This window comes from Zosterops lateralis, assembly GCF_965231275.1.
Source record: "Zosterops lateralis genome assembly, chromosome: 1".
NCBI classification, from domain to species: domain Eukaryota; kingdom Metazoa; phylum Chordata; class Aves; order Passeriformes; family Zosteropidae; genus Zosterops; species Zosterops lateralis.
The window spans coordinates 123,030,565-123,091,512 of NC_139762.1; the positions used below are offsets into that span (position 1 = coordinate 123,030,565).

Consider the following 60,948-nt stretch of genomic DNA (forward strand, 5'->3'; position numbering starts at 1 on the left):
CATGAAAAAGCCAAAAAATTCAAAAGAATAGTTAAAAATGGTGTTCAAAATGTTGAAGGTCCTCAGCCATCTCAATTCAGAACTCAATTCAGAATTTAATACTGTTTCCACAGTATTAAAATCACAGAAATAGAATATGCTGAGTTGGAAGTGACCTATCAGGATCATTGACACCAGCTCCTGGCCCTGCACAGAACATCCCTAAGAGTCAGACCATGTGCCTGACAGCACTGTCCAAACTCTTCATGAGCTCTGTCAGACTTGGTGCTGTGACACTTCCCTGGGGAGCCTGTTCCAGTAGCCAAACCCCTCTGCACTGGATGGGTTGTAATATTCAACCTAAACCTCCCCTGACACAACTTCAGGCCATACCCTTGGGTCCTGTTCCTGGTCAAGAGAGCAAAATGATCAGTGCCTGCCCCTCCACTTCTGCACACAAGGAATCTCACTCACTGCAGTGAGGTCTCTCCTCATACTTCTTCAGGCTGAACAGACCAAGTGACCCCAGCTACTCCTCATATGGCTTCCCCTCGTGGCCCTTCACCATCCTCATTGCCCTCCTTTGGACATTCTCTAATAGTTTAATATTGGTTTTATATTATGGTACCCAAAACTGCCCCCAGCACCGGAGGTGAGGCCACCCCAGTGCAGAGCAGAGGGGACAATCCCCTCCCTTGCCCAGCTGGTGATGCTGTGCCTGATGTCCCCCAGGACAAGGTTTGCCCTCCTGGCTGCCAGGGCACTGCTGACTCAGACTCAACTTGCCATCAACCAGGATCCCCAGGTCCCTTTCCATGGCACTGCTCTCCAGCCTCTCATTTCCCAGTCTATACACACATTCAAGGCTGCCCGGTCCTAGATGCAGAATCCAGCATTTGCTTTTGTTAAACTTCATATGACTGGTGATTGTCCATTTCTTTAAATTTTTGTGGTCTCACTGCTGGGCCTCTCTGCTCTCAAGTGTGTTGACAGCTCCTTCTAATTTGGTGCTGTCAGCAAACTTAGTATTCCTTTAAGTCCTGGCTCCATGTCATTTATGAAGACATGGAAAAGCACAGGGCCTAAGATGGAGCCCTGTGGAACCCCACTAGAGACAGGTCCTCAGTCTGTTGTTATCCCACTCACAGTAACCCTTTGTGCCTGAGCCAGTTGCTCAACCATCACATATTGTGTTTATCCAGCTGTGGGATGGACATTTTGTTCAGTAAGACGCTGTAAGAGACAGCACCAAAAGCTTTGCTGAAGTCCAAAAATATTACAACTGCTGGCTTTCCTTGATCAACTGAGTGGGTTACCCTGTTACAGAAGGAAGTTCAACAAGCAGGGCTTTCCCCTCAGAAAGTTGTGCTGGCTGAGAACAATGACTGTTGTCTTTCAAGTGTTTTTCAATACCTCCCAGAATAATTTCTTTCACGATTTTACCAGGCACTGAAGTGAGACTGACAGGCCTGTAGTTTCTGGGGTCCTCCTTGCCCTTCTTGAAAATCAGAACATTACCCAGCTTCCAGTATTGATAAAGGGCTGTTTTATCACCTTACTAATTTTCATAATGACTTAATTTGCAGTTACTTTGATATAAATTATGGTGCTTTTTAACATCAAATACTTTGACATCAAATCACAAGTTCTTACTGTATTTGGGTTATTTTATATTAACATGCATATTAATATTATATTATGTATGTATATTCTTGTGTATCCATTTAGGAGAAATAGAGTTAACTGCAAGTCTTGTGATAGAAAGGTATTACAGTTTTTAGTAAAACAGATATATTAGCATCACTTATTTGAAAGCATTGTTTCTCTCCAGGATATTCCAAGAAATCTTGTATAATTCCTTTAGGTCGTTAGGTAATGTAAGTCTATGTTATCTTTGGATGGGATTCAGCAATTCTGAAGTGGAGTCATGCATGATCTAACATCAAGAAAATGTGGACATATTATCCATTGCTCAGAAATGTGTAGCTTACAGTATCTAAATAAGAGCACATGCCTCTTACAGAAAGTCGATCAAAACACTGATTTTAGAAAGAATTCAGAATTTCAGGTTGCACTAATAGGGCAAAGGGCACAGCTGGACAAATGCACCAACCACTCAAATATTTATATTTTACTAGCTCTTTTCATTCTCTTATCTCCCTCTTTTCCACATTTTTTCCTCCCCAAATCTCCTAAATCCCTCCCTTTTCATCTTTGGTTCCTACCTGGAATCCCGTGACTATTGTCTCAACCCAAGATGCTCTTCCTCTGCATCCCATCACGTGTCCCATCACAAGGCACTGACCCCTCTTAGTCTGAAAGGTGGAGACTTACTCCCAGTGAGTCATGGTGATGGATTTTATGCCTGGATACTTGGGCTGGGGCTCTCCTGGGGCAGCCATCAGCTTCATGAGATATTACTCTGCAAATTACTGGAGAATAAAAACAAATATTCACTTCTAGCTAATTGTCCATTTCCTACAGAGCACTATAAGTCATAAAATGATCCTGCCAGTGATGCAATACTATATTTCATATTTCTTTCTCATCTTCCAAAATTTCAGGATAATGGGAGCTATGTCATTTTGCTAGTTTTAGACACTTAGAAAAGTTACCCGCGTCCCTTTATCTCTACAGCTGAAAGCAGTTTAAAGTGTTTTGTTACTTTCCAAAATTAAATGCATCCCTAGAGAAGAAACTGCAATTTATAGTCTCTCTAAAGATGAAGAAGATGGATTGGAAGAAACTTTCCATGACTGAGAACCATTCCCATTTATTTAATGACATAATGCATTGATGGTTAAGCACCAAAGGAAAGTTGATGGCAAATTATTTTTTCACAAATTTAATACCCCTTAAGCAACATGTACTTAAACAACAACAAAACATAAAAAAAATTTTTTAGCAATATACTCTCAAACTTACTATAGCTCAATATAGCTTTCAAACTTAACATTAATGTGTCAGGGAAAAAAAAAAAAAAAAAAAAAAAAAAAAAATAAAAAAAAAAAAAAAAAAAAAAAACACACAAATTCCAGTATAAAGTAACCATTTTACTTCTTACAAAACTACTAAAATTATTATAAGGTCAAAGTCTGACAGAAGACATAGTATAGATTGTTTTCATAAGGAACATTTAAATTGAGAGTCAAAAGAGCATGAAAATTAGGAAATTAGTAATTTTTCTATCTTTATACTAGATTTTCTCAAGTAAAGTCTTCAGGAGACTGGAGAATCTTACTAAATATTAAATCTGTTCAGGTTGAACGTCAAACTGCTTTCAACTACTAAATATTTTTGGGGGCTAAATTTTGAAATACATTAGATCTGGAAATCATTTAAATAGCAATTTGAGACGCTGAATTTTATATATAGGAGCAAGAAAAAAAGTAGATTTGAGAGAAAAGGTCTTAATACTCTGGAAAAAAAGGCAGTTTTTTCCATAATGACCTTTTTAAACATAATCTTTATAGTCTTCAATTTTCTTTGTATCTCTGTGGTTTTCCCCAGTCTCTCTGGAAGACTCCCTGAGACCTCTGCAAGATGCCAGTAGCTCTGACAGTAATTCCTAAATGTGAAGACACTGGTGTTCAGCATTCCATGAAGAATGAAGTAGACAATGACACATTGTTTCTGCAATATTGTAACTTAGCAAAGTTACTTATAGACTAGGAATCCGATTTTAAACTTTTTTTCTTCTTCTTTATCTTCATCCATAACCGCACTTGGTTGTATGTAATAGTGAAGAGAATTTTCACAGAATTATTTATGTTGGAAAAGATAATCAAGATAACCTTTAACTGCCTTTACCACAAACAAGTTCATTGCTCCTTTCAGTCAACACAAAACAACCAATTTGAGTTCAATTTTTCCAAGGTGCCATCATTATCAGTTGCAGAGGTTTCCTTAGTTTTTTGTCATATGCATAGGCCTCTAACAGCTGCTTTAATATCTGGTTCATTTAGTGTCACAACAGACATACTATGAATATTACATTTCTCAATCTTTGAGAAAGTTACAAAAGTATAATCTCATATACTTTCCTATAACAGTGAAGGGGGGTACAAGTTTGCACTTTTCAACAAAATTGCTGATATTAAAAAGAGCTTAAAATGTCAATATGGGCTTAGACCATCCCAAGTACTTTTGGGTTATGTGCAAATAGGCACTTTCTTGTTTCTGACAATATCTTGGGTATATTCTAATTTTTCCATTTTAACACTCCTTCTTTGAATACTCAAGGCTGTAGAATATTGCATCAATCCATTAGATTCTGCATTAAAAAAAAAAACAGTTACTGAAAAAAAATTGTCAGCCCCTGAGAGCACGAACTGGAGTGTGGGTGAATTCCAACAGCTACGCCCTGTGCAAACAGCATTTTCACAGCAAGTCAACTACATTGCTCTTGATAAATCTCTTTGCAAAAATTATAATCAAATAGCAGCCAAGGTTTGGAGAGTCCAGCTAAATGTTTCTTACTTCCTGTTACAGACACACAAGTATATGGACCAGAAGCATACTAGTAAAATTAGTATATGAGGATATGTTTCACCACAAAAGAATTAGTCTTTCTTGTTAATTAATAAATAAAGACAATCAATACCATGGCATAATAGCTTTAAAACATAAATTTTTATTTAGCACATTTGCAAGCTAACTGCTAAGGATGTTTTAGCATCACTTTTCCATATTAATGAAGTTTGGCTGTATTTTCTATAATTTTCACATGGGATATATTAGAAAATATCACATGAATTTAGACAAAGAAAGATAAAACTAAATTTTATCAACAGATTAAGGATTATTAAACATGGTGCAAGATATATAACTGGTGAGTATATTTTGCAGATATATGCATCAATAATTGACTAGGAATAACTCAAAATTCTGCTGTATTGATGTTATTTTTCCATGATCTCCTCTGAGCTGGAGGATTCTCTTTTGTAAATGGTATAAAAATATATTCTACTGACTCTTGAAGTTGAAGCAACCCTTTGTAGTTACAGATTATAGACATCTGCATTGGATGATCTCATGATGACTGATGTGATTATGGCAACACAACTTTCATGGATTCCAAATTTGACCTTTGCTTCTTTTTGTTACAGATTCTATTTTCTAAATTGGAAATTGGCTTGGGGTTTGTTTTGGAGTTTTTTTGTTTTCTTTTTTTTGTTTTCTCTCACAGTCGTGCTAGCCAAGAACTTAACTTTGTTCAGTAAGTTTTCATGTGGGTTGACAAATTTACTTTGCTTGGCAGATTTAAATGACTTGGATAAAAAATAGTTCTTTGTGTTTCAGACCTAGGACAAGTCATAACCTGATCTTTTATAAAACCCCCAGCATTCTTGCATTGTTAGGCCAGTTGTATTCTTTCTCTATCTTGCTTTTATACAGTCTTTAAAAAGGTTCCATATATGTATGCTATTCTAGCTTTTCAACTTACCGAAAAAAAAAAAAAAAAAAAAAAAAAAAAAAAAAAAAAAAAAAAAGGAAGAAGGAATCAAACCCAAAGTGTATACAAAATGTTTTGCCATGTTCATAATAGGCATTTCTAAAGGAGTCAAAACTCAAAGTATCACAGAATCACAGAATGGCTGGGGTTGAAAGAGAATTCTGGAGGTCATCTGGTTACAGTCCCTGCCAAAGCACAGTCATCTGAAGCAAGATTGCATCCAGACAGGTTTCACTAACTCCAGAGAAGACCCCACAGCCTCCTTCCTCATTCTCTTTGCTGCTGCCTCTCACTGTGTTCTCTAAAGGACAAGTTGGTGTGATGAACACACCCTCTCTGCAGGGGGGGCAGAGCACCACGGTTCAAGCACCAGTAACCAATGGGCCTGGACTGGAACCAGCCCCACTGGGCAGGCTGTGAGTCCTGTGCTGGGCTGCATCTTCTCAGGAACAAAGGAGTCCAGGCCATGTCTCATCAGGAGCTCGAGCTGGAGCAGGACAGAACTAAAACTACCACAGCCATTCAGCTGCACCTACACCAAGGGAGGGGGCTGCCTGTGAGTCAAGGACTTCACACTAAAAACGTGGTTTAAACAAACACCCACAGTCACTGTGCTCTCCTGCACCACTACTGGTTGCACAGCAGCCATCTCAACCTTCAATGAGCAGAGCCACTACTCAAGGTTACTCCTCAAAGTCCCAGCATCTGATACCTAAAACAAGGTAAGTAATACTTCACATTATGCCTGAAATATATTGTATGCTACAGTCATTTACATATATACAGCTGGAGCTCAATTGTTAAGTGTGGCAAGCATTGTTTGACTACTGTCTAAACTATTGTCTAAATCAATGTCTAATCACCATCTAAACTATCATTTCAATGAGCATTTAAATAATTCTCAATTTTACATCACAGTTTAATGAACATTAAACTATTTACCACCATTTTTTCATTCAATCATCAATTAATTACCTTTTAAATATCATTAGATCATAAATAAAAATCCTTTAGTTATCCCCATACTTATGACTTCTCTTGAGACTTTATTTGCAATAGTTAGACTTTTTATTTTTTAAACAGAAGGATAATGCAGCTTTTCATACTTTATTAGATGTCCCAGGCAAAAAAAAAAAATCTTTAGCCATAAAATTCATACCCTGCATTACATAGATATATGTGTGTGTGAGCATGAATTTATAGTGCATGTTACACCCAGACAACAAGGTCTGGTTTTCACAATTATTTTGCTTCTTCTCCTGAGGCTTAGATATGAAGGTTGCCAATAAAATACAGATTCAAATGCATATAAAAGCTTCAGAATATTAAAGCACTGGATCTAAACAGTTCCAAGACAGATAAGGCATCCACTGCAGAAAATATTCATGCAAAGTTTTCAGACAATACATATATTGTAAATCAAACAAGGGAGTCAAGAAACAGAGCTGCCCAGTCCATTCTAGGAGAAAAAAACATGCCTTTGTTTTCCCATGGCATTGTTAGACTCAAAGAATGCTGAATAAGTGATGAACTTAGCTTTTGTGTGATTAAGTGCGCAAGCTGTATTTCTGAATTGTAACAGTCAACTGGATGATTTTCAGTAACCTTTGTAATTAAACATTAATTCTTCCATGATGTTCTTTTATATAATGTAGATTTGAACAACCACATCCAGCAGCTCTCTATTCTAGAACCAGTGAGAGGTCTCAAATGTTGTGCTGCTTCAAATCAACATAATTTGAGGTATCAGGCATCAACAAAATTATGCTTATTAAATATGACATGATAAATTAATGCAGAATAGCCTAAAAATGACTAGTCATCTGAATCTCTTTATTAGATGTTATTGACATAATCCAAAAAGGCTAGGACTTCCCTATAAAATCAGTATAAACCCTCTCCTCAAAAGACTTTTTCTCCGAATAGTAAATAAATAGAGAAATGGTAGAAGAGAAATCCAGCAACACAGGAGTAATAACTTTTCTAGGGAATGCTCCCTACACAAATATGCTTTACAAATTTTTCACCTATACAAGCACACAAATACTGCATAACATCAATTCTATCAAGACTTCATTTACTTGCTATGTTTTAGTTTCCTCATCCAAAGTTATTCTGTGGCAAAGGAAAAAGACTATAAAGCTCCCTTGGTAGCTGGCAGGGAAAAAACATCTCCTGAAGGGGAAGAATGGCTACATTTAAATAGCTGAAGACATGCTGATTCCAAGGCCTGTTTTTCACATGCAGGATTAGGACAGAGATTCTTTCACTGTCACCCTCTTACATAAATATTTCCTTCCCTGAGGCTCTATTCAATTTAGAACTGGAATAATGAAAAGTCAATAGTGGCCTGACAGGGACAGGCATACATGGATAAATTTTGGCTCTGTCATTATTTTCTATTTGGTGAAGCTTTGAGAAAACATTAGGAAAAGCTTTAAATTCACATACAAACATCATACCTACCCATAATGGCAAGCTGAAGCAGACTTTTTCAGCAGATTCCAAACCTTGCTCAAATTTTAATGTGCTCCATTTCTTCATTTGTGAAGCAGAAATGAAAGATTCATTTCCTTTCTTCTATCCCTTTGTGAATTAATGATTCAGATTATAAGATATCTGAGATATAAACCTCATACACACCACATACACACTAATCCCTTTGCAGAGCTGCATGAGGTGAGGACCCATGCCACGCTTTTTAGTGATGCCAATGCTGTCAGCACCAGTTAACTGCTCTCCAGGCTGTAAGGCAGAATTACTCTAGGGCTTAAGTAAGCAGGCACAAACTGTAGACTGCACAGGGCTTAGGCAAAAGGCAAGGATTTCTGTGCTCTGTCAGGGGTTTTTCTCAGTATATCCAAATCCTAATTTTAGGTAGACAAGGAATTTTAAGGACAGTCAAAAAGAGTAAGTATTCTCTGGAGAGCCACTCCAGCTTGGACTTCAGCAAAATTTAAGTACTGAGAATCAAGGCAAGGCAGAATCTAGGTGACATGGGTGTCATTTTTTATCATTATGTGTATGTACAACATCCAAAACATTGTGGGGTCCAGACTTCCTTTGAGAACTTCATTGCACACCAGGGACTGAAAGTACTAGTTTGGTTTCTAGAGATTCACTAGTCACATTGCCTACTCAGAGTTCTAGACAGCCTCACAGTTTGCCCAGCAGAGTTCCTTCTCAATGAAGATGCAGCAATAATGACGAATCTATGAATAAACAAGCTGATAGACAAGTGTATTAACTTTATCTTTTTTAAGATAAAAACTACAATTAATCAGCAATCTTAGTGAAAATTCTCATAGCTGCAAAATTAACAAAAGGACATTATCTGTGCAGAACAATCACAGATAACCAGCATCAAACACTTTAGGCACAAAAATGTTGCTGTAGCTGTTTGTAAAAGGATTTTCTCTAATGTCTCACTGCCTGATAATTATCTTTGACATTTCATAATTAAGTATCACCAAGTCCATGCTACAAAGGTATGTTACATTTTGGATGTAGTTTTCACTCAGAAAATGTTTTCTATAATCATTAAATGGAAGATCATAATCCAAAGTCTCTTAGAGACATTTGAAAGGAAATAACTGTAAAAATGTCCATCTAAGGACAACTTTCAGCTGCAAAGCCCTGCAATACAGAGCAATATCCTGAATCCCCAAAAACTCATATTCTAGAGTAAACTAAAAAAATGAACAATATTATTGATTTATCCAGTAGCTGTATTAAGAAACCAAAGGCAGGGAATTTTTATGGGCAGGAAGGAAGGGAAAAGCAAGAAAAAACAAGCTTCTGCTCTTTCCTGCCACCATTCTACCAAAATCTCAGAACCAGGAGTACTTCCTGCTTCCCACTGATTTTTAACCTGTTGACTGTGTAATCTTGTCCCTTCTTCATCTATCAAAAACAGTGTCCTTGGTCTTTTCCCACTTCTTTTAAGGTGGCCTTCAAAGTAGATTTCTTAGCTCCTGTCTTTGCCTTCTCAGAGTTCTGTCATTACTCGTCTTCTGTTGTCCTTTCAGATTTTATTTTAGCCATGATCTGTCTTCAAAACATTCCTACAATATGCTTTTTTTGCTATGCAACCAAAAAAGTCATTTGTTTTCTTATTAATTACCACAATAGCTTTTTTTTTTTGGCTTTGCCACTTGCCCTGGCTGTAAAAGGTAATAACACAGTTACAATGATGAATTTTCTATACCATAACTTTGATTGCAGAACGCATTTCTGTGCATTCCTACATCTGTGGTTCCACATGCAAAGGATGATGAAAATTGTTGTTAGTCATAAAACTGAAGTGAATAAAACTGTAACTTTGGGCATCAGGATCAGAGGTCAGATTAGAAATATATAAATATATATATATATATTTGGCCTACAAATTGAAAGCTACAAGTCTGTGCTAATCAGTTGCTCATCCACTTAATTAATCTTTTATTGCCTTGAGACAGCTGGCATACACTGTCCAACAGCACTTCTCAGATGCAGCATCCTCTCCTACTCCACTGTCATGCAATTTGATATTACCTCTGGAAGATATTGCCTGTGCATCCAAGGCTCATTTCATACAATTTTATCTGTCTGAGTGTTCATAGCTCTAGAAGTATAATGAAATTCCACACATTATAAAATGTCAACATTGTACTGATAGTACCATTTCATTCCCCTGTTTATCACAATAATAATATCTGGGCTCATTAAAACACCTACTTCATCTCTTACAAATTGTTCCTTGGCAATCCTCTCTTTCTTGACTGGAAAAAAATGTCCTTGCAGAAGAATTTTGTGACAGTTGTGCCTTCCATGCAGTTCTTGCTGAAACGTTTTATTTTTCCAGCATCTGTTTTTCACCCTCATAACACAAAATGATGTCCCACTAACCTATTGTTAAGAAAGTAATCTCCAAAAGACTATTGTTTTTTCTGTTTCATGTCTGACACAGTTTGTCCTAGGAACATAAACAGACTCAAAGAAATGCACAAGCATAACAGAAGAGTGACTTGAAAGTGAGATTCTTATATAGGCATCAAGCTTATGAGTGGGCAGGCACAAGTAGCAGTTACAGAATTTTCTAACATGCACTCAGAAATGAAAGAACAAAATTGAAGCAAAACAAATTACAATTCAATTAGTTTTATAAAATTATGTTTTGGAAAATAATTTCACCAGCATTGATACAATATCACTAAAGTACTTGGTTTGGGAAATAATTATTTTTAGCAGAAAGCCCCAACACACCAACTGCTTTAGCAAAACCACCAAACAGCTTTTGGCACAGAAATTATTAATGAATTTTCTTCTTTTTAGTCAGTAGGGAAGAAAAAAAAATTGCAAAATATACATACCTGTACAACTTAGAAAAGATTACTCAGGAAACAGGCAGCTGTCTTAACTGATAAAATATATTCCTAACAAATATATTTTCCTAATGATGACTATCAACTTGAACTCCAAATGTCAAATTCTGTCCTGATTGCACTAAAGTCAGGAAGAATTAATTACACTTGTACAAGAAAAGGCAGGAGGAGGGGCCTAATCAAAAGTTTCACAAAATGGTACCCAAAGAAACAACCGAGAACTGTAAATGCCTTGAAAACCAGAACTGGATATGTTTAAATGCCACCTACTCACCAGCATTTAAAAAAAACTACAAGCAACCCACAAGCTTCTTTTATTTAGAAAACTAAGATTAGTTACCGTCCAAAATTGTTGAGTTTTTATTTAATTCTGAACTGAATGTTTTTGCCCAAGAATACTAAGCAGAATGGGATATAGAAAGGGAAATGGGAAGCAAACCTAATACACATAATGAAAGCAGGCAGTCTTCAGTTTTAGAAATCACTATAGACAAAGTTTTAGGGGTGCTGAGACATTACTGAGAAATGGGTTGTGCTAGATCTGGAATTAGGAAAATATGTATTTTTTCTGATCAGATGGACAGGATTCTCATGTTTTTTGGCTGGTTTTCATTGTTTCAGTAGTGAATAATAATCAAATAAATACAGAAACGCTATGACACATTTTTGCTGTCAAATTTTCTGCATCTGCAAAGATACTGAATTTTGGCAGCTCTCATGGTCTTTGCTTCTCTCTTTCTTGTTATACACTGCAAATTTTGGTAGCAATCTTTTTCTTATATTTCTTCTTTTCAATTAAAGATCTGTGTTGCAAGAGGCTCTCTGCTAAATAGCAAATGAAAAGAAGGCAATCTTTCGGACAAACCTCTTTTTAAATGCTTTTACATGACAATAAGCACCTGGACTCACTAACTTATCTTAAATGGGTTCCTCCACTAAAACAAACAGGTGTAAGAGAAGAAATCTGAAATCAGGATTAAAACTTTACAGAATTTAAAATTTGTACTAATGACAGTCAAATAAATAGGCTGGTATAAGAAACCTGCAGATAGGAATTAGGTTGAAGATCCAGTAGGATGCAAAGACAGAGTTAGAAGAGGGCATGAACAACAAATGTCAGGATTGTCTCATTTTTGGTTTTGTACTGTTGACAAACAGTAATAGAAGCAAAAGGTAAAGTCCTTTATCTCACTTTAATATCATAGAATCATAGAATTGTTCAGGTTGGAATGGACCTTTAGACCTTTATAGATCACCTAATCCAAACCCCCTGCCATGGGCAGAGACAACTTCCCAGCAAGTCACTAGTTACCCATTCACATAAGTAAAAATACTGAAGACCTATGTAGGTATCAGAATTGTCAAGAGAGTATTTAAAAAAAAAAAAAAATAACAGATTTCATATACTACTTTGAAAAATGTGAGAAAACAGAGGCTGACAAGTCAAGAACTCAGAAAACATTGTGGCTAATGCCAAAATTGAGATTGCTTAATGTCTTAATTTCTCCCCTTACGGCATATGCATTATAGCAACATGATACTGTTGTGAGTTATTTTTCCCATTTGGAAAGATGCTTTATATTACAATTCTAGTAATGAATTTTTAAGCATAGAAAATGCTATGACGGGACTATTCTGACCAACTTTAGAAAGCATAAGCAATCAATGAAACTGACAGTGGAAAATGAGAAAACCTAAGCAGGTTTTAATTTAAAGCATTAAGAAAGTCAGACTCCTTAGCAATAAGACAATGCTGGAAGCCCCAAGAGAAAAGAAAGGAGAACACATCTGTTCCTACTGACGTCAAGGAGGCTAAGGTCCAGGCTCTGCCCCTGTGCACACACAACAACCATTACTTTCAGCTGAAATAACTTCCAGCTTAGGGTTCAGCTGAGTCCTGTGCATCAAAGTCAAAAGTTCATAGTATTGTTGTGCCATAAATTATTATCAGTGCATTTCACCCATGCCTAACAATGTCATACAAACTGAATCTTTGATAGTCCCTGCCTTGAAAATTTGAGTATCCCAGTCTAAGAAAATAAGCAACTAGCATTAAGAGGAGGATACTGAGAAACTCTGGCAGAGACTGACTGTATCCATAGTTTAGTTACTCTAAACTATGTACAACCAGATCGTATTACTTCAAATTTCTTATTGCTGAAGATTAGAAAATAATATACTGAACGCTTTTTAATTCATATTCTTTTGTTAGTTGTTAAGTGATCAACCAGAATTTACTTTAAAAATCATTCCCTTCCAAATGGTTTGGAAATTATTGCAGAAATACATCACTACTTTAAAAATGCTTTCTTGATAATGGTTCAGTTAAAAAGAAGTCTATTTGAGTATTGTTGACATTGCAGTTCATCTTGCAATGTTTTTCTTCATCATAGTACTTTTGAGTCACTGTTTCTGGCAAAATATTACACCTCAACCAATTGAACAAAATGTGTTAACATACCTAATTTACTTAACAGCTTGTAGAGCTATAATGGGAAGGAAGGAAGGAAAAGGAAGGAAGGAAGGAAGGAAGGAAGGAAGGAAGGAAGGAAGGAAGGAAGGAAGGAAGGAAGGAAGGAAGGAAGGAAGGAAGGAAGGAAGGAAGGAAAAAACAGTTAATCTATTTGCTTTTAAAAAATATCCACAGAAACAATATTTCCAATATCAAGGTTTTTAAATATTGTGCTTTCTCAGTAAAAACCCTATAGCAATTTTTATTTCATGCATAATTTTATTTGTGGGAACTGAAATTACTTCAAATAAACAGTTCCAGATGGATCAGCTGGATATTAACTTATTAAGAGGTGTAACCAAGGATTCTTATGGTGCATCTTAATACTCCTACATTGTATTTCAACATGAATAAGACTGTTTTGATATCCAGTAGGAATATTACTGTACTTTACTATATTCTCCATGGGAACCACAAAATAATGCTCAGTATCTTAAACTGCACTGTTGTTGACATGACAAATGTTTTTTCAGTCTTTTTTTTAATGTTTATGCAAAATTTTTGGCCACATCTGTTAAAAAATGGTAAAAAACTTTAAGAATTGTTTATCCATTGTCTTGTTTTCATTTAAAGGCAGTCTGAAGATAGCCAGAAAAACCCTGTTATTAAAGTAGACATTAGTACTCAGTTTAATATTAAAAAGAAAACAAAAGCTTATGGCAAACTGACAAATAAACTGGTTATAACAGAATTATCTAATGCTCTTCAGGAAACAGCACATTGGCTTGCACTGCAGATTCCCAAAGAATCTGAATTTTGGAAGACATGGAAATAACTTACCATAAATAATTGCCACATAAGCAAGTCTGTAAGAAGTAGGCTATTTAGGCAGGAAAAAAAATGGATGGGAGATTGGAGTTCTTTTTTATGATCAGTACAACCAATTTTCTCTAGTTTTAGAAGTATAAACTTTAAAGAAGCCTGTGTGTAGTGGTCCTTGTTTCTTCTTATGTTCTTGTACTCCTGGCTGTGGTGTTGCATGCTATCACCGAGGTCATGTAACTGTAAATTCCTAGGTCTCTTTTCATTTCATAAATACTGGTACTGCCTGACAATCTCCAGGAATGAGGCAGCACCTCTGACTTTGCAAATTTAGATGGAGCTTTACTCATCTGACTTGAATACACTCTTGATTTTAATTTCCCTATGAAAATAGTAACATCCATTTGTATAAATAATTTATTCCCCTTCATTGTTTTTCTTTTGCTTCACCTTTTACTCCAGTCAGAAATTATCAGGAAAGTCAGTGTTCAGTTTGAGGAAGAGAACCCTGATTTTTTCACCCCCTCCTCACAAAAAAAAAAAAAAAAAAAAGAGCTCAACTTCTTAATTCCAGGATTTCTCTATATTTTTACAAGTGGTACACCTTTTGCTGTTAATTATCCATTTTAACAATCTAATTTAATTTGAATGTTGGCAAATCTCACCTCTAAGACACAACTTTCTCCTACTACTACTTCTGTTATCCTGTTTGAAGTAATTCTTCTTTGCAAATAATGTCTTCCTTATACAATGTTTTCACATACCAAAGACCAGACTTTCCTCATATTCAGATACTTAAGAGATCTCACTATTTCATTTTATTTTCCCTACAGCATACTTTTAAAAGCTGAAATGCTTAGATTTCAATCAATTTATATTGACATTCATTTTAAACTGACTGAACCCATGATTGGTAAATCAAAGATTATATCCTTTGAGTAAAACAGGCTTTTTGAATGTTGCTAAATGATGATTTATCTACTAAAATAAAATCCTATAGCTGTCTCACTCATTGCCATGTTTTTGCAATCATGTATATTGAATAATATTAATTAAAACTCTTGGGTCAAAAGCATTTGCTCTCTTGACTCTGGAATTTACTACCACCAAAGCAATAATAAAAATTAAATAATAATAATTCCCGCTTTTGCACAGATGTAGGATTTTCTAGTATGCTAATCATTTAGTGAATTGTGTTATGAGTTGCTGAACCATATAGCCCAATAGAAGAGAGGCTGCCATAGCAACATTTTTCTAGGCCTAGTCAGTAGCAAGTCTGAACACATATCCCTACCAGGCATACACACACAGAAAGTATGTACACACAAATATATATATATAAATAAATAAGCACAAGGCAAACCACACAGATCAACACAGACAGAAACACTCAATCAAGCACAGACAGCATGAACGGTTAAACCCTGTCCTCCTCTCTGGCACGAGTCCCTGTAACCTGAGGTGGGACTCCTGCTGCTGGCACTGACACCCATGCAGAGACACACAGATAGCACAGGGAGACCTCTCACACGGTAAGATATAGAAATAGAGTCTAGTCTAGGAGACTAGTCTGGGAGATACTGTGCTGATCAGGTGCAAGGCACAGCCAGACAAGCAGGCTGATCAGCAGTTTGTTTACACCAGACTAGCCCTGTTTACTGCCTCATCCTACTATTTTCTCACACTTGTTCATTCCCATATCTCCTTGATCCCTTCCTTTTCCTGTCTTTGGTTCTTGCCCTAAACATCCCATAAGTCTTAACCCCCAAATGCTATATTATCCATCGCATAATGTGTTGTGCAGCCCTAGGCAGTAACACCCACACAGGAATTTTTAGTTGACTGCTGGGTGTGTCCCCCACCTCCATGGGAACTGAGGCTTCCCTGGGAAGGGCTGGGCATGGGCTCCCTTTGCCTGACCTGGCTCCCCCACCTGCCCAAGCACCCCTAAACTCTTCTGTGCATATGGAGATGAGCCTTCAATCACCTAAGCTAACACACTGTCAACTAAGATTAAATATCACTGCTGAGATGCTGCCGGCGCTGCACATTCAAGTCTGCAATGCCAATCAACAAAAGAGGTTCAAGGCAGGGAGTAAACAGGAGCAGCCAAAAATAGAGCAACTGCAGAACTGCACAGGTGAAAAGCCGTACGGTAACCACCATAAAAATAACACACAACGAATTTCCAATAGGAAACTTAGGTTCAGAGTCTTTATATCTCATCTGAGAGAATAAGAACTTTACCTTGATGCGATTTCTCTTTGCTGTTTTCCTCTACCACTGCAGACAATCCTCCTACCTATACCCAGGCCACTGAAGCTGCTCTTCACGTTTCAGACCTTACCACAATGGAAATCATCAACATTTCCAGCACAACTCTACTCCAAAACCTTGCTGAGGCACCACTTGACCACTGGGTCAACTGAGCAGGTGCAGCACCTTGGAAACTCCTGGTTTTTTCTGGGATCTCACCCCGCATGGCTTCTCCCAACCAGACACAACCCTGCCTTGCTCCTTGTAAGAGCTGTCAGACTACAATGATTTATAGTGACACGCATTATCAACCCAAACTAGACTGCTTGATGTCATTTATGTACCCAGAGAGTTGTGCTTGTCGTGCACACGGGATGGGTCATGCATTGTAAACTGTGACAGGATTCCAGCCTGTCGGTCACTCAGTATGTGCACAGCACTCTGCAAGTAACAAAAATAGACCTGCTGCCTTCTGCTGGGGCTCAGAAATATCAAGGCGCCCTTGGTAAGGGGGAAGCACGCCCAGGTGACCTTGAGCATGGCACAGTGCCTCTCTTCTCCCCTTCCAGCAACAGAACAGACGCAGCTCTCCTGCATCCCAGGGAGCGCTGCGTTTTTTAGGGACACAAGCTCAGGAGCGCTTGAGCGCCCTAAGGCCGGGAGGTGAGAGCGGGAACAGGGAGCCCGCACACGGGCACGAAGCATGACAGCGCCTTTTCCTTCCAAGGGCGAGACCCGCAGGGCTCTCCCCGGGGCCGCTCTCCCCTGGCTCCGGCCTGGCAGCGCTCAGCGCGGTACGGCCCGGCGGGCGGGCGGTGCCGGGCCGGGATCAGAGCGGGGCTCCAGCCGCATCCCCGGCCCGGGAGTCCCGGGAGGGCCCGGCCGGCGCGGGGCGGAGCAGCCCATCCCGCCGCCGTGCCTGGGGAGGGTCCCCGGCACCGCCACCACACCCGGGAGCCGGGCCCGCCCCTCGCAGGCTCCCGGGCGGCCGGGCACGGGTGTTCCCTAGGGAGGGGCGGCCGCTCCGGTGCGGGTGGAGCGGCGGAGCCCCGAGGGGCCCGGGGTGCCGGGCGGCGGGGCCGTCCCCCCCCCGCCAGGGGAGCGGAGTGCGGCGGCCCGCGGAGGGGGCGGGGAGGATGACTTCATGCCGCCGGAGCGCCGTGAATTCAGGAGCAGCAGCTGCCGCCGCCGCCGGCGGGATGTGGGGGTGAAGTGACAGCGGGAGCTGAGGAGGGAACAGCGCCGGGCACCCGCCGAGCCGGGGGGCTCTGGGCCGCCACCAGCAGCCGCTGCGGGAGAGAGAGAGAGAGAGGGAGGGCAGGAGGGAGGAAGATGCGCTGAGCCGGTCGCTGAAAGGTGAGCGGGAGCTGCGGGAGCTGCGGGGGCGGGCGGCGGAGGCTGCGGCGCTGCCCGGCCGGGGGAATTGGAGCTGCCACTGCCAGCCCCGGCACGGGCAGCTCTGCAGCGGCGCTGGGGCTCGGGGCTTCCCTCTCCTTCCCTCTCCTCCCTTCTGCCGCGGTTCCCTCCAAAAGCGCGGCGGTGTAGCGTTCTGTCTCCCGTGGCCGGGCTGTGCGGGGCTCGGTGCCCGCTCCCCCCGGGCCGGGCCGGGCCGGGCCGCGCTCGGTGCCGTGTGGGGCGCCCGGCCTGGGGCGTGGGGCGGGGCCGGGGCCGGGGGCGGCGGGGCCCCGACAGGTGCGGAGCTGCCCCCGGCTCTCCCCGGGCCGGGGAAGACATCTTAAGGCAGAAGGGCTTCGGGCGAACAGCAGCAAAAAAAGATGTCATCTCACACGCATTCCTGGATTTGCAAGTCGCCTCACAGAAAACTAGAGTGTAGAAGTTGGGGAACCTGCCCTTACGCCATAATGGATTCTCTCGTCTTCCTAGGAGACTTGTGTGGTTTTTTTCCCCTTATTCATTTTTATCACCTAGCCCAAGGTTCGCGGCAAACAAAATAGCAAAATTCAAATGCATTTGTGCGTTAATGGAAGAATTAGTGCGTTGCTATTCCATCGTATCACCTGTAGAAGTGGAGAAAACAAGAATGTGTGCATATTGTAGCTTGTCTGTTATCACTGCACATTGTGGTACGTACATAGGTCTGAATATCGAATGAATGGTGGTTTGGAATTTAGAAGAAGGGAAAAAAATCTGCCTGACCTATTTCTGTGCCTGATACACTGGTGGTTTTTGTTGGGTTGTTGTGTTGTTGTTGGTTGTTTGTTTTGGGTTGGTTTTTTGATGCCTGGTTTGTTTTTATTTTTTAACTTTGTTCTGCTTTAAAAAAGAAAACTTGCCCTAAAGCAGGTATGGCAATGCAGGAGGCTGGCGTGCAGAGGCAGCTCATTAGAATAAACACTGTCTGCCTGTGTAGTGGTTAATGGCTCTTGTGGTTTGGAAATGGAAGCAATGTCTGTGTCTCTGAGAAGTAAAGAATTGGGAAATAATCTGTTTTTAATGAAAAAGGAAGCAGGATACTGGAAGCTAAAGGTTATTTTAGTCAATGTCTATTTACCTATATGTTCATCTTCAAGGGTGCTGCTACCCAGTCATTCACAGAGAAGCTCAGAGAGTTGTGGGATTCTTGGTTGTGGCTGAAGCCTCTGGACATGGCTCTAGAGTGACACAAGTAATGCTTAGCGAGGTAACGGGAAGTTGCTTTATTTGTTGTCATTATTTCTGGGAAGATATTTAAATACCGTCAGTACTGTTGCTGGGTATGCAGAAGGCAAGTGACAGCTACAGAGACAGAAAAAGTGTATAAAAAAACAACTGAGGTTTCACAAGGCTGAAACAAAGAGCGAGTGATGAATTTTGGAATCAGAAGTCAGTCCAATGACAAATCTTTTCTCCAAAGCACAGTCATTAACTATGATCCTGGACAAGCCTGTTGCTTTAAGCATGTCATGGCACACACAATGTATTTCAAACTAGAAAAAAAAAATCATTTTGTCAAACCTGTGTGTTATGGTCTGCAACACTGTGTCTTCCATATATCATATATTTTGTTCCTGTAAAAACTTTGAAGCATTGGTTGGGGCATTTCTATTGGTTTTTCCTTTCTAGAATTAAGCATGGCTGACAGTTTCAGAGTTGCAGTGCTTGCAATGTTTGGCTGATTTCTTTTCTAGTTGCATTTGGTTGGAAAAAGAAACCATGTAGCTGAGTTCGGATGCTTCACATATTAGCCCACCCATTCTATATAAAGTCAGTTTCTTCATGGAAGTGAAGAAGTAATGTCCTCAGAGTGAGTTGTTGCAAGCAAGTTGTTGCAAGTTGTTGCAGTGAGTATGACTACTCACTGATGTTGACGCAGTGTTATCACAGCAAATTTAGCCCTTCATGCTTCCAGGCAAGCCTAATATTTCAAGACTCTTAATTAACTTTTTTTAAAAACTATATTGTAGCAGTGATGAAGTAGTCGTTGACCAAGAACCCCACTGCAAACTTGAGTTGCTTTTGTTTTAATTTTGTGTACTCTAAAGGCAAATGGTAATGATGCACATGTGTCCATATGAAAAAAAGTATAATCTAATTATCAATGTGAGTTTAGTTCAATCGTGTGACTGGTGTAAATCCACTTCCTACAGATTTCTTTCTCAGAACTCTTCTTGTTCCTTCTGTTATTGCAACTTCCGTACTTCTGCCAACCAAAGGAAATCTTTATTGTGGTTGATCTGGGGGAACAGCACCATTGACTGGAAGAACAGCCTCGTTGGCCAGCTGGTTGGTGCCAGACAGACTGGGTAGCAGCTGAGATTTAGTTGTCTTTTCCTCAGAGGTTCTGCTATTTTGGTATATTTCATCTGGGTTTGTTCTTCAGATTTGTAAGAGCTTAATTATCTTTGAGGTTTCTAGGCTGCTGCCAGCCTTTGAACCAGCAGGTTCATTTACCCAATTTTATTAGTGGGGACCAGATGGGTATGTTTGCAAAAGGTTTGTTTCCTTTAGTAGAACAAACTGGAAAACCCAGTGGCCTTGAATGCACTTGAAGTTGCATAGGTTTGATTTTACTTGTGGTCCTTTCCAAGGGCTGAGATGAAACACTTCAATTAAATATATTTTCTATTATTATGAGAATTTTAAAAATTATGTTACCAAGTGCTGTTTGAACAAACTGAAATAACCATGTCTCAGAGCAAGCAGCCCATTTTTCACTTATATTGTTACTAGGCTTTCAGTTGGATTATTTTTTCCTATTTAAGAATTCTATTTAAAAAGGCTTGAGCAGGGTAAAAAGGGACAGATATTACACAATAAACTCAAAGCTATGTACTTTAGCATGTGCAAACAATCAAGAATATTTCAACAGTAATTATACCATTTTTATTTTGAAGAAGAAATGCATTCACACTTTCCATATGCATGTTCTTTATGTGCAATAGCTTGTGTTTCTGGGAGAGAAAAAAATTATTTCTGAAAAATAATGCCAGGCACAAAGTGAAACTTTGTCTCCTACTATGCAAGTGGATTTCATGTTGGACTAACTGTCAATAAACGATCTTGATGTGAGTGCCCAGTTAACTGCGAAGGTGGCAATCTTTAAGGAGAACTAAGAGTTTTATCTATTTATAAAATATTAGTGGTGGCAACAAGACAGGCATTGATAATATTCTTGCTTTAATTTGACACAGTCACGTAAATCAGCACTTCACAACCTGTATAATGAGCGCCTGAGCTAAATATGAAATATGGAGATAGAAGTGCAGAGTTCATGTATGTTTCTTGTAAAAGAAAGCTGTTGAAGCATTTCCCTTGAAGGGGACTGCATGTAAACCAGCACAAGCATGGATCAATTTATATGTATTGCTTTCATGATGCATTGAGAGACTAGCTTTGAGAAAGCCTCTGTATTGTCTACTCTTAGAAAATTACTTTATTAAGACAACATTATAAAAGAAAGGATCTGACTGTACAAGAACTGTATATATCCCAGTCTTAAAATATGATCATAAATGAGGAGAAAGTAACACAAAATTGACTCTTATAGAACAGTTGGTGCAAATGTCCCAGCCAAATGCCAGATCAAAAAATTTCTTTTCTTTTTCCTTTAATTCTTATGGTAGAACCAATAAGGTATGATAGTGGGTTTTGTCTTCCCTAAAATACCGAAGACGTTGCATTTCTGAGCTGGTCGTATTTCTGTGATTGTTAAGTGATTCCAGGGTATCTCTGCTCTTCTTCCCTGGCTGAACCAAGTATAAAACACAAACTGTGAGGAAGAGCTGCAGTAGAAGAATTTCCATGTCAGCTGGGATGTAGTTCTCTCTAGCAGAGTTTGGTTTGTTTTCTAACCTTTATTAAAATTACTTTAAAAATTGGCTACATTGCTGTTCTTTGGCTTTACAGGACTCATGGGGAATTTAACCTGCCTTTATGGCAACTGTCTGGTCTCTGCACAATTCAGTATTCCTGTCTGCACTCATGTCCCAATGATTCATCAGATGTGATAGGCAAATAGGTCTAATGCCAACATACAGTCTTAGTTTCTCTTACTGTGACTGCTTCTTTTTGTCACATTTTTGTTCTAGCAACAATTCCAAAAAGATTCAAAGGTGTATCCAAGTTATCTTGGCAGCTGTTAGCTAGCCCATGAAATGTGCTGCAGCTTTAATGAGATCATATAGATCTTAAAATATACATATAATTATATATATTATATAATATATATATTTGCTAACTATTCACTCATTTGCCTTCTACCTCCTACAGTATTTCCACTTACACATATGGTGAGCACATAACTTTGGTGAAACGATCTCACCACCTGTTGTTTTAAAATAGCACAGATGCTTATTAATGGTTCTTCCATGATACTGTTTATAGTACATGTGAAACCTCACTTAAAATACTGTGGATCATGTTGGTAAAGGATATTATTACTTCAGCAGCAGCCTTAAATTGATTCCTGTTCAGCATCTTGACTTAACTTCTCGGTCAATAGTAGGTAGGAGAGAGGTAAACCCCACAGAAGAGTAAAAGCTGTGATGCTTATCAAGTAAACTGTCAGTGAATCCTTCACACAGTGTTTTGTGGAAATACCTGCTGTCTTTTGGATAACTAGTCAACCCCAAGAGCTGCAAAAATCACGAGCACACAGATTATCTACGCTCGTAAGTCTTGGGCTCAGCTGAAGTGAATTCCTTCAGGCCAAGCTCAACAGCACTTTCACACTTCAAAACAAAGGAAAGTAAATAATTGCAGAACTTCAATTTTTGACCAAGACTGTTGCCTAATAGATATGTATGTTTTTGTCATAGAAAAGTAATTAGACTAAATTAAGTCTAGGTACATAAATGTTCCATCAATTCCTGTTTTCTTTGTTCAATCTCCTGAGTCACTTGGATTCTTAGTTTTACTTTCAAAGAATTTCTAGAGTTCTGCCTAATATTTCTGATCTGCAGCTTTCTACATTTGTCTTGGAATTATTTTTTTTTTTTTTTTTTGGTCTAACACAGTCAAAGTGGAAGTTAAAAATGTATTTCTCCTTTGAAATCATCTATCCACAAGTAGACTAAGAAAAATTCTTGGTGTTAAGGGTCAGTTTGCTGAGATCTAAATTTGAAAGTGCAGTCAGGCTAAACAGATTCAGTTACTTTCAAATTTTCTGAGGTGCTCACTTGAGGCACAGAAAGTTCTTGATATCTCTATGATGGTAGTGAATTCCAAGACAACACAGAAAAAAACACGTAATAAAAAAAAAGGAACAAAAGATGTTTCATTCAAATTTAGCAAAAGTTCCTCATAACTAATAATATGAGTAGCTCTGGATTTTTTGTGATTTCTTTTTTACTGATATGTATATATATATATATATATATATATATGAAAACATTTCTTCCTGTGGTACATGACAGATGGCATTGATTGATTTGATTTAGTATTGCTAATAAAGTAAAGAAATAATTGCTCACACTAGAACAGTGACTGTCAGATGCCAGTTCCAATTCTATAGGATGGGCAAAAACATCTTGTTCGGTAAAAAATCTCTGTGGCGTATTACAGTGTAGCTTATAAGAATGTAAGTCTGCTATTAAAATAAGATGGCTGGCAAGATTCCAATAAAGGATGCTTAGAGAAGTAATGACTAAATTAGGTGGAGTAATCATCTTTTGATGCAGTCTCCCAGTGTTTGGTGCTCAGCATTGATTAGGAGTTCTGCGGGCATGAAGCAATGTTTGCACTATTACGTTTAATTGCAGGAGACATCATGTCCTCGCTGCGTGTGTTTGGTTGATCTGATTTCTGTTTGCAGGCTCCACAGTCTCCTTTGGCATGATTCAGGGCATGTGGAGTGTAAGGAAGAAAGTCTCTTTGTTTTCCCTTAAAATTTGTTGCCTAATGGTTTAATTAAGCGCCTTTTTAATTAACATGATGTTAGTAATGTTAAACAATTGTTTCCTTTTTAGTTTCTCACGAGTCAAGATTTTCTGTCACATTCTTTTTCCTCAAGAACAGAATTGTCATCCTGAATGTACTCTTTCTGTACATATGGACTGTATTTCATGTTTGATTTATTTTTTGACACTTCCTGAAAATTTATTTCTGATGTGCAGGGTTTAGAAATTCTATTTAGTAGTACAATAATTTCAAAATTATGTCCCATTTCTTTCCCATTTTTTTCACGATGCATATTTTTTCCAGTTACTAATTATGTTTCAATTGATCTGATCTCTTGTGTCCCTATGAGGTTCCTTTTCATTGTAGGATCAATACAGTGATATGTTTGCATGACATTAAGGTACTGGTGCCATTAACAGGAGACATAAAAGTTGATAGCTGGATATCAAAAATGCATTTTAAATGTAGGAAAGAACAAACTGTAACGTGTAGCCTTACAGAGAAATTCAGCCATAAACCCTTCCTTCGTTTTGTGTTACTCTTGTTTTAAAATAGTTGGATAATGGCAGCTTTACTGAGTTGGGCTGATGTTTTTGAGCTCAGGCATGGGAAATGGTAAATAAGTGAATAGGATTTATTAATGCAAATAAGAATTGGAGCATGTGAAAATAATTCAAACTCTAAAAGGCAGGCATAATGTGAAACACTTTATATAAAAAAAACTCCAAAACCAAACCACACAAAACCAAAAATAGACTGCTGCATTTTAAGTAACTGTTATTTGTAAGGTCTCATGGAGTCAAAGCGTGATAAGAGATGTGAATGGAGTCTGCATAAATATAGAAGCTGTATGACTTGAGAAAGAGACATAACTTATCAAAATGATTACAGCATGCCTTTAAAGCCTAAGGGAACTACAGCTTTTTGTCAGTGAAATAAGCCCATCTTATCATATTTTTGTTTACATACAAGCTGATACTATTTACAAACACCAAAACCTTTTCCAAGCAAAATATTTGCCCTGAATAGGGAGTTCTCGTAAGTTATTCTGAATAGCTTTAGGCTTTATTAAATACTTTATTATTATTTCTTTTTCCCTTTTCGTATGTTTTTATTTGCCTGCAGGGACTACAGGTGTTGATTTATTGAATGGGCAGCTATAATATCATATGATAATAAGAATTGTATCGGTGCTAGTGTTACTCAATCTAAGTGACAATATGCAGAAACAATGCTACCACTGCTACATGTCCTTTTCAAGTCTAATTTTTCTGTCTGTACCTAATGTGGTACTTGGGCCTGACTGGTACAATGGCAATATTTTCTTCAGTTTTACAAAAGCAAAATCCCTTCTACATGGTGAAAAACAGGTGCAAAGCCTTCAGTCATCCCCAGCTTGTGCACAAAGCATCTCCAGAACAGATAAAGTTTGAATGGGTATTTATAGAAGATGAACATGATATCCTGCACCCGGAGGAGCACAGATACTGTATAAGAAATTTAAGCATGTAATATCACTTCCTTACTGATACTTTAGTATTCATTACATGTTCATGTAACAGTAGGCTTTTAATATTAGCTAATAATGGGGAATGACTTCATTAGCATTTAAGGAAGGAATTGAAAGTGTTTTGTATGGTATAATTCATTAGCTGATTGTCACTGTAGAAGAGACTTTTGAACTGTACACTCTGCACACTTAAGGAATTGCTGTACAGACCAAAGAACAAGAAGAAACATTTTTGTTACCCTCTTTTTCTCAGATACTGGAGAAGTGTATTATTTATGTGGCCCCTTTCATCATGGAAGATCCCAAAATGCTTTTCGGCACTTCCATTTTCATTGACAATATTTGGAAGTGAGGGATGAAAGCTGTTATTTAAACATTGTTTTCCCACAGTTCTCTAGCCAATAAGGCTGCAGATCAGAGAGTTACTTATGCAAGTCTCCAGAAAAAGGTACTGATTTCTGATGACTGCTGCAGCACACTGAACTGTGCTGTTTCCTTCCAGGCAGAAAATTCTCTTTCCTTTCACTTTTGTGCCTCACAGAAGCATTTTTTGAAGACCATTCATCCGTTACAGACTGCTGCTCTGCTTGTTAAGCAGTGTTTCTAGTGGGATAGCACAATATGCAAATACATTTTGTGTAAGTTTTCTAGGTCTTCCAAGTCCGCTCTGCGTTTCTGTTCCTCCATCCCCCTATTACTCTTGGTCTGGCTAAGGCAGGTACTGGTACTCATTTTGCAAATATATTGTTCTACTGAATTTTTTAGTGTAAATTTTTTTAGTTTAAAGTTGTGTCTCTCTTGGTAGCAGCGTATTTCTTAACTACTGTCTTGAACATTTAATTGGAGACTAACCGTTTGCATACCTTAAATAACTGCATATGATTTCTTACACCAACTACAAGGAAGGATAGAAAGAAAACTTTAGCAGTGTTCTGAGGTCAGTGTCCAAATGAATGCCCATCTTCCTCTGGTGGTATGTTGTTTTAATTTCCTGTTGGAGTGGGAGAGAAAAAAGTGCCAAAAGCATCCTAGATTTCCTCTGCTTTCCAGACTGTTTAATCTGAACATTGTGTATTTTTTGAGCCTAAGGTGACACCTGAACACTTCATTTTGGTGTCCAAGCATGTTCCTGGCAAATTCCTAAACACTTCTCTTGAGAGGAGCAGTTGCCTGTGTCTCTGTGCTTAGTAGTGATTCATTACACTCTCATGGCTGCTCTTCAGTGTCATCTTTCGTAATTCTATTTTTGTATGAATTTTGGTGACAAGTATGGAGTTTCCGAGTTTGGGTGGGGTTTTTTTGTATGGAATGGCTATCGGCAGAGTTGCAATCTTTGCTATAAATTAAAAAATGTCTGAATTCTGCTAAAGACTAGGACAATTTCATAAATGACTGTTAAACTGTTGCCGAGGATTTTTGTGCGATTTTGACTTAGGTCAGCTTGTTCTTCCAAACAAGGCCAAACTTGTTCTTGGAATTGTTGTGGGTTAGATGCCTTTTCCCAGCAGGTGATTTGCATGTTTTTAGAAAATAAATTCTCTATTTGGAAGCCTCTTAGTTTATCCAACTCTCCTTTGATGTGGCTACTCTTGAAGCAGGCCAGATTTTTAGCTAATTTGTCTGGCTTTTCTCTGTTCAAATTGTTGAAAACAGGATGCTTTCTATGCATTCTGCATCCTGTGATACCTGTCTTTCATCTAATGTTGTTTCTGTGACATTCTTCTTGAACACTTAATTATACCTACCATTTGTTCTGTTGAAAAACTTTCACCTTCCCATCCTCCTTTCTGAAGTATTCCTGCTCTGCTCTTAGAGCAGTAATTTCAGTAGTGTTCTACTTTATCTCTATTTTTGGCCATATTTGAAAGCCTTGTTAAGGAAAGCAGAAATATTTTGGAGTATCATGGTTTTCATAGTAACAGGCGTAGATACTTTCAGTAGTTTTACTTTCTACATGTGGGGCTTTTTTGTGAGTGATGTGAAAATCCAAGGTAAGCCTTAATTTAGCACCCTAAGTTTCTGGATAATCCCTATATAATGCTAATTTATAATGTAATTAACATTCTGATAACCATGGCCAAAATACTAGACTTTTATTTTGTCACCAAGCCTCCTCTGTTGTAAGAGATCCTTTTGTAAATAAGGACATGGATGTGGATAGGTTGGAAAATCGTTAATAGGAGTTAATTGTCACCAGAGAATGGGAGGGTGGATCTAGTGCATGTCCTTCTGGGCAAGTCAAAAATGTAAGATCTAAAAATTTAATTGTGTACACACAGTAATGTTGTTTGTCCAGTGGCTGACTTTTTCTTTCTTCTTCCGTATGAAGTGCCATCTCTGTGGAACTAACAACTGTGAACTCAATGTGAGTGAAGTAGTTCCTTTTACAAAGATTAGTAATACCAAAATTTGAGTAACCCAAAGTAAAGGTAGCTATGATCTCCACTCTGAACTTTTCCTCTCCTTTTTTCTTTTCTGCGTGTATATGTGTTTGTGTTTGGGTGTTAGTTTGGTGCTTCTGTCTTACAGTTTGGGCATAAAGACCTTTTACAAGCTAGAGGAACAAAGTCTTCTGTGTTGGGTTTTCTTACAGGTTTCTACTATTCTCTCTAACTAGCCAGCTCACTGAAAGCCAAAATCTTATATTTGGCTTGAGGGTTGTTTATATCTAACCCAGTTGATGTATCACTAAAAGAAAAAGTATTCAGAGAAGCATAAAAAGATTCGGTAGGATTAAATAGCAAAGCATAAGGGTTTATTCCATGCAGGAGCAGCCTCTGAAAGCTAAAAGCAAGCTAAAGAAAGAAGCATTAATTGTGGGAAGTTAGTGTAAAATTGGAATCAGAAACGATGATTTTTCAAATCCTTTCAGCTACTGAAAGCATTGTATCAGGGTCTTAGGTTTACAAGTGATCAAGTATAAAGAGAGAGAGAAAAGAAGCCTATTAGGGATAAAGTTAAATTGTTGAAGTGGCTGTTACGTACCTGCCCACAATCAGCTGAGTGTAAAAAGAGTCTCTTCTCTCCTCAAAAAGAAAGTAGTTAACCAAATTGTTATTTGTAGTTTTCTACAAATAACACTTTCTACTACTCAAAGTGTCTTTTTGAAAAGATACTTCACCTAATAACAGAAATAATTTTGACTCTTTCCTCCGGCTTCCTGGAAGAAGACATAGGCAAGAGAGTTTTTATATTCAAGGGAGATTTTTCTACAAGCCTTTTATGATGTCCATTTATTTCTATGGAGCTTCTGTTGTCTTCTTCTTGTCTTCAGATGACATCTGTGACCAATTTTCTAGTCTTTTTCACTTATGTGTATATAAGCTACCAAAAAGAGTGGAATTTATTTGTCCAACAGTGTTGGATAAACTTGCGTAAAAAAACACAACAGTGTCACTCAAATTTAAATTAAACTGTTCACCATTCTTTTTTCGATGCTTATGTAGTCTTCACTTAATTTTTTTTGGAATAGCAAGGAAATTACAGAACTCAAAAGAATGGTGATATAAGATCTTCTACAAAAAAAGGTGAATATAATGACTCTGTTACTTGGGTCTGTTGATAAATCCCAGGCAAGACAGAAAAAGCAAAGCTGTAAGTGTAAAATATATTGAAGAACAGGATTATATTAATGCAAATCACTGACAGTTAATGAAAAAAGATCCTGACAAAGACCCCCTGACATGCTGACTTTACATATTTTGGAGAAGAAATACACTGTTAAGCCTATCTTACTGGATGAAAACTGAAGTTGATGTTATTTCCTGTATGCCAGGTAAACATGATGGTAGTTTCAGCACTGTTCAGCATTCAGATGTGTTCAGTTCATACCTATGACTTAACCACTGCAGCTTTTTTTGTACCTGTCCTATATGTGTGATAACTTCCCAATGAGTACTTCATAGTGCTGTTTAGATCAGAACTGGCCCAGACTGTAAGCAGCTCCTTCTGTGTTCACTGTGAAAAGATTCCTAAAAGATGGAGTTCAGAGTCTTGCCTCCTCAGAAAATACCAATGACTATCTAGTTGAAAGAAAATGCCTATTTTTCATTTTTTGCTCTGTCTCTGCAATGGCTTGCAGTATTTGTGAGTGTTCCCTTGCCTTTCCGTCTCTTCCCTTACTACCACCCCCTCCCTCACCTGCCCTGCCAAGAAATAAAAGCAAGAGGGAAGTTTTTCCTACAGCAGAGAGTAGAAACAGAATTCAGAAGTGCGCAAAAGAGCTGTGAATATCTAGAGAGCTTCCTGATGTCCTACAGCTTCTGTTTTGTACCAGTTGGAAAGAACTGTTTTCCTACTGATAACTTAACTTGACACAAATCTTTCTTTTGAAGTAAAACTCCGAAGCCAAGAAAGTGCATACTAAGTTTATTTGTTCAAAAGTGTTGGTACTCAGAATGTGTAAGTATAGCAAATTTCTCAGCAGTATCTTAAAAATACCTCTTTGTAAGGCTCACTAAGAATGTTTGTTAGATTAATTCAAAGGCAGCACAAAGCTGATTGAGTTCTCCCAGACCATCTAAAAGACCTGCATCAGTAGTGCAATGTGATGCATCTGTGATCCTGTTCATTGCAAACTTATATATTAAATCCACTAAAATGGTCCCTTTCTTGCTGTAAAACTGTCAGGCTGTTGAAACACTGAAACTGGACATCGCTCTTTCTTCCCATATGACTCATTGCTTTGTTTGTCTCATATTTGTTCAAATGTTTTGCACCTCATTAATTTCCTGTCATTATTTTGTGTGTCTTGGTTCTTTCTACTTTATTTGCACTGGACAATGAGAACTTTGTTTTATTTGTCTTTTTGCATTTTAAACTTTGGTACAGGCTGTTCTCCATTACAGCTCCTTGTTCCATCTACAACAGGGTGAGATTCTTCCAGACATCAGCATGTTGCTTAAAAATCAAGGGAGTGGTTTAATGTTCCGCTGTCTTTGCTACTCCTCTTGTAGGAGATACAATGAAATCTTGACTGCTGGGAAAACAAGACTGCCAGCTGTGCCTTATGTATGTTGTCTAGTAGCATGAAGTCTGACCGCATGTTGCAGCCAGAACATGCTGACTGGGTCTTTCAAATCAGTTATTAAAATTGGCATAAGAAGCACAAGATGAAGAAATGCAAAGAAAAGGGTCACCAATTATAATGAACAAGATCTTTCAAGGAGTCTCTGAGAAGCAGCTTAAAAAAAAAAAAAAAACAAAGCAAAACAAGAAAACCACTAAAAAATACCCAAACACCAAACAAAAAGGCCCCAAGCTCTCCCAATTTAAAAAATACGCATTTTGCAGTGCTGTGGCCAGAACACCACATGAGAGGTGCCTTTGCAGAATCCTTTGTTTTCAGCCTCTAGCAGTTCCAGATCACTCTGTGTTTGTATCCCTCCCCTTTCTTCTTGTTTTCTCTCTAAGAGCAAATATGAAGGTCATCTCTGGGCTCAGTCCATTTGTCAGAGTGATTGTTTTGTTCTATATATCTAATGCTTTTTTTTTCTAGCTTCCTTCACAAATTCCTAGATTGAAAACAAAGGCTTTGAAAGTTTGTAATTGCAATTATACTAATGATAAAATCTCTCTGCAAAACTGCATAATTGTAATTTTTTCCAGATGCTGTTAACATCTAAAATGTCTTACTAGAAAGATAGATACTAGATAAAATTTCTTCCTAGTTTTTGTTATTTTACTACTTCAAAAATTCCTTTCAAAAGAAAACCTTATTTCAATGCCTGCTTGCCCGTTGTGTTCCAAAGGCTCAGTTTATAAAGGAAATCATCATTCTGCCTCTCGTACTATGCTATTGAGCTTGGAGGTATGGTATATGTGTAAGACTTTATTAGATAGAACATGTATATGTATTAAAAGCAAAATGTGTAACAGCCTTTAAGCTATCATCAAGCTGAAGGCCAGAGAATGTGTGTTCTTGCAGGTTTAGGACTTAAGTATGCAAATCCTCATCTTCTCTTGAGAAATTACATATTTTTGACTGTATTGGTAGAATCTGATGAGAATTCGGCCAGTGAAAATTCTCCAGTAAAGTTAATTAAGCCTGGTATCCTGAGAACGCTTTGCATTAATTTTATATCAGATTATACTTCTACTTTCTGCAACCTTAATTAATCAAATCTTAATGGTTATTCAATCTATATCACAGTTTGGGGCTTAAAAATACCAAGGGGTCTGTTCATAATTGAATACTGTTGTGTGGGAGGGGTAGCTAGATTTGGTCCCGTTTTCTAAAGGAGAAAGAGATTCTGAGCAGAAGGCAGAGAAAGATGAAAAGGACAGCTGGTCCTTCAGGACAAGAAATGGCAGCAGAAGAGAGTCAGCAAAGTAATTAACAAGTCTTTCTCCACATGAGAAGGTGGCCTTTACTGTGCCTAATTACACAGACAGTAATTTAAAACATGCTGTCTTGTCTCACAGTTGGATCTTTCAGAGCCTGGTTCATGCAGGCAGCCTCCTGGAGTCTCAGGCCTGTAAGCTGAAACCCAGGTAGTCTTTGTGTGAGACCACAAGCTGAGAGGACAGATTTTTTGTGAAGAGTCTGAACTCTCATGTTGTAGTTTAATCCTTTGTAGATTAATGGCTCGTAATGTTACCGTTTTGCATTGTACCAGGACTCAAACGAGTATCAACTTCAGTGTAAACCTGGGCTCCAGTAAGCAGAAAGCTAAAATCTGATTTTACAAATGCTGTACAGATGTGTGATCAAACAGAAAATATTTAGTTACTTGTACTGTATGTCAAGAAGGAGCAAGTCTAAAGCAGGTTGTACTAATGGGAGGGAATCGTCTTCCTAGGACACAGTTGTGTGTCTAAGTTGAGGGCTGTATTTCACCTACGACATGGTGATAACTTTTTAAACTCTCTAATCATGGATTAGCCAGTATTCCTGTACCCTTCACTTCTCCAGTACTTCTAATGAGCCAAAAAATACCTGGGAACTACATACAGCCTTAGGAAACAGAATTCAAGACTCTAGTCTTTCATATTTTACTTAAAAACAGTAAGTATCTAGAACTGCTGGCCAGGCTCTTTGTATTTGCATACCCTTGTATTTGTCTCACCTAAGATCTGGTAACTAGGACTCTCTGATCTTGAACTTGCTAAGAGGCACCAGTGTGCCATCACAGTCTTTTGGACAGCTGCTACAACAGGGATGTGTTGACATGCCTACTCAAGTGTAGTGAAGGCTATAAAAAACATGAAGCTGGAGCACATGTTGTACAAGCAGGGACTGTGGGAAATGAGTTTGTCCAGCATGGAAAGGACACTACGAGATGTAACAGCACTACCCAAGGAGGTATTTTGGAGATGTTGTAGACTTTTCTTGGAGTTCTGCAACAAAAGGATAAGTGAAGTGGCAACGGTCGCAACTTGCAATAAGAGAAATTCCAGCTACATGGAAGGAAAATCTTTCACTTTAAAAATGGTTTAGCACTGGTACAGCTTGGCAAAATGTGTAGGAAACCTCCAGCATTGGAGATACTCGAAATTCTTCTGAAGTCCCTGGCAACCAGATAGAAGTTTGAGGTTAGCCTACTTAGCTTCAAGTGGTTTTTGGACTTGATGGCCTCCAGATTTCCCTACCAAAGTTTTTCTGTGATTCAAAGAGTGGTGGTTTACTAGGTGTGCCCATACAGACCTGTCAGTCCTTACTCAGGGTCCAAGTCAGGTTTTTAACTCAAAAACCTGTGTGAAGGTAGGGAGGAAGTGAATCTCACTGCTCAACTTCCACATAATACCTTCATTCTAAGGAAGGAGAAGGCTTGGAATCCAGACTGTCCTCAGTCTCAAGGAACCCATGGACAGAACCACCAGTATAAAAAGTGTGTTGAAACTAATTTATCAGTTACAAACACAATTGTTTTCCTTCTGGTCCTGTCCCTTTTTGCAGATGAGGATGCCTAACTCTGTAGTCTTATGATTTGTGTGCTGAAGACCAGGAAACCTCCACTTCTGGATCATGCTCCTTAGATTAAGCACATTGATTTTAATGGTTTCTGGAGTAAAATACATGAGCAGTTCTGGAAGTCCTCTTAGTTTATGTTGTTGTGCTGAAGACAAGCTTTTCCATCACACAATGCTTATTTCATAGGAATAAGCTGATCTATGATCATGCAAGAGACAGAGCTTTAGTTACACCTGGGACTATCCAAATGCAGCAGAGCAATGCTCAAGTGCCTGGATGAAATGGTCTCAAACTCCTGTGTGTAGAAAAGAGTGGTGGCAAGCTGCTTCTCTCCTGAACCTGCAAGATGTGACTACAGTCTTTTTTGTGAAGAGATGGCTGCTGTTTTCCATATGCCGCATGAAGTTCTTACTAAGACAATGAGATATGAACAAAATAAGCAATTCCATATTTAGGTATTAATGACTTTGTCATTGTTTAATGTACCTTACTCTGGTGCAGAAAAACACAGATATGTGACAACAGGCCTTGCAAACTAAATTTATCCTTCTATAAAATCCACCCACATAGAAGATATTCAAGAAAAGCTCCATCACATGCTGAAATCTGTGAAACAGAAAAGAACCCTGGGAAATAAATTAATTTAAATTAATAACAGAATATCGTTCATATTTTACTGGGGAGGGGAATGACACGAGAAACCACAGAAATCCATTAAAGAGTGTAGAATTTTAAGACTATTTGCAGGGGGGGGCCGGTATTTTTGTTTTTTGTTTTAGTTTTTGGTTCATTTTCTAATTTTTAATTGTGAATATTGTTGACATTATTCTAGGAGACCCTGTAGCTTCTTCTCCTGAAGTGTATTCACTTTAAACAACTGCCAGAGTCTTTCTGTACAGACCTGTTAAGGAAAGCTAGTGAAAAATATTCATTCTGGATAGAGAAAACACTTACTTTCTGATTCTCAGAAAGAAAAGAAAAGTATATTTGGTAGTAATGTTGCTAGTGACATAATATGAAGTGATCCCTTTGTGTAGAGCAGTTTTTTATTTATGCATGCTGCACCATTGTAGTTTATATTTTATTTTTCATATTTGAAATTCTTGTTTTCTTATAACAAAACTATCTTCTAAATTCTGTCCAGAGCTATTTGATGTTAACCATGATCAGCACAATATTTTCCAATCTACTTCAAAGCAGATAGAAATACCCTTGTGATATATCATGTTTCTGGCTCTGTGTTTTTTAAGAAAAAATATATTCAGCCTTATAATGGCATAATGAGAGTAATTTTCTTAATGAAGCATGTGAGCTGACTTGAAGTACTTATTCTTCTAGATGTACCTAATCACAATTTGTTTCTAAGAACCTTCTTATCTAGTATCAGGCATGGTTCTGTCTCTGGGCCTCCTCTGCTCTGTTACTGTTGTTTTAGAGTGCCCAAGATTAGTAGGAAGAATGCAGAAAAAGGAACATAATATGAAGCTGAACAGATGAAAAATTACCTGAATGTTGTACGGCTTTGCATTAAAAGACTTGGTTGTTGCTGCTGTGACATCTAAAAGACGTGATGCTGTGCTGCTTCATTAAAATTTCATGCAGTAACATTAGAGCTCAGTTGAATCTTTGATTACCTGCTTAATAATCAGACTAAGCTAGTTTGCCTTTGTTGGCAGTGTAATCATAATCTGTATTTAATCAAATTACAGGTGGTGGTTTGTTTTGTTTAGCTTATGTGGGTTATTTATTCTTCAAGTTGTCATTTAACCAGAAAGTTAACTGCAATTGTTCCAACTAAACTTCGTTGGGCAAGAAGCATTTGTTTGGTCTTGTATGTGATGAGTGGAAGTGGTGTGCTTGTGTTTCATGGAATTATGGAGAGTTAGTTTGATTTTTAACAATAAACAACCCCTTTCTTTCTGCTTACATTTCTAGGTGAATGCCTTTTCCAGTTCTACTGTTTTTATTATGAGGATGGCATAGCACTTAATTTATTCTTGTCTTTGTATGATATCCTCTTTTTATTGTCTGACCCAAAGAATCTGTGCACGTTTGCATGTTCTCAGCAGTTCAGCTGTATCTTTTTTAAGAAAAGGAAAAAAATCCTTCAGTATTTCTTTTTTGTGGGGAAATTTTGATTAAGTTTGATAGTAGTTTCTATTGAACCTATTGACTTTTCAAGTCTCTTAAATGGCATCCTGAAGTAGCCAAAAAGAGGAGAACTAATGAAAAATAGCTTTAATGAGCCTAAGAATCCTCATGTTATGTAGTGTGATAGATGTGAAATTTCAGGCAATAACCAAATTTGACTTTACAGATAAGTTTGCTTCATTTGGCATATGAGTCAAATGGCTAAAGAATTTGTAGTGATTCCCAAAAAACATCTTATCACATGTAGATCACTGCTGTCTGGTTACAAATGTGTTAATCCCATAATGACATCATGAGAAATAGCTCTGTGGAAAAGAGGGGGACACATGTCAAGACATGTGGATTCAGCAGTGCTTCACACAGGAATGTGGTGCCCAGAGTTTGAGTCTTCATCCAAAAGCCACCTCTGGGGAAATAGTTTTCTATTGCAATTAGCCTTCCCTGTTCTTGGTATATTTTTGTTTTCCTTTCAGTACTTTGCATGTTTAAATTTTTATATTTCATAATTCATAACATAAATGTTTTAAATTAAATTGATTTTAATATTTGAGTGCTAATGTTTGAATAATCCTCACAGGGGTTTGAGCAAGAAAAGTGGCAAAATACAAAAGGGAGAAAATATTGCTTGGTTCTGAAAGACATACTTTAAAGATACTCCCCACAAAGGGTTAAAAGCAAATTATGTAAGGAGGGGGGTAGAAGCATTTTGTGAAGAAAGATTTAAAAGATTTTGAGGCTGAGCATGGTCTAGTTAAGATGTGTGTTATCAGAATGTTATTTCATTCAGAGTGCTGAAAAGCCTTTCTGAACTGAAGATACATCGCCTTTCCATTTTTAGCTTGGCTCTGAATTCACTGGAGTCTGATGAAAACAAATATGGAACGTTATCTGTTGTGCAAATATCAGTGCTATTTGTTTGAAAATACTGGTGGTGTTTCTACTGGATCATGAGGAGGCTGTAGGTATAAGGTATGTAGTAGCAATGGAAAATTTTGTTAAAGGGGAGGGTAAAAATAATGATTCTTGGTGGTTGAGATAGCAAATTTCACATATATTGCACTAAAAGTTAAAATTTACTTACCTAAAGGTTACCTGTGGAGTATATGTTCAGTGAAGCTTTTAATCCAGTTGCAGGCAGGTTAGAAAATGTGGGCATTAATTGGTTAGGAGTAGAAAAAAAATGTCTTTCCCGTCTCTCTCCCACCCTCTGTATTTCTTCCCTTAATATTTTTTACAGTCTGGATGAACTTCTGACTGAGCTGAAAACTAAGTGGGTTATTTTTCATCAACATTTGGTCTTGAAATTTGCATTTTGTCTTCAAATTTCATGGGTGGTGTCCTACATTTCAAGGTTACATTAAGTCAAATTTTCAGAATTGATAAAAGGGCTTGCATTATTTCACTACTTAACCCTAAATACTTTTGCAAAGGTTAGTTCATGCTAATTTTTGTAGTTTTTGTAGTTTGTAGGTTTTTTGTAGTATCCCATGTTGGTCAGAAACTGAGAATATTCATCTCTATATACTCTAATTATTCACCCAAACTCAGCATATGAGCAAGTGTTGTCTTTTTACCTATTGTTCTTTTGGAATGTTTACTTTATGAACAAGCTAAACAATGCTTAGAGTGGACCCAATACCAAACCTCTTGCAGTGTGTTTGCATTCTTGGCACTTCTGGCTCTTCTGAGAGGCATTAGTTCAATTGAATAATACAGTGTGATCTTGGAAAAAACCTTCTAATTTAGTTTCTATAGTGAATGCTTTCTTGGAAGTAGCCCTTAAGTTTAAAAATCTGGTAAATACTTCTGTTTTACCTTTCTGAGTACAAAACCCCAAAAATGTCAAAGAGTGTACTAATATTATTTAAAACTACAGAAAAGATTCATTGTCCTTTCTCATGTAAAACAGGGCTACAGTCTTGGGAAAAAACACATTGATTCTGGTGCTATAAGAGCCACAGCTACAGTCATCATGGGCACTGAATTTTTCTTGGTCTGTGATGGTAGAAGGTGGTGAATAGAGAACAGTGCCTTACTGTCTATCTCTCAGGGTGTTAATGTGCTTATCCAGAAAGCCTTTGCTTGGAAAGAGGCTACCTCCTATCAGCTGTGAGATACCAGGGATGAGATCCTCACATGTTTGTGATTTCTAAGTCTTAAGTGAAGCAAAGCGACACAAGGGCAGTCTCAGCAGTTAGTGGAGTTAAGGAAGACAGTGGAATGCACAGTAAGTACTTATGGTCATTTATAGCCACTGAGTATCTTCTGACAGATACGAATTTTGTTGTTGGGTAGGTGGCTTTAGGGGCAGCCTCTGTGAGGAAAGGCCTGGACTGCCCCATGCTGAACACAGATCAAGTCAGCTCCATGGATTTACTGCAGGACACAGCTGAGCCCCTCAGCCAAGACAGTGATGTCTCTGGGAAAACATATTCAAGCAAGGGAATAAGAAAAATGAAAACACACAGGTAGAGGAGAAATAAACAAACGTAGTGAGACGCAGCACAGGGAACACAAAGATTGAAGGGAAAGCAAGAAGTGGATGTGTTGCTCCACGCACTGGAGCACAGATTCCACTTCAGCCCCTGGAGGAGACCACAGTGGAGTAGGTATAGAAGTGAGTATTTGCCTGCCAGTGTGTGGCACCAGAGCTCCCTGGTGTTTCCTGAAAGAGCTCCAGCCCACATTGGAACTGGTGGGAACAGCCCATGGGAAGGACCTTGCTGGAGCAGGGGCAAAGCTTGAGGAGGAAGGAGCAGCAGAGAGGAACTGTTAGGCAGTGATGTGACTGCACTTTCCATTCCCTCTCCCCTTGAGCTGCTGAGTGATGGGGGGGGGTGGGGGCTAGAGCAGTCAGAGGCTGCAGAGGTAAAGCTGAGCCTGGGCAAAGCCCAGGTGAGGGAGGGAAGGGGACTGATGTGGAGGGAAGGTGTTGTTTTAACTTGTCGTTGTTTATCACTATCCAAACCTGTTTTAATTGGCAGTAAGTTAGTTTTCTCCAAGTTGTGTCTGTTTTGCTAGTGCTGATAGTTACTACAATATCTCCCTGTTTTTATCTCAACCCAGTGGTTCTTTTTCATCCTGCCATCTTCTCTCTTGTCTCCCTGTTGAGGGGAAGTGAGAGAGCAGGGTGAACATCAGCCAAGGTCAATCTACAGGTGGTTCTTTGAAGCTAATTATTTCACAAATAAATAGACAAAGGTTTGGGGTGTGAGGCAGTTCTCTTACAGCTTATGGGGAATCTATTAGGCTTACACAGACTCTACTGCTAAATATGTCCAGATGAAAGTAGTTATGCAGATAGAGTGAATATTTAATGACACCCATCTTGGCAGGTACACCTACTTAGATTTACATGGGTAAATAAAGTCATATTCAAAGTTCTCTAACCCTGAACACTCAGACTGTTGCATAGGAACATTACTGGTTTCTACCAATTTTCTCTGGTGTTATGGTCCTTCGTGGTGTTCTAGGTATAAAGGTGGACAGTTGTACTTGGGATGGGTTAGAGGCTTACAGAGAGCTGCCAGCATCCCAGGATTTTTGCCAGGAGGAATGACAACTATAAAATAAATAAAAATAAGTCTTATCTCTGTTAGCAGATACTTCAAATTGATTTTCATCCTGCTTTGTCTGAGAGTCCATTTGGATTTGTTTTTATGCACTTACATACTGTGCTCTGCCCATATGTCTTTTCACTGGCTCCCAATTACTTAATTATTTTATTCTCTTTATTGCTGAAGTTTAGCTTTTACTTAAACAAGCCACTTCCTTGGTGACTATGAGATGTGAACTTCGTTGCCTCAGATTTTGAGCAACATTTTTTTATTTTTACCTTCTTCCTCTGAATTTATACCTGCAGTTTGACTTTTATTGGGAATATAGTATCCAGGAATTCACATCTGTGGGTGATTCTTGCTCTTAAAAGGTTTTTCCCTGTGCTAGGATTTAAGAATTGAAAGTCTTTAGGAAGTATTCTGCCCACATATGCGTTCTTACTGCAAGCATACAGCTGGTACTTCCTTTCATTATCCAACAGCAGGTAGTAAAAAGGAGGAAATCTGCAATTTGCATGGCCCTGAAGCTCAAGTATGCTATTCAAACACAGATGGATTTGTGTAGTCTGACAACATGAATTCCTCTCAGGAATGGTCTCTCTAAGTTCTCCTGTTTCTGCTTATACTATGTGTTTCTGTTCATAACCAGAAAACATGGCTTACACTTTATTGTATTTTATTGACTTTATGCATATGGCAGGAACTGTATGTTCATATTTTTCTTAGGCTTTTCTAATGTTTCTTAGTGGTCAGCAACTTCTGTGAAAGGGAGAGTTGCAAGGTAGAATTAAGAATTTGAGCTGCAGGAAATATGTGTTTAGTTGGATAACTTTTCTTGCCATGAATATAAAATGTCTAGTGTATGTGGTTTTTAATAGGCCCTCTTATAAAGTGATTGAGCAATTCATTATAGTTGGCTGAAATCAATGAGCTGTTGTGAAAGTCCAGAAAATTCTACTTTGTTTATGTGCTTCCATCACTGGCTTGTAACCAAACTGGCATTTTCTTTTTGTAGATGAAGAATTGGGACATTAGACAAATATGAGTTAAGTATTTGAGCCTTAATTTCACTTGAAACTAGGGCAAAGAGAAATTTTTGACCATCAAGTTCAAAGCTGTAAGAGTGATTTTATGTAGCTATGGTTTGCAGAACTCATGTGTTCCTCGATTTTGGTTGGGTGTTGTGTTAGTCAGGGTGCCTGGGTTTGCATCTAGAAATGCATCTTAAATCTGAGTATCATGGACAGATTGTGTCATGCAGCACAATTGCTAATTAAATATTAGTAAATGCAAGCCAATTATTTTTTTGTTAGTTTCTATTTAGTTCCAGCACATGGACGCTTGTCAGAAGAGTACTTTAGACTGTGCAGTTTTCAATACAAAGTATACTAAATCATCCTAGGTGAGAAGGGATTATTTAGCAAGAGAGTTGTAGTCTGTTTTGCATTTTTCCTTTTTGTTTAATTAGATTCTTTTTTAAACATGGACTTGCAAAAGAGATTGCTACAGTTCCAATCTTCAAGCATATTGTAAGGGATATAAATATACGGGATTTCTTTTGGCTACGTTAGAAATTACTTGGCCTGTCTTTGAAATGCCCATAAATACTGTAAAGAATAAAACACAAACTGCACGTAATGACAGATTACACCATTATAAAGAGTACTTTATTAGTGCTTTCTTCTCCTCCACCTGATTCTGGGTAATTTTTGAGGTTTCAAACTAATTATTTGCCCCAAAGGAGATCCTTCCAAGTGTTGCTGCTCTTCAGGTCTCGATCTCTTTGCTTTTAAAACTGTGTTGTTACAGATTGGAGTTTGAGCTGTACTACTTACGTGGTTTTAAAGAATAAACTTCTTGAAGTCTGGGAGAGTCCCACTCACTAAACCTTGCTGACTCATATTCTTGGATAGCTTGGCTATTATGCATGTACGTGGTTATGCATATGAATATGGAAAATTACCCCTTGAAGCCACCTCCTGCATTTGGTTTTGAGAAGCCCAGCACAGTCCACTCTGTTTAAGAAAAAGTCATCTTCAAGACTTAGGATATTGCAAACAGTATGAAATTGCTGCTCTCTTCTCCCTCTTCCTTTAAAAGGCTGCAGGTGGACTTGCCTCTGCAAGGACCTTAATTTAAACCTTGCTCTTATTTTCTCTGGCTCTGACAAACATCTTTCTCTTTACTGCAATTCTGGACTGGCACTGCTCTCTGTAGATGCTGCTGAACATGCTAAGGTGAACAAGAGAGAAAAAAGAAAAAGAGGTAAAATATTTCCTTTGATTAAAATACTCTGTATTGTTAGACCTCCTTCCTTTGATCCCTCAGCCTTGTGTATTGTAAGGCATTTGGCCCTCTGGAATTAATCAATGCTTTTTAAAGAGACTTTATATTCCTCTGTGGTTTTTTTACAGAGATTAAATAACTTAAGATTCCCGGGTATGCCAGCTATAAGAAAACAAAACATATTTTTCCACTCTTGAAGCAGGAGCACTAAAAAGTTGTAACAAGAAAAATGCTGTTCAAGGCTGGAAAGATTGGAGGTTTCATGGGACAGTTTCTCAGGGCTGCTTGAAAATATCTCAAAAAAGCAAATACAGACCTAGTTTGTGGCATCCATAGTGTGAATTTAAAAAACTTGGAGCCTTGTCCTGAAGAATTCTAACATCAACTTATTTGATAATTAATTGCAATAAAGAATATTTGCATATGTGTTCATTCTGTTAAGATTATTAAATTTATAATAGACATTATATAAAGAGGGTTCATTTTTCCTGAGTGTTGGGTGACATACTCTAAATAGAGAACTTTTCCCTTGAATGAGATAGAGTGAAACAAAGAACAATGAAGAATATTTTTTCATCTGATAAATATATGGCTCTCATACACAGGAATAACATCTGGCAAAAATATAGGGATATTTGTGATATTTACCTCCCTGTGAAAATGCAGCAGGTATGTCTGGAATTTTGCAAGTAGTAACATAGTTTTTTTAATCTTAAGTAGCTACCAGTACTTCCCAGTTGACCACTATCTAAAAGTGTGGTAATATCAGTGGTCCATTATAAAGAATCTGTAAAGTATTCCTGCTGGAAACAAGTCTAAAAAAAGCACATTTGAGACAATTATTTCAGGAAGCCCTAAGTAGGCTATGCTGTTGCATAGCAACAGAGCCAGGCAGTCCTTAGTCTCTAAAGCAGTCAGTGTACACATGGGAACAGAATGCAAAAATGATGGAAACCTTGAAAAATGTAAGGCTGAGAATAGGAGAAACCATAATGAAATTATATACAATATAAAATGTGAATCTATTATGTGAGGTATATTAAATTGAACTGCTTTTAAGTTAAAAAAACCTGAAATGCTTTTAGCTAAATTGTTCGCTTTTTTTTTTCAGCTTCTAGATAGTAATTAAAAGGCAGAATGTCTGATGGCTGAGAAAACTAATTCAAATGTAAAGTAGGTTTTAAATGCCTGCCACAGGACAAAAAAAAAAAAAAAAAAAAAAAAAAAAAAAAAAAAAAAAAATGGGAAAGGCAATTTGTTATTAACAAATCAAAAAGCCGACCAGATAAACCAGGAATGTGAATGTCTTTGTGCCACAATACATTAAACAGTATTTTATAAATTGCCTTCTCCATCCTTTTTTTTTTTTCTGTGCCTGGCATTGAAAATAGACTTTAGATGTCTCATGTTCACAGGTCTTCAGCTGGCCCAGTGGTATTTCTCTTTGCAAATACTGAAAAATGTGATGTCATTGGGTGTATTTTTAGAAACTCCAAGCTTGCACGTGAAATGTGAGATCTTCACAGAAGAACAATATCCTCTAGCAGTTTTATTTTTTTTGAGAGAGGTAATTGATTTTATTAAAAGCAAATAGGAACCAATATTTAATATTTAGAAATGCATGGTTGTGGTTGATCTTGCTGTCGAAAAAAGGCAAATCCTTTCCTTTCAATGCAGTGTTTGCCACTGCCCGAGAAGAAACAGTAATAAGCTCAAGCTCTTCTGTTCTGGTTGCTGCAACACATACTTTCTTGATGAGTCATGACTGCATGATTTTAAAAGGTAATCACATGCAAACAGTTGAGCTACTTCACCAGAAATTGCGGAAAAGATATGTAATACAACAAATGCTGCTTCTGTTTAGTAGCTTATATTACCCTAAAGATTTGATAAAAGTGCCTTGGAGGGGGGACAGCTGTTTGTTTTAAGAATACAGAAGAGTTTAAGGACAACTTAACTGTAGAGCATTTAGGTAGCTTGAATATTTGATAGCCAGACTACATATTGTACTGAAACGTTGAAGAATCCTGGCAAATAGGTGTGGAAGAAACCTTATGAAAATGCTGGTGCATCCTCCTCTTATAAATGCTAAGTTACAAGTGCTGTCATGATACTGTTATCTAGACATTTTCTTTTTGCTGTTCTAACTGCATGCTTTCCCTTTCAAAGGCTTTTGTTACCTGCAAACGGCTGTTGTAGATGCTGTAAACATATCAGTCAAATTGACAGAATGCAGAACATCACAAAATGCAAACTTTAGCTAACTTGGGGATGGGAGCAACCCATTGCAATGGGAGAGCCAAGCCCTGCATTCAAATCAGTGGCCCTGTGTGAAATCCTTGAGTCAAGTTATTCTACTGGGAGATTTCTGGTAGAGCAGCTAGAAGAGTCCACCACAGTCTTCCTTTTTGGTTGTAAACTGGTGTCCTCTAACTGAACTCTTGAATTATCTAAGGCAATTGCTGCTTCCTTCCCATCTCCATATGCTTTTTTCTTCCTTTCTGGTCTTGTTCTACAGACAGACCCTTTCTGGATGATACTTCTTCACCTTGAAATCTGATTCTTCACATCCATATTGTGTCTTTTTAATGCCATCATATTCCCCAAGCCCAGTACATGCATAGATAAGTCCTGGCAGTTCTAGTTGATATCCCCTTGCTAGCCATTACCTTTACTGATATTTTAAAACAATGAACAAGCTCTTACCCTTGGCATACAAAGTTGTATATTGCATAACAAAGTATTTTATCAGATTTGGCATAAGTTAATATAGAAGAGATGGGCTACATTTCTTGGCCTGTAACAAAGATCATGAATCTTCATGTTAGTTTCATGGTTTGGTTTGCTGTTAGGAATTCCAACAACTGTAATGAGCTACTTAGGAATGTTTAGCCCTTAAATCCATAGTTCATCTAAGTATTTGAGCCCTTATAAAGAAATGAAGGCTGCCCTGAGCCATGGAACCATTTTTTTTGGAAAACACAGTTGGTTCCCATTCAAATGGAAAAGCTTGCCACAATGTACTGCATACAGTCTTTGTGCCACTTATTGTTTGTTGAACTTTTTTGGTTGCTTTTATTGGGGTGTTTTGGGGTGGGGTTTTTTTTAATGAGAATGGAGTTTTTTCTTTTGGGGTCTTTTTGCAGAGGGTGGTTTGGTGTTTTTGTTTTACCTCAAAAGCCTTAGTAGTTGTAAAGTAATAGATAGCAAGGTGTATAACTGCAAAGTAAAAAAAAAAAAAAAAAAAAAAAAAAAAAAAAAAAAAAGAAGAAAAGAAAAAGACAGTGAAGAAAATAGAACTTACATGGATAAGAGTTTTGTGGATGCTGAATTAGAAAATTCAATGGACCAGAGTTTTTTATTTTTTTTAGGTCATCTAGAGTAGGATTCATAGAATCATATGATACCAGGTTAGAAGGAAACTTCCAGGATCTTCTAGTCCAACCTCTCTTGGCAAAAGCACCTCTAGACAAGATGGCCCAGCACCATGTTCAGCTGAGTCTTACAGGTGTCCAGTACTGGGTTGTATATAGGTGTTCACCACTTCCCTGTAGAGATTATTCCAATGGATAAATGTTCTGATTGTGAATGATGTTCCTCTTGTGTCCAACTAGAATCTCTCCAGTAATGACTTGTACTCATCACTCCTCATCTTTTCCATGTGACCCGTAAAAAGGGAGTCTGCATTTTCTTTCTAGCTACACTTTAGATACTGAAAGATGGTGATGAGGTGTCCCCTAAAACCTCTTCTCAAGGCTGAACAAGTGCAGTTCTCATGGTCTGATAGATCTTGTTCCTAGCCCCTTCCACAGCATTAAACTTCTGCTAAGAATTGGAAATCTGTTTCATAGAAAACCCTTTATCTGAGTGACTTCCACACTACTGTCCATGTACCATTGATGGGAAGGCTCATACCTTCTGTGGATAATTCACAGGTTTAGCAAACTTTTAACTGAAGGTCTTAATTTTATCAGACCTCCAATTAAAAGTTTGCTAAACTTTTGTTTTTTCAGTGGAGGGTTGTCTGTAAGGAAGACCGTGGCTCACAGCAGTTTGGCCAAAATATTTGAAGGTTACTGATCATGACTGTTCAATGTTTTGGGGTTTTTTTTCCCCCATGAAGCCATAAAGGCTATCAGGGACTAAAGGAGACGTGGCTGTTACAAAAATAGTCACTACAGTGCTTATATCAAGTTCTCTAAGGAGCAGAGTCTCACCTAATAAGACCTGTGTTGATCAATACCTTCAAATCACTGGCTGTGAATGCTGGCACTACTGACAGAAGTGTCTGAGAGAAATAAACTCGATTACAGCATGAATCCTGAATTAAAAGCAAGGTTAGGAAGATACAGAGCTTCATGAGCAAAGCCCACACAAATTTCCCTGCCCCCTAATCCCCATCCCCTTTACTAAACATCCTGATCCTAAGCAGACATCATTTCACATTTCTGCAGCAAGTGTTGTCTTTTTTGCACAGAGCGTCTCCAAGCTGCCAGTTAGGAATTCTCAAATGGACTGGTCTTTTCCAGTAACCCAGCAGTTGAGGAAGAGCCTAGTTTTGTTGTTGAGGGGTGGTTTTTGTGTCATAGTCTTCACAGGCTTATTTCATCTTGCCATTCTGTAAGAAGTGCTTCTAGATTGCTATATAAAGACCCCAATAAACAGGCTTTCTCCAAAGGCTGAAACCATTCCTTTTGAACAAACACTGTATATGTTCAGTGTAGTGTTCTAGCTGCGTTCCTTGGTTCAGAGCACCACAGCATTCTAAGGTGCTGCAGACCTGGCCTCATCCTCCCAGAACCCTAAAACATTGACCACCTGGCCTCATCTTCCCAGAACCTTAAAACATTGACCACCTGGCCTCATCCTCCCAGAGCCTTAAAACATTGACCTCCTTCCATCTCGGATAGATGTGTGAATGCTCAGCAGGGCTGTCAGGTGCCTCTCGTGTGAGGAGCTAAAATGCTCTCATCTGGCTTGAGGCCTTTATCTATCTCTTTGATTACAAGATGCTTGCAATGGATTTAGTTGTTCATAGAGAGTATCAGTGTCCTGAAAAGTAGTGCTTTAACTTGCTCCTTCCCTTCACAAGCCAAGAGGTTCATTCACAATGTGCAAGTAAAAAGATACACAGCAGTGGATGCGTTTTCTCACAAACACGTTGCCTGCCATTAGTGTTCTTTATGTTGGCCAGTGAATAGTGATGGTAAGTGCTAGGTAACCCTCTTCTGCTCCCTAACCTAGTGTTCCTATGTAGATATTTAAATGCTGTGATTAGTTTCTTCTGTGGGGTATTAATTTCAAAATATCAAAACATTAATTGTTATTTTTTAATTACTCCCCAAACCATCAATGATATCTGCACTGTATCTTTCTAAAGAACCAAGGTCTCTGTAGCATTGCTTCATTGGTTATGTTTGCTTTTTTTCTTTATTTGCTGCTGCTATTTCACTGCCCAGTTTTATGGAACAGTGGAAGCTAAAACTAAATTTGTGAACTCAGATTAAGTGGTGGATGAAATTCTTATGATCATAATGAAATTTGCCCGAGCAAGGACATGGTAAGAATTGTAGCTATTTGGCTTTTAGTTCTGTAGATCTCTTCAGGAAAACTTCAACTTAGTATAGAAGGAAAACCTATTAACTGTCATCATGAATGATCTCCTTGTATAGGTTGTGAGCTGAAGGATATCTAACTTCATAGTGCTGTTTTATGCAGGTTTGAACAAGCTTATTTTTTTTCTGAAAAAAAAATCTCAGGTGGTGATTTTCTTTGTTCTGTTGTTTAACCAACTGAATTGCCTGCTGATTTCTATTGAGATCTTAGTAGTACTAGGATTGTATAGAATGTGCACCCTAAAAGGATGCTAATTGTCAAAGGTAAATGACCTGCTCTGCATTATTATTTTAAGGAGCTTGTCACTTCAGAAACATCAGACAGAAAAAACTACATGAAGGATTGTCAAAGTGCAGATTAAAATACTGCCCCGCTTCTTTAATTGGCCTTCAAGAGTTAATGCTGTTTTCCTGTTCATCTGTGTCTGTGCAAAAGCACATTGTTGCATAACACAGTAGATACAATCTCTGTGGAAGAAAAATGCTTTTGTTAAATTGTTCCTCTGATTTTGCTTTCAGCTTAGAAGGCCATGCATAATGTAGAAATCTAGGTACAGGTTGCTGTGGAATAGATCTGTATCCTCACTGGAAAGAGCCCTGTAGTCCTGTCTCTAAGTTAAGGCTAGATTTGGAACCAAAATTTATTTTAAAAGCATAATTACACACCTTCTCTAAATCAGACATGCTATTAAATGACAAATTCTCTTTTTTTTTTTTTTTCTTTTTTTTTTTTTGTTCCCTTGTGAAAGCTGAATATAGATAATTACATTTAAATAATGTGCTGATCGTGATACAACATTTAGCAGCCAAAGCCTGGGAGAGTTTTGAATACCTCTTATTTGATGCTGCCATTAAATATAGATGGAGAAAAAGCGGGAATGTACATTGAAGGATTGTACTTCTTAGCCTTACACTGGTTTGCCAAGAAAATGGCACCTCTCTGGTGCTTGCCAGGAGCATGTGCCAAATTCATAGACAAGCTCTATGTATGTCAAGTGCCTGCTCTTCTTCTGTCTTCCTTTTGAAATAATCATGAATACCAATTAGCACAGGCACTTCAAATTCACTTGGGCTTCTTGACCCTTAAACAGACTTCAACAACATTACATAGCTCTAGCCCATAAGCCACAGACACACTGATTTTTAATTCATGCTGATGTACCACATGATTTTTGTGCTTTTCCTCCCAAACCCTTGAGAACAGTGGCATTATGTAATACTGGATTTCACTGAATTATTATGGAACACAAATTTGGATTACATTTGTGAACTCATCAGTAACTTTTTAGGATTTTTTTTTTTCAATTACATAGATTTGAGAGTTATCTTCAGAAACTTGTGGGATAACATTTGCTATATATAGCGTGGAAATGGAAAATTTAACATAAATTGGATTGTGGAGTTAAAAGAGTATTCTGGTAAATTTCTGAAAACACAAATAGTGATTCTTTCTGTACCTGTTAAATTATAATGTTCTCATCATTGAATCATTAAGGTTGGAAAAGACCTCTATGATCATCAAGTCCAACCATTAACCAAACATCACCATGTTTTCCACTAAAACGTGGCCCTAAGTGACATGTCTGTGTGTCTTTTGAACTTTTCCAGGGATGGTGATTGACCACTTCCCTGGACAGCCTGTTCCAATGCCTGAGCACCCTTTCAGTGAAAAAAGTATTCCTAATATCCAGTCTAAACCACTCCTGGTGCAAGTTGAGATCATTTCCTCTCATCCTGTCACTTGGGAGAAGAGAACAACCCCTGCCTGCCTACACCCTCCTTTCAGGCAATTTAGATTGATAAAGTTCCCCCTGAGCTTCCTTTTCTCCAGGCTAAACACCCCAAACTCCCTCAGCCACTCCTTATGGACTGGTGCTCCAGACCCTGCCTGAGCTCCGTTGCCCTTCTCTGGACACGCTCCAGCACCTCAGTGTCCTTGCCATGAGGGTCTCAAAACTGAACACAGGATTTGCTGCAGCCTCAGCAGTGCTGAGTACAGGGTGACAATCCCTGCCCTGATCCTGCTGGCCGCACCATTGCTGATAGAGGCCAGGATGCTGTTGGCCTTCTTGGCCACCTGGGCACTCTCTGGATCACGTTCAGCAGATATTGACCAGCATCCCCTGGTCCTTGTCCACTGAGCAGCTTTCCAGCCACTTTTCCTCCAGCCTGTAGCATTGCAGGGGGTTGTTCTGATGCAAATTCAGGACCCAGCACTTGGCCTTGTTGAACCTATCCTTGGCATGCATCTTCTGTTCTCCTTCTGCATTCCTTGGATACTTAGTCTACCCCTTAAGTTCAATACAGAGTATTCATTAACAATACAGGCATATCTTGATAGACTGGCTGAAATCCAAGGTAACAACTCTACCATCCTCATCCTCTTAAGTACTTACAAATAATTTTCAGCACAACTTTTTGTGAGTGGAAGGGAAAGAGACAAAATTCTAAGATATCCACATTTATAGACATTTATGAAACTAAGAATCTGAGGAGATAAAAAATGCTGTGTGAAAATCCCCTGGGGTATGATGCAAACTCTAACCCATTATCAGTCATATTGACTCTACATGGGAGGAAAGGTAAAGCACAGCTGGGAGGGATTTCTGATGGAATAGTATCTTATCAGTTACCAAGGAATCCAATCTTGCAACAGCAGGTTTCATTAATCCTTATTCTCTCAGAGCTTCTTTCTTCTGTTTGCTGGTTCAGTTGTCAGAAGCTGTGAGGTTTGCAGCCCTCTTGTTTCACTTTAATTCCACATAGCAGAACTGGTTTTGCAATTTTTGAAAAAATTTAATTTGTAGAATTAGCAGGATTGTGACTGCAATCTTTAATGCAGGAATACCTGTTAATACAATTATTTAGGAAATTCAAATTATATTTCACAGAGTAATTAGCAAATTCCACTCCTTCCACAGAGACTGAAGGTGGGGGGTGGGGGGAAGGATTTTTTTTTTAAGTGAATGTTAATTCTTTAATGACTGGTTCAGTGAATAAGCACAAACTGCTGGGCACTGAGCCATTCGTTGGAAGGGGAGCTCTTGGGTGATGTCAGTGGAGTTCCGTATTTATGGAGTAATGTCTCAAGATAATGCCAATACAAAACAGAATGGTATTTGATATTTAGGAGGAGACACAGACAGGAAAATTTGGAAGTGTCATAAATAACATTTATGTTTGATAACATTCTTTTTGGATCAGAATGTTGTTAGTAATCCCATATTGAGCATACAGAAAATGAATATTTAAAAATAAGTTCTCTACAAGTACATTTTTCCATGGCTTTATAGCTTATTTCATAGCTAAAACCAGATAGGCTTGAGATTTCCCCTGGTGTTCTCCATTTTTATGGGATGTTTCAAGGGCAGTATAATCTCACAGAGGCAAATCCTGTGGAGTGCAGTTTGCACATTGAGGGAATTTCTCATAGAATACAACCTGGATTATTTTGCAAGTCTTACAGCCCTGCAGCTTGTTCCACCTCAGTCATAGTCTTCTCTGGTTATTCTGGGCCTGATGCACTCATGCACCTTTCAAAGAAGAAAAGAAAACAACTCTGTGGGTTTTTTTTTTTCTGTGCTAAAAATAAATTTATGTCTTCACAGGGGTGATAGCTATGGTGATTTTAGACTGGTCCTACACTAATATGAAATCCAAGCCTGTATATTGATTGCTTTCATGGTTTGCACTTCCTTTACTACAAGTCAGTTGCAATAAAAAGCATGCACAAATATAAGTGAATTCTGCTTAAAATCTTCTAAGCCTCTGATTTTGGTGAATACTATTCGGTGAATGGTTCAGTTAAGTCTGAAAACTTGTGCTGTTTTCTTATAAAAAGTGTCCTCATGGTTTCCCTTCACCTTTGCAAGTTGCGTGCTGCGATGCACAGTTGATATATTTGGCATTGCAGTGTCTGCACCTTGGGTAAAGAACAAATGGTAGACTTCTCACTTGCTTCAATATTCTTGCAGTGTTTTGATAACAGGGCAGTTCAGAGGAAGAAATGCATGTGGTCTCATTCTGATAAAAGCTTTTGTACTGAACAGAGGCACTGTGCTATTTTGTGTCTGTCTGGCAGGCTTTCAGTCATGCTGACCTCTTTTTCCACCCTAGGTGGCGTTGTTAGGTTTTGTGGGTTGATTTGTTTTGGTTGTTGGTTTGTTGGAGTTTTTGTTTCACGTTGGTTTGGGTTTTTTAAGCAGTTTCCTGTATCATAGTGGTTGATCATAAGAGTAAAATTAGCCTGTCAGCCATTCAGTGTTTGGCATGGGACACCAAAGCTTGATAGCAGTGAACTTCATTTCAAGTCAGTCAGTCTTGCAATGATACTTGATATAGTTATATTCAGGCTAAATAAAATATGGTGTAGAACTCTTTTCTTGGCTTCTCACATCATATGTACACCCTCATACAGCTGACTGAATTTGGGGAGGTGAGGAATGGAATGAAGATGAGGAGTGAACAGGGTTTGTAAAGTTATTCAGAGGTGAGGGTGGAGGATTGTCTGTTGTCTTTTTTTAAAATCTATTTTTAAAATAAAAAGTGTTTATAAAAGATGAGGTTTTTTTGTTTATTTGAAGAGAGAAAGCTAAACCTTTTGCTGCTGTTAATGTTTGTAATGACTTCAAGAGCTGCTTCAGTGTCCAGCACCTAAAGTAGGAAATGATTAAAAAGATTCGTGCATTCTATGCAAATGTGAAGTTTTGGCTACTTTAGTAATAACAGCTAAAGCGTCTCTCTGTTGGCAGCTGTGAGTTACTGCCTGTATGGCCATGTCTTCTGTCTGCAATGCGCAAAACCAGATAAATTCTGCTTAGAAATGAAGGAAGCATACAGCTGTGGGGATGCTGCTCTGGTCTGGTAGTTCTATAGTGTTTCTTTTATTTGGAGTACTCCTCTAGCAGAAAGCTTCCCTGCTTCCCCTATGACACAGAAACATAAAATGTGAGGAAAGCATGGTTGCCTAGCATTTTGCAGGAAACCTTAGACAGATACACATGAAACTAGAGTAAAAGCAATGTGATCAGCGAGGGAAAGTGCTCCTCCCCATACTCTTTAACATTTTATAAGTTAGGAAAATAAAATTCCAACAGTTTAGATCTGTAGCATATAATGCAGCAGAGAGGCAAATCTTTCTCTTACCAAGATTGAAATAGCATCTTGTATTCCTTGTATCTTTGTCAGATCTTGCATTAATGCACAGCATCACTTTATTCCCTAATGGCACAAGAAATAACTGTTTTCTAATGAAAAGAAGTTCTGAATTTATACCTAGCTTACAGAGCACTGCTTTGCTTGCTCTGGTAGCATGTTTCCACTCATTTCAGAAGCATTATGGCAATGCATTTGCTTTAGGGAAACTACCACACCTAAATAAATTAGGTGAGCCCGAAGAGGTCTGTATACAATGCCAAAACCAATGCCAACAGAAAAGAAAATACACAAAACATAACTCTGTGTGTATATGAACACAGGGTTCTGCATGCAAAAGCATTATCAATTTGTACTTTCTTACTTGTTACACTCTGCTTTTTGTAGAGAATAACTTTGTTCCACCCCCTACCTACCTCCTACATCTCAGCTAATATTAAAAGCAGAGACAACTCTATAAAGAAATTATGTTGCTGAGGTCATTGCTTTTATAAAGTACTCACTATCACTTTATGAAGCATGGAAAATGAAGTTGGTTTGAATACTGTTGAACACAGATGGCATAAAATACACACAGTGTTTTTGCTTTCTACTACATTTCTTCTCTAATTTCTCCAAATTTTGAGACTGGCTAACCAGTAAAAGAAGATGCATCAATCTACCCTGTAATGGGAATCTTCTAGTTCTGTTTCTAATCCATAACATCATCTGTTTTTCTGGTGGTGTAAGTGGTGAACTTTTGTTTTTCTTTTTTTCCTCCCATCTAGGTACTGCTATGTGGATATTTGTTAGCAATGACTGATGTGGAATCTACATATGCAGACTTTATTGCTTCAGGAAGAACAGGTAGAAGAAATGCATTACATGACATCCTTGTGTCCTCTCCGGGTGGGAACTCTAGTGAACTAGCCTTAAAGTTATCAGAGCTCGATATAAACAAAACAGGTGAGTATGGTTTGGGGCTTTTATTATATTTACTTAAAAATAAAATGAGAACTAGTACACAAAGCATGGTTTATGTGCCCACATTATTCCCTTGCCCTCAGTAGCAGAAATATTTTTTGTCTAATCAGCATGGGTTGATTAGACTGCATCTACAGTAAGAATCATGGATTTCATAAATGGAAAGGGTGGTTATTTGCAAGTACAACACATCACTGAAAAAAGAAAAGTTGTTCTGCAGTGAGTGCCTAGTGGCAGGGTCCAAACCAGAATAAATTTTATGAAAGGTAGAATATAAGGAAAAAAATAAGGAAGTCTTTATTAAAACCCAGGACTGCATAATATCCGTTAATGGAAGCTCTGTGATTTGGAGCTTGTAGGAGAAGCCATGTGTCTGCTGAAAGGTTGTTGTGAAATTAACTTTTTTTTCAGCTGCCAAAGGGCAAAGCAATAGAAATGCAGTGCTTGTTTTACCTGGATCTTTGTTTCTGAGTAAATTGTTTCTTTCTCTTTATTGCTGATACCTGTCCTTCTTTTAAGGTGATAAACAGTATTGCAATCTTAAATCTTTGATATTACCAACATTTTTAAATGCTTGTGCATATTCAGTTGAGAGGAAGGAGGGGAGAGTGAGCCTTACTTTAAATAAAAATAGTAATATGGCTGGGTATTTGTTTTTATGTTAGATGAGTAGTGGCTAATGAATGGCTCTTACAGAGATTAGAAAGTCCTTTTCACGTTTTAGGGAAGGCATAGTTTTGCTTCTTTTAGTAATAGCAAAAGAAAATAAATGCAGCAAAGAAGATACTCTTGATAAGCAGCTGCCTTTTTTGTGCATGTACTTTTCTCAGAGATAAAGACGAGTTCTGAGGGGCGATCTCTTGACAAGACAGTCACATGTGGGCAGCATGGTGTTGAGGTGGTTGTAGTGCTGTTTTGAAGGAGGGCTTCTTTTTTTGGCTTCTGGACTAATGTATATCCTAAATCATTCCTTTTGCAGTTGCCAGTTTGGGACCTGTAGATTCTAGATGTATGCAATTCCAGCTGGGCAGGGCCTTTAGTTTATTTCTGTTTTAAATAAATGCTTTATGTGTGTAGGTGTGTCTTTTTATTTTAGTGGAGACAGGTGTAAAATGTTGGAAAAATGGAAAGTAGGTGCCATTTGAAAGGCATAATCCCAACGTTCCTTTGTGCTTTAATTTTCTTCAGTCTGATTTGCACTTATCAAAACTGTATTTGATCTTGTTCATTTAGAAGATTAAAAAAAGTTAAGCAGTGGAGTTGTTGTAAGCCAGAAATGTGTTTTCAGGTGTCTCTTCAGTTCTTCTTGGTGATCCCTTTTGAAGCCTGGGTAACTTAATCAATGCAGAAAAGTATACAGAGCTGCTCGTAAAATTACCTTAGATAGTAGAAACACAGAAATGTCTGCATACTTCTTCAGAAGGCTATACAGTTTCCATTAGATAAAATAAAAATACATTTTAATTCTGTATTATAAGTACAACTAGGGGCCAAGTAAAAGCCTCCAAAACAAAAATACTGGAAAAGGCATTGTCTCTCAATACTTACTTAGCATTCATGTAAGTATTAGTGTGTTATCACGTCATGTTATTCCAAATCAAGAGAGGCTAAAAATTATTTTGCATATAAAATCCCAGTTCAGAATATATTAATACTTGTAGGATGCATGTGTGGATCACACCTGACAGGATTAAGAAAAAAACACATGTTAGGGGGCTATATCTTATTTCTTTCAAGGTGCATGTCAAACAATTTATGCTAAGTACAACTTAATTATATAAATATAGACATCAAATTTCATTTTTTTTCCTTTTATTCCTATTACATCTGCATGCATTTTCTTGCAAAACTGAAGTGTGTTTGCTTTCAACTGCATGGAGTAATGGCAGAGCAGGATAATGCAGATGTTAAAGGAAAAGAAAGGTGGTTATAAAACATATGTAAATTAAACTATCCAAGCATGTTTAGTACATTCACTTTGAAAAGCCTGCAGATTTGGTTCTGTAAAAAAACAGAACCGCTTTTAACAGCACTAGACTTGTTCAAAGACAATGTATTTTTCTCTTACTCAGTAGCTGATACCTGAAGTGAGTGTTGGTTAATCCCCTCATCAATGAGCCAACAACAGATAATCAAGAGTTTACTGCATAATTATGTGTAATAAGTATAATTACTGTATGATGCTCTCCCTTCAAAACAACTGTCCCAGTTTTCTTTGCCCATAGCAAGCTAACAACCTGTTATTATCTATGGAATGGATATATTTACCAAACCCAAAAATACAGGTTCCAAGGACTGTGTCAACACATTTTGTCTAAATTAAGTAAAAGCAACACTGTGTACATCTGATAGATAGAAAACTGGAAGAGAAATCTTAAGACAGAAGCAAAAGAAAGATCTTTAGCAGGGAAGTCAGCAGGTTGCTCTCTGGCTCAACACTCTCAAGGTAACCAGTGCAATCCAAGAAACTTCATCATCTTGCAGGTTGTAACTAAATGAAGTTGTGAGGAAAAAGTACGGTGAGGAATGAGGACAAGTCTCTGCAGATCTAATCTCTAAAACAAACTGCTGGTTCTCTAGGTGCTATAGAACATGGAAGTGAGAAGGACATTTCCTTTTAAAAGTTGTGGATGCTTGGTCCAAGCACCTACAAATAATGGGGGTAATGGGGTGTTGAAGACATATGGAACTGGAATGAAGAACTAACTGTAGAAATTAATGATTGAAAGTAATTGATTGTAGTCCATGGTAGAAATGTTTTGGGTGTAAGCAGGGGGAATAGTGATAGACACTGTAGAGTCAGAAATGTTACAGGAAGAAAATTGAGTTAAAAGCTGCACATTAGCAGGTAACTGTAGCCAGCTGACCAACTCACACAACTGTATTGTGGTTTAGAGTAATTATATTATTTGGTTTTGTTTCTTTTTTTAATACTGCCTGCTGGTTTCAAAATGCTGTGTAAAAATTACAATCTTGCTTTTGAGAGTTTCTAGCCATCAGATTTTAAAGGAAGAACAGCAATGTGCTTAGCAGTTTTGGGATTCTCAGAACTTAAAAGCAAATTTATCTCTGCAAATATATTTTAAAGCTTTAATCGGAGAGCCCTGCCAGTAGAAAGAAAAAACTGGTACCCAGATAGTGTATTATAGATTAAATAGATTTAGATTAGTGAGATTTTTCAGCAAGTTGAGAAGAATCTTTCAATAAGTGATATATTAGAACCTTAGTGCTCTTTCCCTGGATCTCTGTGCTCTGTGTTTAACATTTAGGTAGCGAAATGTTTAGGCTTTTTGTCCAGGAGTGATTTCTCTTTTAAACACAAATACCTTGCAAGAGTGTTTTTTGCTCTTCAGTTTTGGGATATTTTCCCTATTATTTTAGTTAATAAGATTTCCACCAGGAAAATTTGGCTTGCCCGCCTAGTAGTAGTCAGAATAAATGGGGGGCAGAGCAGGCAAAAAAGAGACAAAACCCTGAAATTACACTCATCACAATATCAGAACAAATGTGGGAGGTTTGTAGAAAGTGTTTGGACAACTGGGGTAAAAGGGATTTCTGTCCAATAGTAAATAATCATACATAGAGCCCCCCTGATGGAATCCTTTCTAATGTGAGAAAGTGAAGAAGAGTTTTCTGAGAAAGTGCCATGCAAAACAATTGTGTACTCGAGTACTACTCAACCCATAATGAACAGAACTAACTTCACTGTTTAATAGGTAATCAACTTTCCACACAACTTTTTATCAGTTTGCATCTGAGAATTCAGAGTACCCTTTCAGGCATTTTCCTGCCTAAAAACTCAGTGCATGCACAAAATACAGTTGTCATATCTAAGCTTGTTTGCAATGTTCTTTGCAAGGCAAAGAACTTTTTTCCACTACCAGTGTGCCCTTTCTTCTGCACAGAAAAGAGAAGGCGTTTATGATGCTTGTTTCTATAAAGAGAAATAAATCTGCAGATGCACCGTGTGATCTGAAATGAGGAAACAATAAATATCTGCATTGAGAGCCCGTGCTGTCATTCTAAAATGAGGATTATAGATAATCTATATAGATAATCTTCTTTAATCTATAGATTATAGATTAAAATTAAGCTTTATGTAAATAACTGCTACATCTATGTAGACCTCCATACAACCTAGCCATGGCATTTTTTCCCCTTAACTTATTAAGCCATTTCAGTACAAATTACTCAGAATCCTTGCAACACGCAGGAGACAGTGTATGTCTTAACATTATTCCTCGTTGTGCATCTGTACCTGATCAGTCCAGTCTTGTGTCTTACTTGCATTTACCTTCCTGTTGCCTGAACCTGTGAGGTCTTTAATTCTTATGTGAAATACAGTACTTTGCATATAGATAGTAAAGGCATTTGACAATGCTTTTCTTAGGCTTCTTTAGACTGTGAGTTGCCTGCTCACTGTAGGATGTGATCTGTTCCTCAGGTCATTCTGTGGTTTGCAGTGAGACAGCTGGACAGTTTGCAGTGGAGATGATGCTGAAAATGGTTGCACAGAACTAAAGCAGCTTTAACAAAATATTGCTTTTATTGAAGTTGCATCTCTTTGTCGCAAACTCTGTTCAAATTGGTGCAATGAGGATTTTTTTCTCTTATACTGTTACAGCATCATAGTGAAGAAATTTTCAAAAATACTGTTTTTGTTAAATTCATTAATTTTTTAGCTACCTTTGGTATTTATTTAAAGTGATACTCGTGACTGCTGCTAGAAATTTGCATCTCAAGAGACACTTTCTAAAACAAAGTATAGCTATCTCAGTAGTAAAGAGTTTCATATTTTAGTTTCAGGTTCTTTTTATTTTGTTTATGAGACTGATGGATGAACAATCAGTGTTCTCTTTATTTTAGAGTGGATTACTCATCCTTTTTTCCTGTGTTTTAGAAGGAGAAGGAGATGCACAACGAAATCCAAGTGAGCAGACTGGGGAGGCCCAAGGGGAGGCAGCAAAGCAGGAAAGCTGACATCCGACTTTGACAGAATGGAGCAGCTGCTGGATGCTTCCAGGCTACTGGAGTGTGCTGGAACAAATTCGTTTCCATGAGCAAGCTGGTAGAAAAGAAAGTGCATGTGTCTTCACTGCTGGAACCCACTCAACACAATGCTAAAAATCTGGGTGCAAGCTGTGACAGAAGACAGAATTTTCTCTACCTCTGTCATTAGCAATGGTTGAACATGTATTGATTTTTTGGGATAGTATCATCAGATGGATCCCTTCATAATGACTACTCGATGGGAGCACTTTTAGAAAGTAGAACAGGTAAATCTTGTAGCAAATGGCCTTTGAAGCATCAGAGGATCTAATTGTGTAACTTAAGCAAAGGCTTGTGTGATCCTCAGAGTTTAAAATTCTCTGGCCAAAGTGTTTGCCCATTATAAGAACTGTAAAGAAAGCACTGTTTTTAGAACTTTGCATCTGTTTTACAGCTCTGTTATTTACAATGGTTTTTGTATTGTACGACTTAGATGCTCCACACTGCCCCTTCTCAACTGCTTATGAAGAATATTTCTGTTACTGTGAATTTTTCTACCACACGTTTTGAAAGGGCTGGTTTTTTTTGCATAAGGTGGTGATGTGCACATGATAGATCTAAACGTCAACCGCTAAATTGATTATGCCTAAACCTAAATGACTCAGCAACACTAATTTGTTACTAGATGAGCCTTCAAAACGGTTTGTTAATGTGAATACTTGAGCGTGTGTTGTGTCCTTGGTACAGTTTTGCCACTCGCCTGTAGTTAGTTGCATATCAGAGACTCAAATTGAATCTTTTATGTTATTCTTCTTCCCCATTTTTCTAATTTTGGTCCCAATTTCGTAATCTTTCTCTGAGATATTTTTTTAAAATGTTATTCCAAGTATTTTATTGTTATGGTAGTTTTAAGAATACATTTATAACCTTATATGGGTTAAAATTCAAACTAATTCCATGGTGCTAGAGGTTTTCCTGATTCACATTGTAAAAGATAGGCCTTGTTTACACATGGGAAAATAACTGGCATAGGTTATTGCCAAGTATGTATTCTGAAAATGAGTTTTAGAATGCAGTGCAGTCCAGTGAGTGGCTCCTGGGCTGGATCCAGCAAGGGGTTTGATTTTTACTATTCCTTGCCTTTGCCTCAGTTGATCAGGCTGTTGAGTTTTGAACTGGCTGTTGAGGCACAGCCGGTAGGCTGCTGCTGATGCACCAGAACAGCCAAGTGTGAGTGTCTGCTGAAGTAGCCTTGTGACTTGGAGTTTGAAAGGGAGGTGAGAGACTTGGCATCTAGCACCCAAAGACTAGATTTTTTCCCATTTCATCTATTCCAAAATGACAGTCCAAACTGGGCCTTCATCGAAATACCAGGATAGCTTGTCCATCCAGGACATCACTTAAAATATCTACAAATGAATAACCTGTTCTGCAGTAGCTATTGCTGATGGATTTGTTTTTCCCCCTCATCCTGCCCCAATAGACAAGGCCATACATGAGGCTGAATGCTGCAAAATGGGGCAGCCACACCTCTGTGTGACTAAGGTGAGTGAAGAGAGTGACTGATAGTAAACCATGGCAATCACACAAGCACCAATCACAAGGTCAGATGATTTGTTTTCTTTTATTAATAGGAGGTGATGTCACTTTATATATAGTATATATATATTATATATATTTTTGTGTTGTTGGTTTCAAATGTTATGCACTTTTTAATGTTTGTAAACTTTTACTAATGAATAGTGTGATTGCTTCCTGAATATATTAATCATCAGTTAACAAAACATCTTTGTGGCCACAGCTGTTTGTTTCTACCATATGTATCATAGTACTTGTCACCTGAAAATCTTTTGTGAGATTTGTGGAGGAAAAAACCCACTTCTGAACAGTATTATGAGATCATTTATTAGTGTTAATAAAAAACAAGCCAGCCGTATGCTTGTGGCTCATGCGTGTAATATTAACTCTCACCTTTTAGTGTTTGGAAGCTGAATGCCTTGCTGTCTTATTAGCTGTCAAATGCCCTATCTTCTTGGTAAGAGAAGTAGTCCATTTGCTTTGGAAATACTGTTATCCTTAAACAATTTTTATTCATTTGTTTCACTTGGTGTTTCTTTCAAACTTAACACATTTTAATTGACTTCTTAAAAATTATTTCTCCCCCTTTTTGCTCTTGCATCAAGTCTTCAAGCTGAACTTGTTTCCTTTGTCATGGACTAATTACTGTCAATGTAGCACAAATGCCAGAAGGAAATGGGATTCTAGAGGGTTTTTTATAGTGTTACTTTATTGATGATCCATGAAACATCATCAGTAAAATGTTGCAGAAAAAGGTAATAGTGAAACAAGTATTTACAGTATATTAAAGTGATGGTTTTCCTTACTTTCCTTCACTGCTTTTCTTTATTTCAGTATACTTTCCTTCTTAATTCTTTTGTGTTGTTAAATAAAATTAATTTCAGCCTTTCCTCTCTATTTTGTACCTGTTTCTTCTGTTTCTCTTCTTTTTTGCTCTTGTTTTTAAACAAATTATGGAGGTTTTTGCTGGTTTTTGAAACACATCTCTTTGTGATGGAAAATAGCATTGTTCATTTTAGTGGAGTAAAAGGCTATTTATGTTCCTCTTCCCCCAAAAGTTTATGAGTGCTTGATTTATCACTTGAACTGTGCTTGGTGTCTTAATTTTGGATATTTCTGTAGCTTCTATAAGCAGGCCTCACTTAATGTAGACATGCAGTTAGTCTGTGCCAAGTCACAGCTCTCTTTCTTGAGTATTATTGTTACCAAAGCAATTACAGAAGAGCTGCTTTAAATATATTCACACCTTTACTTCTGTGTACTTGTATCATATAACAGGGACGCTGAAGGCAGGTCCAGACTTTGACTGGGTTATTTTTGCTTTTGTTAGTTATCTTTTCAGTTAACCTGACATCCTGGCTTCTCTTCCAATATCATCTTCATGTTTTATTGTGTTCATGATAGTTAATTTTCTGTTTAATCCATGCTTATCTTAGAAAGATCTTCTCAAAAAGCTATATATAGACAACAACGTCAGGTCTGGAATATCAGCATAATAGAATGCTCCTTAAGTTTGGCTTTGGTGGGTTTGTTGTTTCATTTTTTGTTTGTGGTTTTTGATTTTGTTT

General features: G+C 37.9%; 1 protein-coding gene across 1 annotated transcript; it reads left to right on the forward strand.

Annotated features, from left to right (window-relative positions):
- The first annotated feature begins 17,521 nt into the window (after positions 1 to 17,521).
- Positions 17,522 to 60,259, forward strand: PKIA (cAMP-dependent protein kinase inhibitor alpha). Its single transcript, XM_083877588.1, has 3 exons — positions 17,522 to 17,683; positions 52,618 to 52,795; positions 57,714 to 60,259. The coding sequence occupies exons 2-3, from the start codon at positions 52,645 to 52,647 to the stop codon at positions 57,791 to 57,793; spliced, it is 231 nt and encodes a 76-aa protein (XP_083733714.1). The 5' UTR covers positions 17,522 to 17,683; positions 52,618 to 52,644; the 3' UTR covers positions 57,794 to 60,259.
- Positions 60,260 to 60,948: the final 689 nt, after the last annotated feature.

What these genes read in the sequence shown, in the direction of transcription:
- PKIA (XM_083877588.1), top strand. Translation starts at nt 52,645, where the DNA reads ATGACTGATGTGGAATCTACATATGCAGACTTTATTGCTTCAGGAAGA. An exon ending in GCTCGATATAAACAAAACAG is followed by an intron (nt 52,796 to 57,713) that starts GTGAGTATGGTT and finishes CCTGTGTTTTAG; the next exon opens with AAGGAGAAGGAGATGCACAA.